The sequence below is a fragment of the Castanea sativa genome, chromosome 5 (genome assembly GCF_040712315.1).
Source record: "Castanea sativa cultivar Marrone di Chiusa Pesio chromosome 5, ASM4071231v1".
Lineage (NCBI taxonomy): Eukaryota > Viridiplantae > Streptophyta > Magnoliopsida > Fagales > Fagaceae > Castanea > Castanea sativa.
Genome location: NC_134017.1, coordinates 54,512,156 through 54,584,244, shown reverse-complemented (window position 1 = coordinate 54,584,244; position 72,089 = coordinate 54,512,156). Strand labels below are relative to the sequence as shown.

The 72,089-nt window shown below is 34.8% G+C and overlaps 2 protein-coding genes, 1 long non-coding RNA gene and 1 pseudogene across 3 annotated transcripts; 2 read left to right on the top strand and 2 right to left on the bottom strand.

Moving 5' to 3' along the window:
- The first annotated feature begins 29,255 nt into the window (after positions 1-29,255).
- Positions 29,256-30,114, top strand: LOC142634333 (uncharacterized). The gene is made up of 2 exons (XM_075808630.1): positions 29,256-29,715; positions 29,911-30,114. Exon 1 carries the CDS (start codon positions 29,419-29,421, stop codon positions 29,677-29,679), a length of 261 nt encoding a protein of 86 aa, XP_075664745.1. The 5' UTR covers positions 29,256-29,418; the 3' UTR covers positions 29,680-29,715; positions 29,911-30,114.
- Positions 30,115-31,203: 1,089 nt separating this feature from the next.
- On the bottom strand, positions 31,204-31,922 carry LOC142635424 (putative F-box protein At1g67623; annotated as a pseudogene).
- Positions 31,923-43,616: 11,694 nt separating this feature from the next.
- LOC142637103 (uncharacterized) lies at positions 43,617-47,292 on the bottom strand. The gene is made up of 7 exons (XR_012844538.1): positions 47,160-47,292; positions 46,808-46,923; positions 46,576-46,712; positions 46,436-46,487; positions 44,613-45,415; positions 44,204-44,284; positions 43,617-43,898 (listed from the first exon to the last, which is right to left on the bottom strand). It is a non-coding gene; the product is annotated as an uncharacterized LOC142637103 (long non-coding RNA).
- A 15,525-nt stretch (positions 47,293-62,817) lies between these two features.
- On the top strand, positions 62,818-63,153 carry LOC142635423 (VQ motif-containing protein 1-like). Its single transcript, XM_075809578.1, has one exon. The coding sequence runs from the start codon at positions 62,818-62,820 to the stop codon at positions 63,151-63,153; it is 336 nt and encodes a 111-aa protein (XP_075665693.1).
- The last annotated feature ends 8,936 nt before the right edge of the window (positions 63,154-72,089 follow it).

Here is a 72,089-nt window from a genome sequence, read left to right as displayed (position 1 = left end):
TATTCTGTAATATTCTTCCAAAGTTGTTGTTGTTTTTTTTTTCTAAAAAAAAAAAAAAAATTCTCATTACTTTATCTGAATAATTATAATGAATATGTGTGTGAAATTTGTAATTGTTGCTTTTTATGATGAACTCATTACTAATAAATTTCTATAACAATTATGCTATAATACATATACAACATTCTCCAAATTCATTTTGCATAAAACTTTACAATATTATCCGTGCCTCGCACGGGTAACTTACTAGTGTCTATATATATATTAATAGGTAAAACTCAGAGAAAGTTCAATTAGAATTTCAAATTAGAGTCCAATTTTGCGCCATGTGTCCTAAATTATTTATTTTTAAAGAGAGTTTTATTTCCAAATTTTAGAATTAAATGTGGGACTACATTATAAATATTCGTCTAAGTGAGTTATTGAGTACAAAACCCAAAGAATCTAGAATAAATGAAGTATAAAAAAAAGTTTTTCACAATAACAAAAATTAAGAAGTAAAGAAAAAAATATGGATAGTTTACATTTTATACCTAATAATATATTCTTACAAGATTTTTTAAAGAGTTAACAAAATGTAAGAATGACTATCAATAATATTTAAATTATATATATAAGAATTATACTATATATCTTATTGTATATGTTTGAGCGTATTTATGTATATGCATAAAGTTACAAACTAGTAGTATTAATGTATCGCCCCTTTCCCTTCTCTTACTAAATGAAATCAGTATTACAAAATCAATTCTCGCAGCACAACAAATTATAAGTGTACTTTAATGATTGAATCAACCAAACATCATAAAAGCAATCCAATACATAGGTAAGTTTAAAGGTTATGTTGGGTAGACGACCAAAGGAGCACAACAATTGGCCCACCTGAAAACCATGTCCAGCCCACATAATTATTATTACTAATTACATGCAACTCACATAATTTTTCTTTTAAAGTTTTAACCACATCGTGCCATGGGTAGACTGGTGGTTAATAAGTTACCATGGTTTGGGTGACGGACAAAACAAGGAAAGTAGGAAAGAAAATTTACTGGATGTTGTACAGTTTTACAAACCAGGGTGTTTGAAAAACATTGCTAGATGTTTTTAGAGTTACAAAGAATTTGCTGGGCTTCAAAGAATCCGTGTCAATTGTTTACGGAAGACAAAACAAACCCTCACAAATAATAAAAACAAAACAAACCCTCACAAATGATAAAAACAAAACATAGCACACATCTCTTGCCGTTTTAACGTTTAAGAAGTTGTTTTGTCAAAAACAAGCATCTCAACTCTTCTTTTTTATATATAGTATAAATATAGAGAAGATGCTCTCTTTTTTTCTTTTTCTTTTTCTCTATTTTAGCTAATATTTTTTGAAACACTTGCATTTGGTTATCTATTCTATAATTTGTTATTAAGATAACAATTTTTTTGCGGTTTTCTTAAAACATTTTTTTTTCTCACACACAATAACCATCATTCATTCTCTTTTTTCAACCTAAGAAAACACAAAGAAATAATAAAAAATTGTTTTGCACAAGCTACAGTGACTTGTATATTTGCCCAAGCATTGTAGCAAAATCCCATTTTGTATAATCGATTCATAATCTAATGTGAATGATTTTTGCACTTCATTAGCCATATTTTGAGCTTAATGCTATTTTAGATGAGCAAGTACAAATGCTCACATTTTTTATTTTGTAAAATTTGGATATTTGAATAGTTGTTAAATTGAAATTGATTCCTTTTACTCCTTCATACAATCTAATAACAAATCATTCATCATTACAACTTTATCTTGAAATTTAAACCGTTTTTGTTGTTTGATGAGTATTATTTTTTATTTTAAATGTTTAAAAGGTTTGTTTTTGCTAACAAATTTGGGCAAAATGTAAGTATTAAACTTAAAGACTAATCTATATCTATATCTATATATTGCTAAAAGCGGAAGCGTAGCGTTTAATGTTGCTACGCTCACGTTGCGCCACTTCAGTGGCCATGTCATTTCCATCATTTTTTTTTTATTTGTCCAACAATTTTTAAATAGTTTTTAAAAATTTCAGAATCATAATAAATCTATATAATAAATCCCAACCCTATCTCCACCATAAAGTCCACTTCTTATCTATTTAATTTTACCCTAAAGACCAAACCCAAAGCCTGTTCAACTTAAGGACAACAGGAAATTTTAAACCGTGAAACAGGGTTTGACAAAAGTAGTGCGTGAGAAACACAGCGTGGGGAATGGGAAACAAACCGTTTGAATTTCTCCCACCTTTCTGTTCTACTGTTACGCACAAATAGATGGTTTGAACTTCTGCTCTACAGTTTCACATCGTTTCATAGTAAAAGGGAAAGAATCTGATAAGATTTGAAGCCGTGAAAATCTCCCCACCTTCCTGCTCTACGGTTTCACAGTAACAACCGCCTATCTAACTTCCTTCCTTCGTATCTTCCTCTCCTCAGCCCATATAAATACTGATAAAACCTGGAGGATTCAATTGAGGTATCTCTAAATCCCAGTTCTTCTTGTGCTCCATTCTTTTGCTTGATGCTTTTTGTTTCCATTTTTACATTTTGTTACTGCCTCTTTCGTGCTATGGTGTGGATGATTGTTATGTTGAAATTTTAAATGCTGGGGTTTGTAATTAGAGCTTTGTCTTTTTGGTTCAGTACTTTGTGTTGTGGTGTGGATGATTGTTTTGATTGCTGTGGTTTTTAATTGGGGCTCTGTCATATACACCAATAGATTCAATACTTACAGACAATGTTAATATGAAGTGATAGTAATGAATGTCCACTAGATGGATTATCTTTTGATTCTTAGTTCTTAAAGTCAAGGCCTTTTATTCCTACATAATTATGTCAGCATTGACAAAGAATTTGATTTCTACCTAAATTGCGTACAGTATTTTAGGTTCAAGAAATTATAGTCTTATATAGCCAAGTGGATTATCTTTTGATTCTTAGTTCTTGAAGTCAAGAACTTTTATTCCTACATAATTATGTCAGCATTGACAAAGCATTTGATTTCTACCTAAATTGTGTACGGTATTTTAGATTCAAGAAATTATTGTCTTATACAAATTCAAGAAATTGTAAGTTCAATAACTTAGAGCATTTGATTTCTACCTAAATTGCGTACAATCTTATACAGCCATGTCAAATCTTTTGCATCATTTTCCATATATGTGAAACTCAGCAAAATAATATCATTGGCCATCAAATTTGAGATTGTTAGTAGATCTATAAGATTACCTTAAAGGCTGAGGCTTCTACAAATTCAATCTGAAATTTGTTGCAGAAGTTTTGGGTTTAGGGAAATTAGATTTGTTTTTGGGAATTCTAATAAGGTTTTGTAATATTAAGGGTCTGTTTGGATAGAACTTATTGCTGAAAACTGAAAACACTGTAGCAAAATAATTTTAAAATGTGTGAATAGTACCGCGGAACCCATTTTTAATAAAAAAGTTGCTGAAAAGTGAAATTTGTGGGTCCGTGAACAGTGCACGGGAGACTTACTCAACAACTGTGGCTGGGAAAAAAAAAAAAAACTAAAAACGTGCAAATGGGCAAGCGCAAAACGTAAACACAGAATCCAAACCCATCCTAAAAATGCATAGAATTGGGTATGGTGAGGGAAAACTAGTAGGGATTAGGTATGGAGTGGTGTTTATGGGTTTTTTGGGGTTGGAAGAAGAACCAGATTATGCAGATTAGAATTTTAGATCTTTTTGAAATGGAAAGAGGAAATAATTGTATTATTTTGAAGGTGGACTTAATTATGTTACTTTGCAACTATTCATACTCCTTACTGTATTTCTTCAAGGCCTAAAGGAGAGTCCTATTCTTTGTTAGATTGATAAGAAATTCCATAGGATAAAGACATAGTATATAGTTAGCCTTTTCAATATAATTATAGGAGTATAAGAACTAATCTTTGAGAGCTAAATATCCAAGCATTAGAGCTAATGTGGGCTTTAATCTTCAATATGTGTTGATTTGCATTTACATATCTGTTGGACTTAAATGAGGCTCCTGAGGAATGCAAAGAAGGTGTACATCTTTCAGTATAGTAGGACAATATAACCTTGATGTAGAGAAACAGAAGGACATTTAACCCCAATCTTTTGCAAGCCATGTTCAAAATGTATATGCAAAAGGCCATTCCTCAAACTTATGCTTTATATCTTTTTTTTTTTTTTTTTAGTTTTCATCTTGCATTACTTTTGTAAATTAAAGGGTTTAGGGATTTATATAATTAAAATTTTATTGAATTATCTATGACTCTGGAGATTATGCATACTGTAACTATTTAGTCAAAGCCTTCTCTAAACTCTAAGATTATAATAAGATTTGCTTCAGTCTAGCACTTTGTTTTATGGGTTAGTCTTGCTGAGTGATAAAAGCTCATGCAATTGAGAAAAAGAAGCCACCATCGATGTTATGACTCAATTTCAAAGATAGTGGCTAGAACACAATGCTTATCTAGATGAGGTGATCTTTTTTTTTTTGGTTGGTGGGGTTATAATTGCTTTTGAGAGATTGTTCAAAAATTGGGTGTGAAGTGGATCTCTACTCTAGGTGGCTTTTGTTCTCTTTAAGCATTTATTTGTTTTTTGGGAATGTTTCTTTTTCCCCCTAAGATCTGTTATTTTTGAAAGGATATTTAGGTTGTATTTGTTTGGTTTAATTACTTTACTGGAAAACTAGCCTATTTTCCATTAAATTAAACAAATTTTTTACTAATCTGTTAATTAATTTAGTTTGGATTGGTAGAGGAATTCTAATTATTGGTATTGGTGATAAAAAAGGATATTTGGATGACCAGTTTAAACAACTTCAAAAACTGTTGCAAAATGAGAACAATCTAGATTTTGTGGTTGATTTTTTATTTTCTTTGATGATTTTGAGAAGCTCTTGAACAATATTTCTAGAGCTCTGTGAGTATTTGTTATCTATGTGGTTGATTTTGGAAAAAAGTTTGCTTAATGATTTATTTTTTGTTTATGGGTAAAATGAAATAGTTCACTAATAAGTAATATGTTTAAGGAGATAATTATATGTCTTATGCTTTGTAATTGTTCATAAGTCATTGTTAAGAAAATTTTAGCTTCACAATTATGACATTGATTTAAGGGCATCTTTGTAAGTACGTGTTTCCATGTTCTTACCATGACAAATATTTTACATGGTTTTTCGTTCTTTGCTCACTTGCATCATGACTACCATCACCACAATTATTGATTCAAAAATAGATTGTAGCAATGCTTTTTAGTTATGAGACATTTAACATTTTTGTTTATTATATTGTAATGAATTCCTTGGCATATGGATTTGCTTGCGTGGCCCACTCACTACCCATGATTGGTTGCCTAAAAAAACATTATGTATCATGTTAAGTTTCTTATGAACATAGGTGCACTAGAATTTTCTTAACAGTAATTTTTGAACATTATGTGTGATGTCAAGTTTATGATGCATGTTACTTTCTAAAATATGCAAATTGATGATTGTGGTCATGTTAGATATACTTATAATGTAAGATTGTTGAAGTATGTGTTAAGTGATTTTGAAGCAAACATCATATTCAAAGAAAGTCACTATCCAATAGATAATTGCACTATTGTCTTTTTTTAATGAATCCCGTGCATCGCACAGGTTAGCGACTAATTGAAGTAAAAGTTAAGGATTCAGTCATTAAAAGGGGTTTTTTTCCCCTATACGTGAGGATCTCTGGCTCCCTGCCTTAGATAGAATTCCTTTATCTTCCTTAGAGTGATATTTTCTTCTCTCCCTTAACATTGTTATTGGTAGGGCTTGATTGGGCTTTCCTTTGGGGTCGGGGAAACAGTTTTTAAGTTTTATTTTCTTCTTTTTCTGCTTATAAAATGGATTTTTTTCTCACAAATTGGAACTATTTCTCTTTGTCAAAAAAAGAAACTTTTCATGTCCTTCTTGCAAATCACAGTGGAATGTCTGAATTTGTTTTGGTTGCAAAGTTTTTTACTAAACGTGTTTTGAATGTTGAGGCTATTGGTTGGACTTTCAAGCCATTCAAGAAATCTTGGAGGGAATTTAAGATTCGAGATGTTGGAAACCATATTGGATTGTTTGTTTTTGATTCTAAAACTGATGCTAAGCGTGTTTTGATGAACAAACCTTGGAGTTTTGATAAGCACATGGTTCTATTTAGTTGGTTGGAAAATAATTTGGCTATCCGAAACATTAATTTTACTCACTCTTTGTTTTGGATTCAACTTCATGGTTTGCCGGTGAATAAACTTAATGTTGATACTGTGGAGGAAGTTGGAAAGACTATGGGCACAATAGTTTCCTCTCAGTTTAAGAATGATATAATAGGGGGAGATTTTATGCTTGTTAGAGTCTGAGTTGATGTTTCAAAACCTCTTTGTTGGAGTCATAGAGTTTTATTTGAAGATGGTAAGGAAGGATGGGTTGCGTTTAGGTATGGGAAACTTCCAAATTTCTGTTATTGGTGTGGCCTTATGAATCATGATGAAAAGGATTGTGATTGTTGGATATATAGCAAAGGAACACTGGCCATTGAAATTCAGGAATTTGGGGCCTGCCTTCAAGCACCAATTTTCAATTATGGAAAGAAGAGTGTGGTTATTGTCGAAGGTTCAGGGGAAGAGGTTTATGGTAGTCATTCACGGAAAATGGTGGCCAAGGCTATTAATGTCATTTCTATGGATATAGATGAAGAAACCATTAAACCTTCAAGCATGGAAATTCTAAATTTTTCAAAAGAAGGTTTGACAACTGTCCCTCTAATTGTTCCTCCTATTTCTGAGAAAATTTCTAATTTGGTGGAGGTTACTCACTCCCTAACCCATGATAATTCCCATTTTTCGTCAACTTCTTTTGAGGCTTAGATTCAATAGATTGATACTGGTTTGAACAAGTTTGACACAGGAGATTCTCCTAAAAAAGGTGTGGTCTATCAAGACTCTCTATTACCCTCATCTTTAAAAAATTTTCCTGAATTTTTAGTAGAGACTACATTAGAAGTCAATAAAGTGGGGATGTCTAAGGAGATTAGTTTAGGTTTTGAGTCTAATATAAAATTTTCTTTTGAGACTAAACAACATAAAGTAGATGATCTACCCCTTAATTCTAAGCCCTAGAAACAATTGTTTAGAAAGAAAAAAAGCTGGGATTGCTTTTGTGCAAGATAAGTCTTATGGGAAGAGAGCAACAATTGAGTCTGAAGAGAATCAATTGGATTTACCTAGCAAAAGTTTGTAGGTTTTGAAAGATGATGAAGTAGTACCCTTGAAATTGGTGGAGGCAGTTGAGCAACCCCGCTAGGGACAATGAGTCTCTTTGGTTGGAACTATCGTGGGCTTAGGAACCTTTGTATAGGGAAGGAGCTCGATGAACTAGAACAGACATTGCGTGTTTATAGCTGAAACATGGACAAATGAAGTTAGGCTAAAAGAAATAAAAAATGATATTCAGTTTGATGGTTTGTTTTTTTGTTCCAAGAGTAAACAGGGGAGGAGGTATGGCTCTGTTTTGGAACTATTCCATCAATCTGTTAGTTGAGTCTTTCTCAAAGAACCATATTGACTCAATTATTTATAAGGGGTCAAGTGAAGCTCGGAGGTTTACAAGATTTTACGAGGAACTAGATACACAAAAAAGGAAGGAGTCTTGGGATTTACTTTGTCATTTAAATTGGCACTTCAAATTACCTTGGCTCTGTGCTAGAGATTTCAATGAGAATGTGAGTAGTTCTAAGAAGATGGGTGGTAGGTCAAGAAGTCAAGTTCAAATTTAGATCTTCAGGGAAGCAATTGATAAATGTGGTTTTCTAGATTTGGGTTTTATAGGGCCTCAATTCACTTGGCAGAAACATTTCTCCAATAACCATTTGATATGGGGAAGACTGGATAGATGCATAGCTAATAATGATGGGTAGATTAAGTTTGTTGGTTCAAAGGTGCATCACTTGCATTGTAGCACTTCGGATCATATCCCATTGTGGATTGTTCCCGATGGTATAGAAACTTCACGACCATTAAAGTCTTTTCATTTGGAAGAGATGTGGCTCTCTGATAGTGGTTGTTCTAAAACTGTTGAAGCTATCTGGACTAACATTGATCATATTGATTTTTGGTATTCAAGTTGTCAATAAGATTGATAAATGTGGAAAAGCCCTTACATCTTGGAGCCGAAGATGCTTTGGTAGTGTAAGGAGGGATTTGGAACAAACCAGGAAAAAACTTGTGTAGCCAAAAAGGATGCTTAGATTTCAGGGGTAAACTTCTAAATTTTAGAGTTGAGGAGCAAAGTTAATGATCTACTTGATAAAGAGAATCTAATGTGGTTCCAAAGATCAAGATCTTTATAGGTTGTTCGTGGAGAAAAAAACTCTAAAGATTTTCACAATAGAGCTACATAGAGGCTTAGAAGAAATATAACTTGGGGAATAAAAATTCAGCTGCCTAATGGGTTACTAATCCAACAGAAGTTGCAAACTGCCTTGTTAATTACTACCAGACCTTATTCACCTCTTTTTGTACTTGACAACTTGAAGAAGCCATTAGTACCGTTCCTATTATAATCACTCTAGAAGTGAATGCATAAATCACATCAGATTTCATGTTATGGGAAGTTCAAGCTACTTTAAAGAATATGACTCCTCTCAAAGCCCCTGGTCCTGATGGAATGCCCCCACTCTTCTATCAGAATTATTGGAACCTTATAGGTGTAGACATTTCACAGTCTGTTTTGTCTTTCCTTCATTCTACTTCTCTTCCCTAAAACCTCAATCACACTTTTATTACTCTTATACCGAAGGTGAATATTCCGTAATTAGTTTTTAAGTTTAGACTTATTAGTTTGTGCAATGTTTTGTACAAAAAATTTTCTAATGTTTTGGAAAATAGGCTCAAGAAAATTCTTCCTCAAATAATTGCAGAACATCAAAGTGCCTTTACCAAGAATTGGCTTATATCCGACAATATTTTGGTAACTTTTGAAAATTATGAATATCCTTGGAACTTATGAGAAATGTTCAAGTCAACAAATAAACAAGAACAAGACAACTATCTTTTTTAGTAAATCAACTACGGAAGATAGGAGGAATCAAATTAAAGATGCTTTGAGAATTATGGAATTAAAGCAGTATGAGAAGTACGTGGAGAGGAAAAAGAAGGCTAGCTTTGATTACATCAAAGAGAGGGTTTGGAAGAAATTACAAGGGTGGGAAGAAAAACTTTTGTCATAGGCAGTGAGGGAAGTTTTGATTAAGGCAGTGTTACAAGCTATCTCTACTTATTCAATGAATTGTTTTAAATTGCCGTTGGGTTTATGTAATGACCTTGAAAGTTTGATTAGAAAATTTTGGTGGGGTCAAAGGGATGGTTGAAGGAAAATTCATTGGTTAAAATGTGATGAATTGTGTAAGCCAAAAAAAAGGGAGGAATGGGTTTTAAAGATTTGGCTTTGTTTAATGATGTCCTTGCAAAACAAGCTTGGCGAATTATTCATAATAAAGAATCACTATTGATGGTGAATCAAAAGGAAAATGAACTCCGACTTGTCCATAGGGGTCGTCCAGGTCAAGAAGGCAAGAATGGCTTTCCCGGTCAGGACAGTCGTCCTATCCATAGGGGTCGTCCAGGTTGAGAAGGCAAAAATGTCTTCCCCTATCAGGACAGTCGTCCATAGGCATGTGGGTCGTTCATAAGGAAAACCCCTGGACAACCCTTGACACTTGATAATATTTCCAGAAATTTATTTAAAAGAACTAAATCGGGCCATGTGTTATTATCTCAAGGCATGAGTTAAATCCTGGTTCATCGTTATAACTTCCTCCGCAGTACTTAACTTCCATGACAGTTATAAGAGATAAAATATTCTAACTCCTATAGCAGTTATGGAAGTTAACCTTGAACCCTATGATTTCCTCATTTGTAGGGGAAGTTATGAGACAAGTAACCATTCCAAGACCACATTATATAGACACTCATTCACATCAAGTGAAGGTAAGTTTTTAATAACTCTTGAAAAGTTGGAACTCTAGAATTTGAGAAAGAAACTAACTTTGGTATCAGAGGTTTCTTGACCGGTCCACCTTGGTCACCTTTGATCGCGTTTTTTTTTTTTTTTTTTTTTTTTTTTTTTTTTTTTTTTTTTTTTTTTTTTCAGGCCTTCCAAACAATCATTAGCTCTTTGAAGCCCGAAGCATCCAGCCTACTATTTTTTCTTGCATCATTAACTATTTTATAGGGTGTTTAAATAAAAAAATTTTCCTCATTGTTTAATTTTAGATGCCACAGAAAATTCTAGGGGCTCATATGCTTGGAGGATTATTCTAAAAGATAGAGATGTGCTTAAAAGAGGTTTTTGTTGGAGGGTGGGAACCGGAGAAAGTATAAATCTATGGGCAGATTTGTGGTTGCCAAGCCTTGAGAATCCCAGGCTCCAATCTCCTTTGTCGAAAATTCTGAATGGAGCTCTTGTTGCTAATCTCATTAACCCACTAACCAAATAATGGAATTTATCTCTTTTGCAGAATTTGTTTCTTCCCTGCGAGGTCAATTCTATTCAGTCTATTCCATAGTGCAGGAATTGGGTTGTTGAAAAAGTTTTCTGGCCTCTATGTTAATCGGGTTTGTACACTGTTAAATTTGGATTCCAATTTTTTGTTGAAGATCAGCATAATTTAGAAGTTCTCGGCTAGTCAGAAGCCTTGTCTCTCAGTCAGCTTGAATGGAAGAAGATTTGGGGCTTGTCAATTCCAAATAAGGTGATAAATTTTGTTTGGAGAGCTTGCAAAAATTCTATCCCTATAAAGAAAAATCTAGTTGTGAGAGACCTCGCCAAAAGTGCCTCTAAAAAAGAGAGATTTTTGGAGTGCTTTTTAGGGCACCTCTCTTTTTGGGTAAGTGGTGTAGAGTCACCACTTATTTTTTTATACAAAAAAATAAGAAAAAATAAATACAAAATACATGACTGAATTGTTCTTCTCATTGATTGAGTAAAAAAGAACACATATTTGAAAAATTGAAAATTATATGGCTTTGGGTCCTAGTTACAAACTACCAAATAATTACATGGCCTTTTGTCCTAATTACATTCTACCCAAAATAAATTAAAGACAAGGCTTATATCTACCTATCCAAAAGAACTAGATTCAAGGGCTAGGTTATAGGATGGAAAGGTGTTAGGCACCCATTCTGCTAAGATAGAGTCTGGTCTTCTAGACTCTTGTGACCAATGTACCATTTTTGCATGCTATGAATGACATGTTGTAGATACACAAAACTAAATCACACAAATTTTATTTATGAATGAATCTTCTTCTTTGTTTTAAAAAATTCAGATCCATTTTAGTGATAAAAAATTTGGTTTTTAGTTTAGAAAAAAACCAGGTATGATTTTGAGAATAATAAAAAATGGTTTAACTTTATAAAAGATCATATCTATTTTATGATGATAAAAAAATGGTTTTTGATAGCAGAAAAATCAGATCTGTTTTTATAGGTTCAAAAAATATGGAAGAGATTTTTTGAAGAGAATTTCATTCATAACATGAATTTATGCTATATGAATAAAACAAAACAAACATAAACACAATCATGCATAATCTTTTTCTTTGTTTCAAAATTTGCATATGTTAAAAAATCAGATCTGTATTTAAGAAAGATACAAATCAATTTTTAATTTAAGAAAAATTCAGATCTGCATCTAAGGAAGATGTAGATCCGTTTTTGTAAAAAATATCCAGATCTACATCTAAGAAAGATGCAGATCCCTTTTTGATTTAGAATAATTCAGATCTACATCTAACAAAGATGCAAATCCATTTTTGATTAAGAAAAATTCATATCTACATCTAAGAAAGATGCAGATCCCTTTTTGATTAAGAAAAATAATTGGTTATATGCAAATTATTGAAATTAAGAAAGAGATCATAACAACTATATATACAAAATCAAGATCATGCTTTAAACAAGACAATGATTAACAATTCATGTTATGGATGAAGAAAAACATGCATTATCATAAAAGAGAAAAACATAAAGAAAAGGAAAGGGTGATTGGGAACAACCTCTTGCATGGAGCACTTCTTGTTATTGAAAGGATGTTTTAGGATTCAAAGAAATTTATTCAATTATTTTTGAAACCTAAAAACCCTAATTTTGGCAGCAAATACCAAAGAGGATTAGCAAATATAAGCACTTGGAGAGTCTAAAAACATATGCCTCTCAGAGCACCAAAAAAGAAGTCCATGAATTATGAGATCTAGTCCTTATTTATACAGGCCAGAAAACTCTAAAAATAGTTTTGATGTGTAGAACACGAATTGGGACTCATCCTTTTGCGAAAAGATTGAAAAAGGGTGTGCCTTATCGTCACCCGAAGAGCGTTGGGCCAAAGCTCAAAAGAGGCCAATTCGGTACTCCAAAAGTGCCGAATGGTACTTTGGGCCCCGAACGCACTTTCGTGTTCAGGTGCATTTTGGACACTCTATCTATGGTTTTTTTATCCGGTCTTTGTACATAGACGTGCTTTCATCTTTAGTCTATGATTTTTTTTATCTCTTTTCTAGATAATCCATAGTTTTTAGAAACAATTATCTTGTAGATAAATCCCTTAAAATAAATTTTGATAAAATTTAGATTATTCACGATTTTATTGTTATCCAATCATCCTTTTTATTCCCATGCATGCAATCCTATCTTAGACACTACTTATTAACCAATCACAAAAATATTTAACTAATTTTAATTGTCTAACCAATTAGAATTAATTTAAATTAATTGTGCGTGGTCGACTCTTCCTAGACACAATGCGTGTTGACTATGCAAATTTGATCATGCGATATCTTTCGATTCGATGGTTCGAGTTAGAAACCGGACACACCATTGTGACCGTTAGAAGCTCAAGACCATTTTTATGATATGCAAAGAACAAATTGATGCATGTAATACAAGAACAAATTGATGCATGTAAGGCAATCATGATTTTTTGGGTATACAGATGGTCATTGCAATCATCTTCCTTGATTAAATCATGAGTGCAAAATTGAGTGTCTACACTAGTAAATGTTGTAATTGTTGCTGTTACCGACTTGGCATTCCTTAATATTATAGCTTTCTTCTTCTCAACAAAAAAAAAAAGTCATTAAATTGAAATTTAACAAAAAATATAAGGATGAAAATAAAAATTAATCCTACAAAATGTAATTTATATATATATATATATATAATTTAATTGTTAGAAATAAATTCTGATTGGAATGTGTAGATCTTGGACAATAAAAGAATTATTTGGGATGTGTAAAGTACAAAATTAGTAAAGTCTATAAGGGAGATGTATATCCATTATTATACTCATTATGGCAACCTTTTATAAATATGTGTGTGTGTGTGCGTGTGTGTGGGGGGGGGGGGGGATTCACCTTACTGTTATTGTACACATCTATGAGATATAAAAAAGACTGTGATTTTCTTCTTACTTTTATATATATATAACCGAATCTTCTGAAGCTCTCACAATTTTCCACCTTAACACAATATTTGAATAAAATTATTATTTTATTTAAATAAAATTATTTTAGTTTAGTCCAAACTTAACAAGGAGTGAAACTTTATCTCTCTAACTAGTCCAACTTAAACTCAAACTCATCATTTTTTTTAAACAAAATTATTTTTGTTTAATCCAAACTTAACAAGGAATAAAACTTTATTTCTCTAACAAATCCAACTTAAACTCAAACTAAAATGTTGATATTATTATTATTATTATTATTATTATTATTATTATTATTATTATTATTGATGATGCGAAGAAAATCAGTAGGTTGAATGTTTCGGACTTGAACGGACTACTTGCTGTTTTGGAGGTATGAAAAAGAAAGAAAAGCAATTAAAGGTGACCGGGGTTGCCGGCCAAGAACCCTCCGATGACAAAGTTAATTTTCTCTCTATAATTTTGGGAGTTCCAACTTTTTTGGAAATGTAAAGACGTACCTTTGTTTGGTCTGAATGGGCGTTTATATAGTGCATCCTGGAGGCGGTTATTAGACTTGTAACCTCCCCTACCTTTGGGGAGGTCTGAGGGTCCAAGGATAACTTCCACAACTGCCTTAGGAGTTATATTTCCTTCTTAATTAATTGCTATTGACAGTTTATGTTTTGAGTCGAGGTTGCAGTGGTGAAACCAGGTATTGCTCACCCTTTGGAATCATAACCTATGGTTATATGAACAAGGGAAAAACAATTGGAATTCTCTAAGTGTCAGGGGTTGTCCTCACGCTTGCTTGTGGACGACCAATGGTATGGACGAATTACCTTGCACCATGTTGCACACCTGTGGGTCGTCCATGAGAAACTCATGGACTACCCCTGGCGTGGACGATTGTGGACGTTCTGGATCCGGCTGTTCTCCACAACTCCTCATCAGTTGCCCCTTCGTCCATGAGTCGTCCGACATGCAGTTAAGTTTTGAGATAAGAATTTACTTTAGTTTTTACTTACTTTTTTTTTTTTTTAAAGACGATGAGACACGTGTCATGCTTTCATAGGTGACTGGTCGCGTCAATTTGTTTTCTTGAGGCATAGTCCACGCGTCACTTTCTGACTGGCATCGTCATTTGGAATACCGAGACTTTTCTGCCTATAAATAGCAGATTTCCCCTCATGCCCTCTTCATTGTTTCAAATTCTCCTTTTTGACAATTCTCATCCGTCGTCTCGTCTAGAAGTCTCTCAGCGTCTTTAGTATTCTTCGTCTAGAGCTAGGTATTCTCTTCACTTTCATTCTTAGGTTTTCCTTTTAAGTTTTAGAATGTCCATAGTTGTCTCTTCGTCTAGTGATAGCGATAGCATAGATAAAGCCATAAACGAATATTGTGATTCCTCTAGCCATAACACTTCTAGCGACGACAGTAGTAGTAGTGGTAATACAACGGAGGAATACACCTCTGGTGTTCTTGGAATTCCTCTCGAGGCTTTCCAAGAGAACCTTAGGACGAAGGCAGCTACTGGGGCTGGCACCTCGACGAGCATCCCGCCGTCTTCCCCCATGGATGAAGAAGAGACCGTGTATAGTTATGCTGTAGGGATCTCCTCTAAGACGGACGAGAAGAGATTAGATACCCATAGGAGTTGGTTCCAAATCCCAGATGATCTAAATCCCAGGTTAGCCGTCCAAGGGGAATGGTGTTGCCAATCGCGTTTTAGGATAGGTATTTACGAAGCTTACCTTTTAGGGGGGCTTAGGTTACCTTTAAATGCCTTTGCTAGAGAATTACTTACTAGGCTGGGTTTAGGAGTCTGTCAGCTTAACCCTAATGCATGGAGACTCATGGAGGGAGGTATTTAATGGAAACCGTCCTCTTACTGTAGACGAGTTTCTGTTCTGTTATAAACCCTCTGAGATCAGTCAATCCTTGGGTTTTTATCAATTCATAGCTAGGGGCAATGATTGTAGATTGATTAAATCTTTAGCTTCGTCCGACAGAACCTGGAAGACGGAGTTTTTATTCGTCTCTGGTTTCTGGGCGGGGCACCCTGTTGAGGTTGGTAGGGATACATTTGCCCCTTATACTGGAGAACTAAGGAACCTTTGTCTTGAAGGTATGTCATGTTTTTCTTCTGTTGTCTTCCTCATTTGTTGCATTTTATTTTACCTTTAAGCAACTGTTTAACCTTACCTTCCTTCTTTTCCTATAGCTACCAAACGTCCTTCTTTAAGCATGTTTCACCGTGACCGCATCCATAGAGCTCGTCTACACAGCGAGAGGAATTTTCATTGGTGACTCTTCGACGCTTGCACATGTGGGGACTTGGCCTTGAACCATCTGCTGAAGCCCTTGCCCACGAGTTAACTGTTCGTAGACGTGAGTGTCTTAAATTAATTTAATTAGTGTGTATATATATATATATATATATATATATATATATTTTTTACATACATATGTATATATATGTTTTAGGAATGGCAACTATGAAAGAAAACAAAGGGAAGGAAGCGATTGATGAGACGACCAGATCTGAGGTCCAAGCACAGCCTCGTCCTGCTGCTGGAGACAAAAGAAAAAGCTTGTCCAAGAACTTAGACTTAGGAAGCTTACCTAGTCGTCGGGGGAAAAAGACCAAGCATGGGTCGTCTAGGCTTGAAATTACCAAGTTTGACACTCCTTTTTCTCAGCCGTCCATCACAGTTGTTGATGTTGATTCGTCCATGCCTGTTAACGCTACTCCGTCCAAAATCCATGCTCCTACATCATCCGAACCTCCCCAAAGGATTCCTATGAACCTACTGGAGAATGAGGATTTGGCCTGGGAACGATTTCAAAAGGCTGTAACTGGTGAGGACGTGGCTACGTGTTACGACATGTCTTTAAGGGAGTTTGAGCACTCTGGTGTCCATGATCTTTTTAAGGTGAGCACTTTTGCCTCGTCTTGTTTTAACAATATTATTTTCTATCATTATTGTCATTTTTCCTCTAACCTTTGTAACTGTCCTCGCAGGCAATGTCGAAGTTTATAGCTGCGTCCAGACAGGCTATGAAGATGGACAAGACTAGAATTCTTCTTGAAAAAAGGATCGAAGAAATTAAAGGTGACTGCAAAACTTGGGATGAGGTGGCAAATAAGGCCAAGGACGAGGCTAAAGGGTTGAACACTTTGATGGAGGAGTTGAAATTTGATTCTGCCAAGAAGGATGCTCGTCTTGACCTTCTCCAAAAGAAGAATGACGAGCTGAGTTCCCTTCTCCAAAAGGTCAAGGATGACGCCGTGATGGAGTTTAGAGTGTCCAAGGAATTTACTAACTTGCTGGATACCAATTATGCAGCGGGATTCTAGGATTTCAGATTGGATGCCATGGACAACTTCCCTAGAGTTGACTTTAGCATTATCAAACTTAACCTTGGTGCTGCTACAAGTTCTCTCCTCCAAATAGGCTCACATGATGTCAATGTCGAGGATGATGCCACCATCCAGCTTGCTCAAGACGACCCTAAAACAGGAGATGCTTAGTAGAATTTTGTATTGGAAAGAGTGATTTGCTTCTTGTTCTCTTTTTTTTTTTTAGAGGTCCATTGTTTAGGACCATCTGGAATTTGCTCAAGTACATTTTGCTTGTCTAGGATATTTAAGACGAGTTCCTAAACAGTTTACTTATGTTTTTACTTTAAGGGTATTTAGGATGATGGTCATTACCCTTTTTTAAACTTTTGATGAATGTTTTTCCTTATTATTTGCCCATTTATTGAACACGCTGTTGCATGGACGAGTCTATGTGTGTATTTGATGTTTCTGGCTTTCATGGGGTTTGCATACTCCCAAGTATTGTAGGGTCGTCCATACGCTTTTCATATGGATGTCCTTGTAGTTTTGTTCACGTGTTTTTCTTTTGGACGACCTGCTTGCGTAAGGACGGCTCATTTGCCATTTAAATTTTTACAAGTATAATTCGTCCTAAGAGTCGCAATAATGTTTTTGCCAATCTTTTTCCTTGTCCATGGGCTATGTGGTTGGCATTCGTCTTTTGTCAAGACGTTTCTGGTGTTTGACTCGTCCTAGAACACCTGGCTTCTTGGCCAGATGCTCGTCCATGGACTAGCTTCATTGTATGCCTTTTTCTCGTCCGTTTATTTTCAGATGATTATGCCTTAGCTTACTTTTCTTTACTTTATCCTCATTTCGAGGAAAGCTTATGAACGTTACATCCCTGCGTCTAGAGACTTTCATTCGTCTTAGGCTTTTGCCCCCCTTGTGGGTACCATTTTGGAAATTAGATTTATGCATTAAATACATTAGAAATCTAAACCATATTATTATTAAACATTGTCCACAAATATGGCACATGCTTAGGAGCTAATGCCTTAGGAAAATACTTTTACATACAAAACCTTGTCTTTTGCAAATTTGTTTGTAGACGGTGCAAAAGTTTAAAAAATTTTATTCTTAGAACACACCATAATAGTAACAAGAACACAACAGTGAATGAGTAGATACGTGGACCATAGCTGTAACTTCGTCCATAGCTGTAACTTCGTCCATAGCTGTAACCTCGTCCCTGACTCCCTTCGTCCAGGCTTGTTACTGATAGTACCTCCTCAGGTGCTCCACATTCCAGGGATGCTCTAACTTTCGTCCATCCAAAGCTTCCAAGTAGTACGGCCCTTGCCTTTTGTAGTTGATTACCCTATAGGGTCCTTCCCAATTGGGTCCTAATTTTCCATGAGCTGGGTTCCTGGTTGCCAAGGACACCTTTTTAAGAACTGGGTTTTACCATGGCATCATGTTGCCTGGCCATAAGATTTTTTTATCTTGCTGTCCTTTGCTCTGCATCCATCCTTACCTCGTCAATGAAATCGAGGTGAAGACGAAGTTGCTCATCATTTTCTCTCTCCTAATACTTCATCACTCGATGGTTAGCCATATGAACTTCTGCCGGTATGACTGCTTCAGTCTCATAGGCTAGCTTGAAGGGGGTTTCTCCTGTCGGGGTTCTGGCAGTCATCCTGTAGGCCTAAAGAACACTTGGCAACTCATCTGGCCATATCTTCTTTGCCCCTTCGAGCCGAGTCTTCATGATTTTCAGTAGGGATCGGTTTGCTACTTCTGCTTGTCCATTTGCTTGTGGGTAGGAGGGAGAGGAATAGTGGTTCTTTATTCCAAACTGTTCACAAAAGTCCCTGAAAGGTGTGTTGTCAAACTGATGTCCGTTATCAGATACCAGTACCCTAGGTACTCTGAACCTGCACAGAATATTCTTCCAAACAAAATTCTTTACGTTTTGCTAAGTAATTTTTGCAAGAGGTTCGGCTTCCATCCATTTGGTAAAGTAGTCAATCCCTACTACCAAGAATTTCATTTGTCTCGTTCCTAGGGGGAAATGACCTAGGATATCCAGTCCCCATTGTGCAAAGGGCCATTAGGCCATCATTGGGGTCTAATACTTCGACGGCTGTCTAGGGATGTTGCTATAGCGCTGGCACTGGTTACATACCTTGACATAGGCCTTAGCATCTGCTGAATTGTAGGCCAATAGTAGCCGGCACGAATGACCTTATGGACAAGCAATTTTGCTCCCGAGTGATTCCCACATGCTCCTTCATGAACTTCTCTCAAAACATAGTTTGACTCGTCCGGAGCCAAACACCTTAGGTAGGGTTGAGAAAAGCCTCGCTTGTATAGCACTTCGTTTATGAGGACGTACTTGGCTGGCTTGACCCCCTCAGCTTCCTAGGCTCATCTTTGTCTTCTGGAAGCCTTCCATCCTTAAGATAGAGTACTATTGGACTCATCCAATTTTCCCCACCTCCTATTTGTTGTATATCCGGGAGGTCTATGCTTGGCATGTATTGGATTCTGTCGTACTCGTCCATAATTCCTCCTCCCAAAGCTGCTTTCCCCAAGGCATCTGCTTCCATATTTTCCTCCCTTGGAAGTTGGACAAAACTCAGTTCTGTAAACTTCTGGGCAAGCCGCCTCACTTTGCTTAGATATTTCTTCATCCGATTTTTCTTAGTATCACACATTCCATTAACTTGATTGATCACTAGCTGAGAATCTCCCTTGACTATTATATTGACTCCGCTCCTAAAGACTTAGCCAATTCCAACCCTCTAAGTAGAGCTTCATACTCAGCTTCATTATTGGTGGTTTGGTACTATAGACGGGCTGCGTACTCTAGTTTGTCACCCTCTGGGGATTTGAGTATAACTCCAATCCCTCCTGCATATGAGGTGGATGGTCCGTCTACATTGATAATCCACCTTTCAACTCCTTTGCCTTTATTCAGCTAGTCCTGGATGGGAGTGAACTCCGGATTGAAATCTACCAACGCCTGTGCCTTGATTGCGCTCCTTGGAAGGTATCTGACATCAAACTCGCTAAGTTCTACCGCCCACTGGATTAATCATCCTGCAGCTTCCAACTTGTTCATTGCCTTCTTTACGGGATGATCCGTCAGGACATTGATAATATGAGCTTGGAAATAATGTCTCAGCTTCCTAGAGGCCGTAATCAAAGCAAAGGCTAGCTTCTCCATCATTGGGTATCGTCCTTCTGCTCCTCTCAACTCACGGCTTGTGTAATAAACTGGTTTCTGAATCCTCCCTTCTTCTCTGACCAACGCCGAGCTTATTGCGTGTGGGGATACCGCCAAATACAAATATAGTTCTTCTCCATGTACAGATGGACTTAGCAACGGTGTTGTCATGAGGTAAGTCTTTAGGTCTTGGAAGGCCTTCTGACACTCGTCTGTCCACTCGAATGCCTTCCTAAGGACTTTAAAGAATGGCAAACACTTGTCAGTAGCTTTCGATACAAATTTGTTAAGGGCGGCAACTCGTCCGGTAAGAGATTGGACTTCTTTAATATTCCTCGATGGTTCCATATTTAGTATTGCCTGAATCTTGTCCGGATTCGCCTCAATTCCTCTGTGTGAAACCATGAACCCTAAAAACTTCCCCGACGAAACTCCGAAAGCACACTTGCTTGGATTTAGTTTCATATTGTACCGCCGAAGCGTATCAAAGGTCTCTTGGAGGTCATTTAGATGCTTACCCTCGTCCAAGCTCTTTACTAGCATATCATCCACATAAACCTTCACATTCTGCCCAATTTGAGGACGGAACATGTGGTTAACCAATCTTTGGTAAGTGGCCCCTACGTTCTTCAATCCAAAGGGCATTACCTTGTAGCAAAATAACCCTTGGTTAGTAGTGAATGAGGTCTTTTCTTGATCTTTCTCATCCATCTTTATCTGGTTGTAGCCTGAGAAGGCGTCCATGAAGCTTAGCAACCTATGACCTGCCGTTGAGTCCACCAGCTGGTCAATGCGTGGCAATGGATAATTGTCCTTGGGGCAAGCCTTGTTTAAGTCAGTAAAGTCCACGCACATTCGCCACTTTCCGCTTGCCTTCTTTACCATGATTACGTTCGCCAGCCAATTCGGATAATAAACTTCTCGGATAAACTCCGCGGTGATCAACTTCTGGACTTCTTCTTTGATGGCATTGTCTCACTTAGGAGCAAAAATTTCACGCCCCAAACCCCAAAGGGTTCAAAGCGTGAGAAAGACATCTCAAGTACCTGTAAATTTTTACTTTTCGACAATTCAATCCACATAAATCCTATCAAGTATTAACATCAAGAATTATCTTAATAATTTCATTGAATATACTCTCAAAGTAAGTCAGAGCTCTAAGCATTAATTACAAAGAACACTGGCCACAAAAGAATAGAGGTCTGAATAATAATTACATTTCAACAGCTTGTCCCATCAGTGGGAAACATAGTCACAACCACTATAATATACAAAAGAATGAGTCAAGCCTATTCTAAAATGTACATTATCAAATAAATTCCATTACAAAAGTTCAGCCTCCATCAGTAGTTAGTCTAACTACTATTAGCCACCAAAAGCTGTCTCAAAATATTGTTGCCTACTCTGAAAAGTTTATAAAAATAATGGGATGAGACAGGGCCTAGTAAGTAGCATAATTAATGGGGGTGGGGGAAATGCAAGTTCCAACTTCAATAATAATAATATGACAAGAATGGTTAAATAATGAAATACCAAATTTCTCTAAGTAACTACCTTGAAACAATATACTATAATCTGTGAGCACTAACAATATAAATTCCAAAGCCATAATATCTAATATAAGACAAATTATCACAATAATATACCACACTACCACATAGACCGGTCAGGGGATCCACCCATTCACAACTGACATGATATTGTCCTTTTTGGTATGCCGACTCTTGGCCCTATGGACAGCAGCCTCACCCATATCCTTAAGGTTTTTCTCTCTCCCCATGGGCAGCAGAGAGAGAGCGTCAAATAGGACCTCTCTTGCATGTGGTCTTTTGGCCCCATGGACAGCAGCCTCACCCACACACAATCAAGGAACCTCTTCCCCCCATGGACAACAGGGAAGAACGCGTCATCCAAAATGAAAGGGCACTGACCTAGATTTGATTCCGTTGTCACAAAGACTACGAAACCAAATCGGATGATCACCAGGAAATCACACATGGCATGGTGTTAAAACTACATGATGCTCACAAGTTACATTACTTTGAAACACATAGTTTATATCCAAGTAGTTTTAGAAAAACCTTAAATAATCTACTTCCACAAAGTTTGTAAGGTTTTCAACTTCATTCTTGCCACAAAGATTTTTTATCAATTTCTCAAATACTAAGACAAGATAAGCATCTTTAAATTTTCTATTATACCATAGAATCCATAATTTCCTTATCAAAGATTAAACAAAAGATGCTCATTTTTCCATGTCAACAATTCATACATTTTCCCAAATGCAATACCAAATATGATGCATTTTTATATATAATAATATGTAATAGGGTCACAACACGACAATTTTAAGAAAACGTATATTCATACATAATGTTCCAAAATGCGTTTGACCCAAAAACATCATTTGTGAAATATGAAAATTTTTCAAAAATATCCCATTAAGAAGTTACTTACCTCGCAACCACAAAAGCCTAACTCTCCAAGCTCCAAGGAGATTAGCTAGAACTTAAACAATATCAAGTAAACCTATCACAATAAGTCTAAAACTTGAAATTGTATCTAACCAAAATTTAGGATTTGCCAAATAAACATTTAATTAGGCAAGCCCACTATTTAACCTCATCAATAATAATATATACCATTCCCAAAGTTTCTCAACAAATTTATTCACAAGGTATCAACTCCAATTTATAGAGTTAACCCATTTCATAATATCTCCAACATTATGACTAGTTTTCATAAGATTTACACTACATCATCAAGAGACCCATGTAGGCAAAAATCAACATATCCTCCAAGACAAGAAATTTAGAATTTCACTAACTCCAAATAAACCCAATGACAATGGCAAAATTAAATTTACCAACCATCATACATTATATCTTAAAACCCCTAAATTTTTCCACCATACATAAACCTTGAATAGCCATTTTAACACAAAATATGTACATACCCACTCATCAAAATTCCACCAATACAAAACCCATACATAAAAACACATAAATATCACTTCCAATGCACATAAATCACATGGGTATCATTATCAAAACTTAGATAAAAAATATCCTCAAGCAAAAGTGTAAAACCCACCAAAAGATTAAAAATTTTTACCTCAAATAAAATGATGAAGATGCTTATGGGTTCCTAAGAATTTTTCCGGTGATCTTGCTGGAAAAATGATGGTGAGATGGTGTGTTTTGGAGAGGAGGCCGGCAGGTGAGGTGAGGGATGAGTGTGCTTAAGTGAAGAGAAAAGAAAGAAAAATAAAAGAGAGAAAGAAAGGTGAGAGCCGACCAAAAAGGGAGAAGAAATAAGAGAAAATGAGTGGTGGAGAGTGATGGGTAGTGGGGTTAGGTGGGGGGCACGTGGGAGGGCTTAAAATCTGCCCTTAACATTTTTTTTTCTTCAAAAGCTGACTAGGACGTGACAAAAAATCCTCTTCTTCTGACGCACTGGTTTGGAGTAGGGACACACATTCAGGCGGTGTGTAATGACACTTGGGTCAATACCCGGCATGTCCTCATGACTCCATGCAAAGATATCAAGGCTTTTCTTAAAAAATTGGATCAGAGTATGCTTTGCCTCTTCTTCCATGCCTGCCCCAATTCTAGTGAACTTCTTGGGTTTGTTCTCATCCAAAGGGACATCTTCTAACACCTCAGTGGGTTCCGCTACTATCCTTCTCTCATCTATACTCATTGTCTGTACGTGCTCATCCATAGCCAACATGGCTAGGTAGCATTCTCTAGCGACTAACTGATCTCCTTGTACTTGACCCACTCCATGCTTGGTCGGGAATTTGACAGACAAATGGTCGGTAGAGGTCACTGCCTTCCAACTATTCAATGTTGGCCTTCCAATAATAGCATTATATGATGATGCACAATCAACGACAAGAAAGTTTACCTCTTTGGTTATTTGCTGTGGATACATTCCAACCACCACTAGTAACGTGATGGTGCCCACAAGCTGCACCTTCATTCCTCCAAATCCCACCAATGGCTAATTCACTGGTCGAAGTTGATCTCGTCCTAGCCTCATTTGCTAGAAGGCGGGGTAATACAAAATGTCCGCCGAACTTCCATTGTCTACCAACACCCTCCTGGTCGTGTAATCAGCAATGAGTAGGGTGATGACTATCGCGTCATCGTGTGGATAGTGAACTCGTCTGGCGTCCTCGCCTGTGAACGTAATGGCTTGCTCGTCTGCTTCCTTCGTCCTAGGAGATCGTCCAAACAACTAGACGTTTTGCACCACCTTCAAGTATGTCTTCCTCGATTTGGACGACTGTGCTGTCGAGGTTCCTTCGATAATTACTCTTATTTCTCCAAGTGGGGGTTGTGATGACCCCTCCACCTTAGCCTTCAGTTTCTCGTCTCTCTGATCTCGTCCAAGGAAATTCCTTAACTTCCCTTGTCTGATAAGATTCTCTATCTGCTGCTTCAAATCAAAGCACTTGTCAGTGTCATGCTTATGGTCTCTGTGGAAGCGGCAATACTTGTTCCTATTGCGTTTGTTAGGATCTCCTTTCATTTTATCCGGCCACTTCAAGGACGGATCATCCTTGATCTGCATAAGCACTTGCTCCAGTGGCATGTTCAGGGGTGTGTATTGCTGATTTCTCGTTGAGGAACTTGCCTTCTTACCATCCTTTTTTTTTTTCTCTTCTGCCCGAGCCTTCTTTGGACGAGGACCCTGATTTGAGTAACGCTGGTGACCTACTTCCGAGTGCTCTGTTCTCTTCCTCTTCTTGGCTATGATGGCGTCTTCAGCATTCATAAAATTCTGGGCCGAATGGACAAGTCCGGCCATAGTCTATGGTTGCTGCTCATAGAGCTTATGAATGAACAAGTCAGAGTTGACCCCATTGTGAAAGGCGGCCAATAACAACGTGTTGTCCATTTCATCCACTGTCAAGGCTTTTCTATTGAATCGGGTAATGAAAGACTGCAAACTTTCGTTTTCCCCTTGCTCTATAGTTAGCAAACTAGAAGAGGAACGCTTGTGCCGTTGCCTTCCAATGAAATTATTGATGAACAACTTGCTCAACTCCTCGAATGAGCCCACGGAGTTTGGGGGTATTTTGCTGAACCACACCCGTGCTGGTCCCTTAAGTGTGGTAGGAAAATCTCTACACATAATCTCGTTCGGGACCCCTTGAAGGTGCATGATCATCTTGAAAGTAGCAATGTGATCACACGGGTCACGATTTCCATCATACGAATCCAAGGAAGGCATTTTGAATTTCGGAGGTAGGGGTGACTGTTGATGGAAGCCGTGAAAGGGGAGTCCGTTCGATGAACTAAATCATCCACGGGGTTCGCCCGCCTCATGTTCTCCTTCATTTCATCCATGGCTTTTCTCATTTGGTCCATCTCCTTTTCCAAGTGTGGCACTCTTCTTGAAGCAGTACCCCTTGTTTGATTTTCAAACTCAACATTTTCTCCTCCACCTTCTTGACTCTGGGCTCGTCCTTCAGCGTGCTCATCATGGCGTTGCCTCCTTAGATTGATCTCCCTGTTCAACTCCTGATTCTGACGGGTTAATTCCGCCATAGCGGCAGCCATAGATTGTATATGTTGAACAGAAGGCGGTTGCATGACAGGCGCTGATTGACGATCGTGGAGGGGATTACTAGAAGCATTCCTACTTTCTTGGTGGCCTGGGCTGGTAGCCCTTGATCTTGTTCGAACCATTCAGCCTTTTTTCTGGGAAAGGCTAATCGTTGGAAATAGAACTGATAATCGAATGAAAAGAACACTGTATGATTCCCACAGACGGGGCCAACTGATGATGCGAAGAAAATCAATAGGTTGAATGTTTCGGACTTGAACGGACTACATGCTGTCTTGGAGGTCTGAAAAAGAAAGAAAAGCAATCAAAGGTGATCGGGGTTGCCGGCCAAGAACCCTCCGATGACAAAGTTATTTTTCTCTCTATAATTTTGGAAGTTCCAACTTTTTTGGAAATGTAAAGAAGTACCTTTGTTTTGTCTGAATGGGCGTTTATATAGTGCATCTTGGAGACGGTTATTAGACTTGTAACCTCCCTACCTTTGGGGAGGTCTGAGGGTCCAAGGATAACCTCCATAACCGCCTTAGGAGTTATATTTCCTTTTTAATTAATTGCTGTTAATAGTTTATGTTTTGAGTCGAGGTTGCAGTGGTGAAACCAGGTATTGCTCACCCTTTGGAATCATAACCTATGGTTATATGAACAAGGGAAAAACAATTGGAATTCTCTAAGTGTCGTGGGTTGTCCACACGCTTGCCTGTGGACGACCAATGGTATGGACGAATTACCCTGCGCCATGTTGCACACCTGTGGGTCGTCCATGAGAAACTCATGGACGACCCCTGGCATGGACGATCGTGGACGTTCTGGATCCGGTTGTTCTTCACAACTCCCCATCAATTATTATTATTATTATTATTATTATTATTATTATTATTATCTCTCTATTTTACTAACGTGATATTTTATGATAGGGTGCAAACTTATAGCCATGGATTATTCTTTTGAATGTAACCTAATATTTTTCTTATATTATTATATTTTTTAGTCATATATATTTTGTTTTTTTCAATAATTTCTAAGCCGTAAATCATTTGATTTTTAATATTTTTTTTAGTCTTTCAGAAGTTTTAATATTTGAAATTTTAAGTTATTTTTTGCAGTATCTGAAATTGTTTGATAAATTTTTTGTAAGCCATTGCACATTCAAGCAATGCCTTATTCATCAAATTGTAACACAAATTGAAGTCATACAAGATCAAATCATGTAATGGTGTAGTTTCTTAATCAATTTAATATTTTATAAAATTATTTTAGTTTACCTCACAAATATGTAGGTTCCGTACATAGCACAAATTAGCGGCTAGTTTTTATATATTTCTTTTAAGCAAAAATGCAAAACTGACCCTCTAACTTTTAGTCTTTTTCATTTCAGTCCTTTAACTTTCAGTTTTGTCATTTCCGTCCTCTAACTTTTAGTTTTGTCATTTCAGTGCTCTAAATTTCAATTGTTGTCAATTTGGTACTCCATTAAACCTCAGTTATGTCCTGCCGTTAATTGAGACAAAACGACGTCGTTTTGGCTTCTTCTTTTGTTTTTTTTTTAAAAATAAATTTCAGAATTAAAATAAAATTAAAAAAAACTGATATTAAAAAAAAGAAAAAGAAAAGAAAAGAAAACATTTACTCGGTCAAAAGACTTAAAATTGAGAATCATTCCACACCCAAATCTAAAATTTTGATATCAGTGGGACCTTCCACACCCGAAATTTCTGTAACTAGCTCGATATCCCTTTCAGTCTCGCCTCCATCTCCTTCCCCCAAACCCTCGTCCCCGAGTTTGAGCTCCCCATCCTCTTCTACGACCATTGGAAGTTCTTCGATTCCGCGTTCGACTCGCTCATCACCCTGAGTCGACTCTGTGCCTGACTCGCTGCTGTCGTCGTCGACGTCGGTGGCCCCGTGCATGGGCTACAGTTCCTGTACGCCCTTGATGCCTTCAACGCCATGTCCTTAAGCTGTGAAAACAAAGAAAATGGCGGGATTGCCCCTCGCAATTAGAGCCAGTTACAGAAATTGCCTAGTGTTAAGCACTTTTATACAGTGTCTGAGAACTGAGAACTGAGGGATTTGATAGCTTGAGTTTTGGTGCCGGGAGTGTTGGTGGAATCAGATTCTTCTGGTTGACTCAATGAGTCGTCCCAAGTTTCTTAGGATGAGCTATACACATCAGCATTCTTTTCCCGCGATTCATAAAAACATTTAATATCAGTTTTTTTTTAATTATAAATTTTCTATTAATTCTGGAATTTATTTTAAAAAGAAAAAGAGCCAAAACAGAGTACCAAATTGACAACAATTGAAAGTTAGAGGACTGAAATGCCAGGGAGTCAATATCGTACCAGAGGCTGTTTCGGTTTGAGCTAGAAAATGAAATATTTCGGTACCGGTCTATACCGGTGTATTGTTTCGGGATTACCACTAATTTAATAAATTTAATGATATTATATATATATATATATATTATTTACATTTTTTTTTAGAAACATATTATTTACATGTTTATATTATATAAATTTAATTATTTCAGAAAAGCCAATATAATATGGTATTAATCTTTATAGGTGAGTTTACACCTAAATCAAAACCCAATAGGCTTTAGTTTATCCCTCAAAAAAGAAAGAAAAAACAACCAAAAGACCAAACAAAAATTTCAATAAGAGATAGTAATGAGATATGAGATACAATTGGAAAAACCGTTCAATGGGTGGAATTTGTTACTACAAAAATATTGTAATATTAGAAAAGCTTGTGGGTGGTAATGGTAAACCCAAAAAATAAAAATTAAAAAAGTTGCCTATTCTGCAGTTGGAACTCACAAAAACTAAGGAAAAAAAAAGCCATCATCATGTCTTCCAATGTTTATCAAGTTTTTCTAAGTCCACACGTTATAGCCTGTATACTTTCCTCTTCACATTTTCAGATCTCAATACATACACTCTCTTTCTCTATGTTCAAGTTCAAACTTTTAGTGTCATACTCTCTGTATCTATCTATTACTCTAAGCTTGCCCCATTTTGCAACGTCAACAAATCGATGGTGCCACCATTCACCTCCAGGCTCCAATCAGAAATATCGTCCCAGTGTTAGGCCGGAAAAATCAATGGTGTAAAGGGCAAAGAGTTGGAGAGAGCCCATCCAGCGTGAGGAGGAGAAAACCAGCAGATTAGATGGCGTTTTTGGGTCAAGTTCAGTACCGGCCGGTATCCATTAACCGGCCAGAATCCGATATTTACACCGGTATGGCCGAAACGATCTCGGTATGACCGGTATTTAATCCGGAATGAAATCACTACGTTTCTGTACCGGCCAACCTATCGGAACGGAAAATACCGGCCGGTACGGTACAAAATCGTCTTCCTTGCTGAAATGACAAAACTGAAAGTTAGAGGACTGAAATAAAAAAGGCTGAAAGTTAGAAGGTCAATTTTGTATTTTTAGCTTTCTTTTACTTTGCAACATTAATTAATTATTACATAGATTGTCCGGAATTGAAAGCTCTCTCGTACAAGAGAGAATCAAGAGATTCCAACCGGGTGAAGCTGGGTCATACACTGACACGGTGGGTCCCACTGGAAACCCCATTCCCATTACCTTAAGACATAAAAATTAATAGATTCACACCCACCAACAACAACACCACCACCACCAGTCCACAAACAGCATTGAGCGAATTTCGCAGAGAAAATTTAAAAAACCCGAAAACACAACTACAATTGAAATAGAGATCGGGGACTCAGAAAAAAAAAAAGTAGCTGTGAGAAAGAGAGAGAGAGAGAGAGAGAGAGATCAGATGGCAGCAATAACAAGCGCATTGATAGCAATAGCAGGAGTGGTGCTGGGTTGGATCGCCATCGAGATCGCTTGCAAACCTTGCCTTGAACAAGGCCGCGAAGCCATCGATCGCTCCCTCAATCCCGACTACGATCCGGACGACGCCGTTTCCAACAACAACAACATTCGCGCCCCTCTCATCACCTCTGAATCTAATGATCCTGTTGTTGTTGTTGCTTCTTCCACCGCTTCCTACGATTCTTCTGTCAAGCCCATCTGAATTCTCACTCTCACTCACTGCCCCTCTTCTCCCCTGGTATTACAATATTCCTCCTCATATATATATATATATATATATATATATATATATATATATTTTTTTTTTTTTTTGGGGTTTTTAGTTGTTGTTTGTGTTAATGGTGAAAATGAAATGAAAAGATTTTGTGAGTTCGGATTTGTTATTGACATGAATTTGTGACTTTTGTTCTTTGTTGTTGTTGTTTTGGATCAGATCACAGATTATTATACATTTTTTTTTCCTTGTTCTGGCGGTTCGTTCTGGGAAAAACAATGTGAATGATTTTTTAATTTTATGATGTTCTGAAAATCCAGGATTCTGTCTACTTTGATTGTTGGATTGTAATGTTAGATTCTCATAAGTTAGCAGACCAAAACAACTTTGTGTTATCAAATGTTTCTTATGTGTTCAGCGAGACTTTATGTAGTGGAATTCAAAAATTGAAGTTTGAGATGGGTTTAGATTTGGGCAACATTCTTGAGCTTTATGTTGAAATTTCGGGGATATGGTAGTCGATTTTGACATTTCCTAATTATCTCTCATAGACTCTCTCTTATCCGCTCATTGAGTGTTGTGTTGCTGTTTCGAGAAGGCATCAATTTGTTCTGTTTTTGAATGTATTTACTTTTAGATTGTTTGTGCGCTGCCATGGCACATGAATAGGTTTCATTATGTGTTCTCAAAACATTTTGTGGACAATGGGAAAAATATTTTAAAGTTGCTTGTTTAATTCATTTTTGCCGTGGGGTTAGATTAAGTTCTATTATTTCTGCTTGATGGGAATTAGTATGTCATTTTAGTCTTACACCGAGTGGAGTGATGAAGATTTACCATCAATGATGAAGTACATTGTTGTCTGTTGAGTTCTCAGTCATTTGAGTCAGATCACTTAAAATGCATTTGACAAAGTTTAATACAATTTCCTTTTTTCTGAACCAATATAATTGCATTAAGATACTTCAGAAGGACCAGAGAGTACTTGGGAGTTAAGTACAATACCTGCCCCATCTGATCTGCCTGCCACAACTATAAGTTCTGAAGAAAAATAAATGTCATATTCTCCTTGGAAAAACATTTTGCCAGATGATGAGGAACAGTCGTACTAGGTGAAACTTGATTAAAATCCATGCTTGGAGAAAATTGAAATGTGTACTTCCACTTGAAGGTGGGGTTAAGATTATTTTCATGATACACTTTGCTTTAACCCTATAACTAGGTGCTCTTTATGAGACCTGTAACTGTGCTTGTTCAGTCCATAAGTGAGCTCACTTGCCGCAGCTTGAGAAAGCTGTAATTGAAATTATACAAACCAACTAATTCTAAGTTTCTAACTAATTAAAAAGGCACATGTTAAAAATGTGGGAAATATGTGAAGAAAAAATGATCTGGACTACACTCTTATCTTCTTCTTCTTTTTCTTTTTTTGATGAAAACTCTCTTATACAAAATTACAATTTCTAACAATAGTGTTTTTTTTAGTACAATTTCTGATGGTTAATATACTCTTCAACCTAGCATATTAGAAAACCAAGTAATTTCACAATTGCAGCTACAAGCTTCACAGAGAGTATTGTCATCTTCATCTAGCTCGTTGTCACTTGATTCCCATCCTCTCTTCTTTTTTAGAACTTGGCATGGTTCTTACGGGAACACAATACTTGTTGTCTAACAATAGAATTCCTTATCCACATATCACGCATAACAGTCCTCATTCTCTTTCGACATTCTTTCAAGCCACTTGATTTAGTCATTTTCAAAGAAGATAAAATCTTTAAGCCCTCTTGCTTTAATTGATCTTCAGAACATAGCAAGATAATCTCATATACGTATGTTGCTTCTGAATGACCTTTCTCTGCTGCTCTTTTCAAGTACACAAGTTCTGATTCTATCATCATCAAACTAAAATAATCAATCACCCTTTGTCTAAATAAGGACTCAGGGTTTCCAAACTCCTCGCAACGTTTTAAAAAAGATGATGCTTCATTACTTATACAAAGAGGAACTATTGGAAATTTCTCAAGTGATATGCGTTGAAATATATAATCATCCTTTGCTACTTCAAGAAAGTATTTGCAACTCAACTTGACATTAAATAGGTCAGTAAACGAAGTTGAGGCAACATGACCAAGAACTTCCATCAACAATTTATTTTGAAGAGATTTAATGGACGAAGAATGAAAATTTCTCTTGTATTTTGTTCTCCTTGTTGCCTTGATAATAGCCATTTATAGCCGCTTTAACCAAAGAAGTTCAATAACTCAAATGTTCTAAAATTGACCAAAACGAAATTTGCCTAAGAGGAAAACTTTCATTAATCTTGAAAGTTGCTTTGTGTAGCAAAGATAGGTACGATTTCCATGACAAAATAGTGAAATACTCATACGGGCCTCATGGCTAACTTTGATGCCTAACCATGTGATTCTCCAAAAATGTGTAGGACATGATTAATTTATCCAAAAACTTTGTTTTAGGAAAAAGTTAACAGATACCTTGAAGGCATTGGCTTAAGAAATATTTTTAGAAACTTTTTATGGGAAAAAACAACTAATTTTTTTGATACATTTTTATATTTCTCTTGAAAGTAGTAATCAAAACTTTCATAAAATGACCTATTAACTAATATCCTAAGGGCATCTGTTAATAAGACCTTGCATTATACGGCTAATTTGGCACCAATAGTGAAGCAAAGAAGAAAGGGAGAGAGGTGAAATAATGAGAAAATAATTAAAAATTGAAGAAATTAATAAAATATTCAAATATAGAGTTATGGTAATAGAGTATATTCACACCATTACTATAACAAAAATGTAAACATACAGTTTTAAAAATAAACCGAATGAGTAGTTTTTGAGTAAATATACATTATTATAGTGGGCGTATACAGTATTATATGCCCACTTATGTGAGTGCTCTAGTGTGGACGCCAGTGCTATTCCAAATGAAAAAGATTGATTCGGGGATATGAAGAAAATAATATTGTAATAGGAAAATGAAATTACAATCAGATTTTTCATTGCAGTAACCCTATTGCCAAAAAGTGCCGATTATTATCAAGAATACCAAGTCCTCTGAAGGAAGAAAATTTCAAAACAGCAACTAAATATGCTTTACAGTTAATAGTGTTAAACACAACAAAAATGAAAGATACAAACTACTGTATAGACAGACAAAGGGGCATTTTTCCTTCTGTTGAGGGCTAAAGTTTCCCTTGTCATTGTGAGGTAGAAATTGTAGAGAACATCGTCCAAGATCTTGATGAACCCAAATTAGGTGATTGCAAGTCCGACACTTGTGGTAAGTGATACACCAAAGTTTATTGATTTTGTTGAGGTTGAAAGATTTAATTCAATCATCAACTCTCATTTGGTGAAGGTTAATAAAAGAGAATCTCAAATTAAATTGTTTCCTCAATTGATGAATTGCAAGTTTGGCAAGAAGACCAAGGGACTCAAGTATTCCAAGTATTTGTTTGCTTGGCATGGAAGATTTCAAATCTCAACTATTTACTTGAAGACGAGGGTTTTTTTTTTTTTCCAAGTGAAAGGGTCTAAGACTCTAATGTAGAATAGAATTTACAATTAGACTTTTGTTATTTCTTAATTTTGGTATTTAATTTGTAATTTTTGGAGTTTAAGGTTTAGGGTTATTATTTCCTTGTTTTTAGGTGCTTTTAATGTTTTTTAGGTCAAATTTGGTTCCTATTATGGTTAGGCATTAATTAGGATTTATTTTAGAATAAATTTTCTTGTTTGTCAAGTTTTATGGAGCCCTCATATAAGTCTTCAACTTGTGATTATTTTTTCAACTTGTGATAATAAAACTTTATTTTCTTCAATATCTTCAATATTTTCTTTAGAAATTGGCTTCATCTTGTCGACCCTTAAAAATTTTTCTTTTCTTGAATCATATAAATATACAAATTTATAATTAACACTTGTATAATCTAGTATATCATAATAATCATGAGGAAATCATAAATCAAACAACACATTTTCCATTATTTGCCAAGAGCAAATTGGATGCTTACCTCAACGCTTTTTATCAATTTGTGTTTTCTCACCATTCCTCTGCTTCACCATCCAATTTATTGAATGCAAGTCGTACTCTTTCTTCATAAAAAATTCCCCATAATCAAAATGCTCTTTGAAATCAAGAAGCCAATCAATGAAACCCAATTTACGGATCTCTCCATTAAAGAATGGAATTTTCTTATATTTAGGAGTGTGTCTATTGGTGTTGATCTAAGAGGATTTCCTAGCAAGAGGGGTAGTGACAGCTAGCTGTAGTTCGCGTAAGACTTGTTGGACATCATGTTGAAGTTGAACGAATTCCAAGAACTTCTGCTTTAACCTTTGGGTTACTAAAAATGCTACCGTCACATTTAGCAGCCATCAAACTAGAATAAGGACAAGGCTTTGATACCAACTTATGCGGGATGCATAAGCGACAAGAAGCAGAACACGCTACTTCAAGAAAGCAAGAAACAAAATACATTTGTTTCTGAATAATAACCTCGAATCCACGAGGGTTCCTTGAATTCACAAGGAGAAAGGGTTTTGGAACACCAGAAAAACAATAGAAAAAAGTTTGTATTTTTATTAAAATCAATAATATTAAAAAAAAGTTTACAAACTTGGAGGCTTATTTAAGGGCTCCATAAAACCTGAAAGACAAAAAAATTTATTCTAAAATAAATACTAATTAATACCTAACCATAATAGGAACCAAATTTGACTTAAAAAGTAATAAAATCACCTATAAACAAGGAAATAATAACCCTACACCTAAAATTCCAAAAATTACAAATTAAATACCAAAACTAATAAATAACAAAAGTCTATTGCACCCTTTGCTACAACTCACTAGCCAATCTAATGAACAAGATTCAAAGGGGGAAAATACTCTGTCAGTTATCAACATATCTATTGCATTTTCTTTACCCGCAATAAACATGATGTTATATTTTACAAAGAGATCATTGCACATGCTAAAAAAGCTAGTACAGCTTTTCAATGAGTTTGGTAAGGTCCTTGACAAAAAGTAAGATTATATGGCCAATTCTTGAACTTTGGATCCTAAACAACAGCTCCAATTAATCAATAAACCTAAGGCCAATTGTGGCTAACTGTCTTGAGTCCATGTCCTAAATACTTTTAATTAATCTAAGCTCCATATATAACAGACTCACAATGCTCAACTAGCTAGACAAGTTTGGTAAGAGGCATGCTCATTGTCATCTCAACAATGTAAGAAATTTGGCTTCTTAATTTACTAGCCTCTCTTTTGATTGATATTAAAATTCTCGCACTATGGGTGTGACATTTATACGTGTGAATGGGTTCATTGTTTCAAAGAACACTAATTCAGGCAAATGTTCAATCTATCTTTGTTTAAAAAGTAAGATTTTACCATCCATAGTTTGTCTCTTGTTCCATACTAATATATGCTTCACAGAACTCAAAATTGCAATAGATCAACAACAATACACACATAACAAATGAAAAGATTGGAAGAACTCAAATAATGAAGTTGAAGAACCAAAATAGCATTTTTCAGTACGAAGCTATGTCCATTAAACTAGTACAACTTTATGAAGATCTATCTACTTCTCTCATCACGCAACAAAGTAGATACATAAATCTAAATGACAAGGGTTAAAAGCAAAATTTCAAAATTACATGAAAAATCAGTATCTTGAAATCCATTTTGGGAAAAAAAAGAAAAGAAAAACAAATCAAGAGAAATAAACCTTGAGATCGCGAAAAGTAGGATCCGACAGCGACTCTAGCAGCTTGCACGGCGGAGCTAACGATTGAATGCTTCCCAGTTCTAAGAGAAATCTTGAAATCCATTTTGGGAAAAATTAAGAAATCAAGAAAAATTAAAACTTGAGCTCATGAAATCTTTGCCACGATGCCGCTAAAACGATTTGGTTATGCTTAAATTTTTTTAGAACATATAACACCTTGTTATGCTTGAATTATTTGCAGGAACTCCACTCTATCCAATTTTGCGCATGGTTGGAGTGGACAAATTTGTTGCTATTCTTCCTTTGGATTAGGTGGGCAATTGATGATAATAACTAGGCTCTTTTTTTTTTTTGTTCTTTTCCTAATAAAATGTGCGAAATTGTATTTGAACAGCGAAATATAATAAAATACTGAATTTTGTGGACAAAGAAGGGCATTTAACGTGTTACCAAAGAGTTTCACTTTACATTGTCATCTTTTAGATCAATTGGTATAATTTGGTGTTATACTTATACAAATTTGGTGAAAAATTAAGTAGTTTGAAGAAGTCGAGAAAAGGGATGAACCTAAGAGAAGAAATAGATTCTTGAAAAGTATTGTACGAAGATTGAATATGTAAGCAAAATGGTATATTTATTTTGTTTTCCAATTTTTTTAATACTATATATATATATATTTTTTTTGAAAAGAATTTTTTTAATACTATTAAACCAATTGTAAGAGCATGTTATAATAACTATAATATATTACTTTACAATATTTGCATCTTTCTCATTTTTAAGGATCTTATGTATAAAATTTTGGAAATTTCTTTATAAGAAAATTTTAAATTATAGTTTTCATCTTATTTTGGAGCCAGCTCAACTTTCAAATAATAGAAAAAAAAAAAATATTTAGATATGTACATATTAATAAATAACTTAAAATTTTTCCAATACAACAATCTCTTCCTCAAATATTTTAATAAGAAGAGACGAATGGGTTTGTCTACTTCTAACCTCCTTTACCTGCATCCCATCATTGCAATTCAATCCACACCCACATTGAGGAGAGTCCTCAAAGTAATCAATAAGAAAATCAGCACCTGCAATCCCAACTGAGCTACCCTAATACAAATATCAAATTATATATATATATATATATATATATATATATATATATATATATATATATATATATATATATATAATTTGTTGTTGAAAGAAATCACATTATGCTCTACATTTTTTGTTGTTGAAAGAAATCACATTATTGACTACATACGAACCAAAAAAAAATCTAGGAGGACTATGCAAGTGTACATTGAGCCACTTCAATTAAATGCTACATCTTCATTTGAGCAACATATCATTATCTACTATAGTTGGGCCCTGAAAGTTTCCCCGTATTCATATACTTATTTATCAAAAATGGATAAAAGGTAATCGAGCCAATAATAATAGTAAAATGCATAAAAAAAAATGTATATTACTTTTAAATTATTTTTTACCATGGTTAGAAATATCTTAAATCTACCCCCACCCCTGCTCCCAGGTCTCGAACTTAAGACTGCCTACTTCTAGGGAGGTGACATTAGACCATTAAGTTCATTGGCAAAAAAATGCATATTCTTTGCCTTTCAATAATTGGACATACACTCATAATATACCTTTTTTTTTGAGGGAACACTCACAATATACCTTAAAAATTGGTGAGTATCAATAGTTGGAATATTTTTAAGTAGCATCAAGGCTCACTCCCACTAACAAATAAAACAGAGCCCAATGAATTATTCACTAAATTTGTAATGGTGAAGCAAAAAACTAAGATGAAAATAGCATAAACAAAGCAATCTCATGGAAGCTTTCTCTAAGATATAATAGAAATACTTTAATATCCTGTTATCAAAGCAGCTTAGTTTATACCCTTGAGATAACTTATTAAAGCAATCATTGATAAGAGAAATAGGGCTAAAATGCAAAACTTATCCTCTATATTTTATCATAATTCATTTAAGTTTTCTAACTCTATATTTGTTAAGTTCAGTTCTCTAAATTTTAAATTTATTCAATCAAGTCTTTTCCATCAACTTTTGTTATATGTTGCAGTTAGTTGTTCAGTTTTTTTCTTCATATTTTTCAAATTAAAAAAAATCCAATTAATGATTGAAAAATAGTTTCCACAATTTTTTTTATAAAAAAAATTTAACAAAAGTTGACAGAGATACCATAATTAAATAAATTTGAAACACAAAAGACAAAAATAAACGAAAGTAAAGTTAGAGAACTAAAATGAACTCTCAAGAACTTAGATGGTGTGTTTTGCATTTTAGTCTAGAAATAATTAATAATGTGTTATTACATTACATTGATTTTGGTAATGCCATAAAAAAAAAAAAACTGGTAATGTTATCAAGGATATATAGATTATTGAAGAATTACAATATTTGGTATATATAATTTGATACAAGGACCAAGGTACCAATGCAAGATTTGATTAAGTTACAGATTTTGAACACAACAAATATATATGAAGTAGTGGAAAAACCAATAACAAAAATTTAATCCCAAATGACAGAGATTGGAAGATGGGTATTCAGTTTAATAAAACGAAAGTGCTAGAGAAAAAAAATTAATACTTTCGTACTCCTCATGAAAAAAAAAATGACGACTCTAGCCAAACCATTTATGTCCCATGTTGATTTGAATATTATTCATCTCTCTCTCTCTAGCCACATCTAAATTCTACATTCACTTCATCCAATTGATAATTAACACCATACTTCTTCAGTTCTTTTGGTTCATCGAAGATCCATAGTCCGAGTTCTTGACTTGAAGAAAAAAAACCATATCCTAAAAAAATATAAAAGATAATAGAAAAAAATGTCCAAAAACCTAACCCAATGTTTTACACTAATAAAACTTTTAAAATTTGGGTAGAAAATCAACACTCAATATTCATCTTGAACACATCAAATGGGTTCTTTCTCAAAAAGTATAGAACTTTCTATAAAAAAAAAAAAGAAATAAAAACAAAGAAATAATTAAGTGTACTCTTTTAATCATCGCCATTTTAGAGAATGCGGAGAAAGGAATTTTCTAGAAAGAGATTTCTTGGATTTGATTATCAAATTGAAGATATGATATTAATTATTTTAGTCACATATATATATATTATAAGAATATAAGACATTGGTTTAAAAAGATCTATCTTACATTACATAACCCAACCTTTTTATTTTTCTAAACATAAACTTATACTTAAATGTAAACATAGTTTTTTAAAATAATTGTTACAACCATAGGGGTGGGAGGATTTGAACCATGGTCATTTCTGTGGAAAACGCTAGAAGGTGTCAATTGAGTTACATGGTACTTGACAAATCTAAACATAAATTTTAGACATATAAAAAGATAATGAATTTTATGTTCACTTCACACTTATAATAAATATGGTCCGTTTTTAAATTTGTATTGAAAAATGATAGATTATTCTTGTAAGTGCACAATTGCACCTGGACCCAAGAACAGTTATGGGCTCAGGCCCAATGAGCCTTAAACAATAAGAATTTGTAGAGTGTGGGCTTGAAACCCAGGTTGGAAGTATATGAGGATTAAATGACAAACTAAGGATTGCAAGTAATTGAAAACAACAAGGAATATTGTAACTGGGCCTCCTCGGACGTAAGCCGAGAGCTGTTCTTATATTATATCTCACCCTTAGTCTCTTGTCTTTTTAGGTTACAAAACGTTCCGTCCCTATTTCTGTTCCAGATCCCCCTTTAAATACCCTTCTTTTTAGTACTTTATACACGTGTTGCCCCAATCCCTCCCTTAACCTAGATATTTCTTTTCTTAGTGCCTTTGAACAGTAACTAGAAGTTTCCCTTCCACTGTTCAAGTGTCACCTCCCCATTAATGCGGCCAGGGTGGTAGGTGCAGGGTCTTTAATGTGGAGGTAGCAGCCTTTATTTTTGACATTTCTTCAACACCGGTGCTTCTGGGACATTCTGGGGTTCACCCCCCTTAACCATTGGTCTTGACCGTGTCATTCCCTAACCTTTACCATGAAGTCTCAGATTCTCTGATGTCAGTCCGAGGGGAAAAACATCCTCGGCTAGGTCCTCGGATCCTCGGCGTATGGGCCGACCTAAACTATCAACAAGCCCTAAACTCAAGAGTAGGTCGGCCTTCCTTAGCAAGGCCCAATGGCCCATATCCCTATTAAGATATTTTTACTCCCCACAATTCTATATTAAATATTTTATAGGAATACAATTGAGGAATTGGCACACAAGCAAATGAAGGCTTGTATAAAAGCTCTTTATACTTATTGATTTAAAAGTTCTTTTTATATATTTTCTTATTCTAATTCTTATTTGTGCATAATATTTATAAAAAAATGTTAGGTACAAAATAAGGTACAAAAAAATACGTCAAGTTTTAAAGAATATTTTCACTTGAAAATGGGAGACATATGCAAAACCTATTGTACAATTGCCTCAATAATATAATTTAAAACCATTTAAATTTCTTATGATTCAATCTATTTCAAATAGGCCCAAAAGAGAAATAAATAATCATTCTTTTTTTTATTTTTTTTTTATAGCTGTTATGTAAAATTGAAGAACAACGAAGTCCGTATTAGAAATGCTTGCTGAGTAATTTACAGCAAGAAATTAGGGTTCTTAAACAATATATGCGACTAGAATGGTACTAGCATTTTCAAATGGTGTTACGATGTTATTAATACAAATGAATAAAACCTGATTAATAAATTTTGTAAAACTTAAAATTTTTAAAATCGAGATGGTTGATATGCAACATTACTACCATACAAGGAATTTTTGTACTGTAGTAATGTTGGCATGCTTGTTGCATATTTTAGAATAAGATATATATATATTTTTTTAAAGAATAAGGAAATTGAATTTGTCATTAGTTGGATAGAGTTCTCCATAGTTAAGAAAAAATAAAATTTGAATCAAATGTTTTCTAAAAATAGAATATTCTATTAAAGAAGTCACCTTTTGCAAATTTAAACTTTTTTAGCAATATATTTTACACTCTCATTACTTTACATAGTTTTACACATGCTTTTCAAGTGTTTAACCTAAACTTATTTGTCTATGGTACAATTTGGTAAAAATGAAAATATACGTAGCATATTAAAAAAATGCACATGTGGAATTAATCTAAAAATTATTAATTTGTTTCACTTGTTTAAAATATATTTTATGTTATGTATATGTATATGCTTATGTTTAAGAAGGTTTGTTAAATTCAAAGAGGATATATTGATGATAGTTTGTGTGGTTTGTGTATGAGATGCATTGAAAGTATAAATCACTTACTCTTTGAGTGTTCTTTAATCAAAAGAATTGGGGATACTATTATAGGGCTATCTTGATTCTTGAGAGACCAAGAGTAACTAGCAATATACTAATCAAAAAAGGGATATGCCTGAGAGGCTGAGAACCTCCATTTGCTTGAGATTGCTTTGTGGTCTACTGTAAACTATATTTAATTACAAGAGATGCTATAGTTCATGAATTGAGATAGTTTGGTCAGAGGAGTAAATCCTAACAAGTATTAAGAAGGATGTTTGAGGTCGTTTGGGATTCAAAGCCAAATTTCACAACTAAGTTCTTGATTGGAATCTTTGCCATAATTAAGTGGGGGATGAATTCTTTTATCATGACTCTCTCAAGAAAAGATGGCCGATCTTTTTCTTGTTTCTTTAAGATGTTCTTGGTACATTTATTGTGTTTTTCTTCTCTTTTGGAGTAGAAATACTTTTTTTCTTCTTCTTTGTTTTTAGTGTTATCTTGTGTAGTCAATAGGCTCTCTACATCTCTGATATTTTTTGATTGGGTCTTTAATGGCCTCTTTTTGTAATGCTGTTATCTTATCAATAAAAGACTGCTTTACCAAAATAAATTTGGATATTAGTTTTTGAAATATTCAAGTTTCAGATATTAGATGAAAGGTTTTTTAATTTATTAATTCAATGATATTTTCCGTTGATAGTAAAGAAAAATAATAATAATAACAATAATATTGGTTATTAATTATTCAATGTAATACTGTAAAATGTAAGAATGTAACTTTTTATTAAGTATAAAATGAGACTGTTCACTTACATTCATTATTGTGTGGTCAGACCCTTCATCAAGGATAATGAACTCTTTCCCAAATTAGAAGTCTAAACACTTCTCACCTGTTTGATTCAAATGGGAAATTTGATAAGAATGGTTCATATATATATTTGCCATGGGTTAAATCTTTAATATTATCTAGTGAATTCTCCTATGCCAATGTGCCACAATAAGAGGCCAGTGTAAAGTTACTAAGAAAAGGGATTTTAAAGTTGCAATTGTAGTTTCTCAAAAAAAAATCGCGTTAGTTTCTTGAATTAGATATTCTTCTAGATAGAATAAAAAAAAAGAAAAAAGAAATATTGAAGTATCAAACATATTGTGCCATAATTTCTCTTATGAAGTGAGAGTGAAATGTTGGGGGGTGAGTGTTCATGAGAGGGACTATTTCCTTTTATTAGAAATTTTGAGGTTGAAGTAAAAAAAAAAAAAACTGTGAAGTGTGAGGAGGCATTGCATTGATGCCTTTGGATGAATAGTGACGTGAGACCCATTTTTAATGAAAAGTGTCTGAAAAGTGGAGTTTGTGGGACCTATGAACAGTGCACAGATGCACTGTTCACTGCTAAATTGGTCAACAACTGCGGCTGAAAAAAAAAAAGAAGCTAAAAATGCTCAAAGCACTGAAATGCAGACGTGAACGCTGGATCCAAACGCCACCAAAGTGTGTTAATATGTTTGTTGGGATTGAAAATAAAACAGGTTACGATCACGTGGAAAGAAAGCAATGACATGTTCGTCTGGTCATGTTAAATTGTATTATGGGTTAAAGACAAGATGAAAACTGGCATTAATCTAGTGATTTTAATTAGGGTTGAAAACGAGTCAAGTTTTATCAAGTATTGAATGTTTAAGCTTGGCTTGGCAATAAATGTAAAAATTTCAAGCTTGGCAGAGCTCGAAGCAAGTCTACACAAATTTTTTGGGCTTGAGCTTGTTAGATAGTTTGAAAGCTTGAGCATGGCTTGACTTGATTTATTAATCAAGCCAAACTTGGGCTCAATATCAATTTTTTGAGCTCGAAATCCAATACAAGTACAACATCAAACTCATATTAAGCACATTATCAAGTTCATTTGGTTTTAGACATGTGGTCTCAACTTCCAAATAATTAAAGACTTGGTAAATATGAGTTTATTTTTCAAGTTCATATCAAGCTTATTAGTAAGCACATAAACTAACCTAAGCTTAGTTTATTTTTATATCAAGCCTTATTATACATGAACTTGTTCATGATTTTTTTTTTTGCTTGGACTTGGCTTGTTTATTCAAATTAGGGTCAAGCTTGACTTGTTTATAAACACACAAATATGAACAAGTTTTTTATTAAGTCAAGTCCGAGTTATTTATGAATGACTTAATTCATTTACAACCCTAATTCTAAGGTAGTTATCTCAAGAGATATGGATAGTTACTTGGATTGGTTATAAAAATCTACAAAGTGGATGTCTGTAGCCATAAAACAACACGATGATAGTTTTTTCAGAGCGGTTACGAGAGCTTACCAAGCTCAGTTAGCAAAGAGTTAATTGGCCAAGAGAATTGACCAAGAAGCAACACGTGGAAAGTAAAATTAAGCATAACTGTCAAGATCTCAAGTATAAATAGTGGCTTATCTACAAGAAATCAACCACTTACAACTTACAACATACCAAAAGTCATTTCTAAGTTCATATGTACTTAGATTCTTAGGAGATCTAGAAGTCCCTAAGAGACCAAGTAGTTCTTAGGCCTTGCAGAAGACTCTATGCTTGTAAATTTCTTCCTTTTATAGTTGTAATCTTGTTTAATTAAGTAATAGTAGTGTGTGTCTATATATATATATATATATATATACACACTAAATTAAATTTCTAAAACTTAGATAACAAAGTTTTATCTAAATTAGATCTTATCCCTTAGTCAAGAATTTTGTAGCTTAATATTCTAATAAAATATTAATTAATTTAATAAGACGCAACTTGAGGAAAAAAAAATGTTAGTTTGGTACAATTTAAGTTTAGAAAATTTTAATGATAAAATTTTAGTTTTATTTAAATTAAATAGTTGTGAAATGTTATCCCTTAATTTGTGGAAATATATCATAACAAATAATAAAAATTTAATTTATTAATTTGTTGTTCTTAAAATGTTGATAATAAAATTTTAGTTGGCGTAGAAGTCAAAAAGGTGGTTTTACAAATAGATTAAAAAAAGATTGATTATGCCAATTAATAGTATATCTACGGGTTGTTCTTGTCACGCTCTAGATACTCCCTGTCAATAAGGCTTTCAATCCGTTTCTTCAAATCAGCTGGCTTTATCGGAAATTTGAGCTGTTCACAGGAGAAGGAAAAAAAAACAAATCCCCACATCACTAATACAATCGAATTCATTTTAAATTTAAAATAGTTTGGCTGTCCATTTTATGCCTATCAGGGTCATCAATCACATTGTGTTTAATGAATCCGAGTTCAGAAGGGGCTTCCATAAATTCAATGATTCGTAAAATTAACCATTTTCTCTTCTTACATGGAAGCCAATTAGCCATGCCTGCCATGATATTTGATTTTGCCTGGGCCCTACTTTGTAGAGATCTCAATATTAAAAGAAAAAGATAAATAAAGCAGAAAACAGTTACCTGTTGGAAGAGTTCAGTTATCCGAAGTGTGTGACTGAGCACTTTTCTAGTCTTCAATATTCGTACAATTGCAGCATCAACCTATGGTTTAACAAGAAAACAAATTATATAAGAAAAGTTAAGTTTCAATTGGGAATCTAGAATAATATTTTGTATGTGCATATATCTATATAGAATAGTAGGCCTTTTTTTGCCACATAGCATAATTTTAGGATAAAATTAGGAAAAAATTACCGGCCAAACTTATTTGGTTATGTAGCATTTCCTTTGGAACCCAAATTTGATAAGCTCGAGTTCCAAAAAAGCGTTACATAAGTAAATAAGTTTGGTCAGGTGCTATTAGCCAATTTTTCCTAAAATTATGCTATTTAGCAAATTTTTCCTAGAATAGTATCACAAACATAGGTACCTGATATTGACGGTCCTGAAAAACTCGTTTTGTCATTTGTGGTGCTTATATTCTTCTTCACTGTTTCCTTCATCTGTATTGCATTTACCTGCTCCCATCAATGCAATGTTAACTTCAAGTTCCATCATGTGAGTGGAAACCAAAACTCAATAGTCCATCAGTGGAGTCGTTAATATCTTGAAAGCTATAAGTTGTCCACTTGGGTCGACAAAATCAATAATAATAATAATAATAATAATAATAATAATAATAATAATAATAAAGAGTACTGAAAAACAAAACAAAGCATAATGGCCAAAAAGAGACCAACGTGAAACAGAGAAACTGCCAGCTCATTGTTACCTTTAGAAAATTCAGCTTTTAACACACAATGACCTAACAAATTTTGCCACATTAAGCGCCTCCCACTGTACTTGCTTAAGCAGAGCTCCTTGAAAATGTACTATTGCACCAAGCAAAAGAATAGATTGAGACAGCTGCTCAGAAGCACAATGAAACAACCTACAATTGAAAGAGCTATATGGGGGTTTCCCCCAATGTGGTAGACATTCAATTCATGAGGAAGTCTAACATCCATGGGCGGATATGTTGGCCAGTACCTGCAGTTAGTCATCCAAAACCAATGAAGCTACTTGGGAATATTCAGTGAAGAAAAATCTGACTGTGTTTGAAAATAATGAACAAAGTAAGACCTACCCTGTTGTTAAAACAAGTATACCCAACTCAATCCCGGATGGGAGTTTTGTCCTGGCCTGGGATAATTGTTTGAAGGATTCATTTATTTCTTTGGATAATTCAACTTCCTGAAAATGTTTCACAAAATCAACGCAGAAACTATCATTAACTAACCCATACAAACTCATTATAAAAGCTCAGATGGTGAATGTTTCTTAACGGGGAATAGAAAAATCATTTACTAAGCTTTTTCAAAGATAAAAGCTCAAAATGCGCGCTGCAAAATCATGCTAACGAAGTGATATGGATAATATAGAGGCTAACAAATTGACTACAGAAGCTCATATGATGAACTTCTTACTGTAGAAAGTCAACCCAACACTTCATCTCCCTCTTGCTGAACTTCACTTATACAAATTTCACACAATACTTTTTTTTATGAAGTACAAATTATACACAATACAGTAGGCAATAATTTGTCAGCACAGTGCTGCATTAAAAAGTTGATCCAGTACTCAGGATGCAAACACTTGGTCACATGAGAATCTTAAATGTGGATTAATGGTAAAACATGAATTTTGTATGTCTAAATGATTCTTACATCGCTCAAGAGAATTGCAAGCTAACACATGCTCCCGTAATAAATCCACCAAAAGTTAGGCCTAGACCTAGGTACTAATCCATAATTTAATATGTAGACTGCATAGCTTAAACCTGGAATGAACGGGTTCTTCCATCAAACCAAGTAAGACCCTAGTGTAAACTTCAGATTTAGAAAATAGGACAAAAGCTGCCATCCCATTCATGACATCAACACATCATCGAGGCCACATCATCTAGATGATATTAAATGTTGGGATAGGATCCCCTCCCATTCAAACCCTCCAATTCCCTTCCATTTTTAGCCAATGTGAGAAATGTGGTATATATTTGCTTTTGTGTGGTTCATGTGTTCTTTTTAGGACCAATGGATTAAATGTGTCTTACATCTGGAGTAAAATTGAAGGATTTGAATTGGAAGGGGGCCTTTCCATAAAGGTTTCTCCACCCCCAAAAAAAGAGACCACAATTTGAAATCATCTTTAATAGCAATAGTGATAATTGACAATTTTCAAACCCGAAATTTATAGATTAACAAATGTGTGTACTTCGAACATTCCTTCAAGTTTGTTTGTAAATTGGCTGCCACACTGTCTTTAGCTGCATTAGCAACAAAAACTTGTTAGCATAATGAATAGATGAAGAACATGCAGCAAATATATGTAAGTCCCAAAAATCAATGCTTAACCTTAGAGATCATTGATTTCTCCGTATCAATGGAAGCGCTCTTTCCCAAAAGCAGCCTTTTCGCAAGATCCTTCTCATAAAATGCTTCAAACACATCCTTGCCCTTCATTAATAAGCAAGAATATGACATGTTTCTTACTGTCATTTTGATGAAAAACATGAGACGTAAATAGTAGCAAGAACAAGCATTACCAGACAATAGAGCTGTTACTTAATCCAATAGTCAAACTAACCTGAATAAAACTAAAACTTTATCAAGAGTACCCTCCAATTCTTCCTCAGAAGTACCCTTTTTCTCAGCACGAAGCTTTTCATCGAGAAATTTCGTAATCAGCTCAGCAGGTCGGTTCTATGAAAAGAAGCCCAAATATATCAGAAATAATGACTTGATAGATAAAGACGAGCAGTAAATACATCATTGAAAACAAATGAATCATCATCCTCTACGTCCCTACCCTTAGGCATTTGTGGCGCATACATTTATGGAAAGCAGAAATAGTTAACCAATAAATAAATAATCCGACACTTAAAATTTCACAAGTAGGTTTCTCTTAAACACGCATCCTGCAATGCTTGACTACCAACCTTTTGTAGGACTCGAACTTTTCCACACGCAAGGGACTACGAAGTCCTCCTTAGTTCCTTATCCTCTCAGCATCATTAAAGAGCACCAAAACAAGAGTCTGTAGCACAAGACTTACAACATGTTACAAACCCAATTCACCCCTACAACTTTAAGGAAGTCTAGAACTCCTAAGTGATATTCACTCAATAATAATATTTTTCCGCTTCCTTTATTAATCAATTTTTCCGCTTCCTTTATTAATTAATATCAAGCCATATAAATAGACGACTTTACAAGATAAAGCTAACATTTAAATTCAAAAGAAACCTTATCTTTATCTACAAGTAGATAAGATTTATTCAAATACTAAACTAACTATTTATCCTATTCATTTCTAATTACCCAACTCCTAATAACAAAAATAAAATCTTAAAATTAAATAAAATCTTAAATAATCAGATAAAAACTAAGCAAGTAACATTTCTCCTCCCTTGAAATCAACCCTTGTGGAGAAATCAGCCCTTGTGTTTAATCTGGAAATGATTGTTGCATAAGACCTAAAGGATCTTTCCCAAGAACTTGCATATCACTTGCATTTTTTTTTGTTTTTTATTTTTATACTTTCAACTGCTAGAGATGGTATCTCTTTCAGTTTTTCCATGCATTCCAACAATTGTTCCAACCATTGTTCCTTCATGCCTTCTTATCTTGGAGTTTGCTCTTTAGTTGGCGTCTCTTGTTCATATCTAAGACTTGCATATCACTTGCATTTTTTTGATACTAGAGATTGTATCTCTTTCAGTTTTTCCATGCATTCCAACAATTGTTCCAACCATTGTTCCTTCTTGCCTTGCTTTGATACCAATTGTTATGAACCAATTGATCTTCGAGGGAGTCTAGACCTCCCAGATGAATATTCACTCAATAATACTATATTTTTCCGCTTCCTTTATTAATCAGCATCAAGCCATATAAATAGATGGCTTTACAAGGTAAAACTAACATTTAAATTCAAAAGAAACATAATTTTTATCTACAACAAGTAGATAAGATTTATTCAAATACTAAGCTAACAATTTATCTATTTATTATCTGATTATCCAACTCCTAATAACAAAAATAAAATATTAAATAATTAAATAAAAACTAAGCACGTAACACAATATAACCAGAATACTATAAGAGCATCCTCAGTGAGGTTTCTAAATTGACAAAAAAGTCAATTTAGCAACCAATTCTCCAAAACTTTGGCTGCAACAAAGCAGCTAAAGTTAAAAAAATTTAACTTTGAGCTACAGTGAGTTGCAATAGATAGCAGCCCATTGTAACTCAAAACTTAAAACAAAAAAAAAAAAAAAATTTTAATGTAGAGTGTTAAAAAAAAAGTATTTTAATGTATTGATGGTTGTGATTGTTGGTTATTGTGTTATATATATTATTTTATTGTGTTGTTTATATTATTTTAATGTGTTGAATGTGAATATAAAATCTTTGTTGTAGGGTGTATTATAAAGTGGGTTGTTAAAATAGATAAAGTAGTGTTTTGAGTTGCTAAAAGCTAAAATTTTAAGATGCTTTACTGTGAATGCTCTAAGTTATACACTTGGGTAGGAAAAATTCCAAATTCAATAATAATATGGAGCAATAAAGAATACTGAAAAACAAAACAAAGCATAATGGCCTAAAAGAGACCAACTTGAAATAGAGAAACTGCCAGCTCCTTTTTACCTTTAGTAATAGGCATAAATCCCATAGCAGACGGATCCAATTCACTAAGTTAATTATAAAGCAACGGTGATACCGAAAGAGACGGTTTGGATAGCTTGACAATAAAAAACCTAGTAGACAGAGTCTCGTCTTGAACGGAAGGCAAAATGATGGGGACTCCCTAAGGTGGACAGACCCTTTTATGTAGACGGATCCTTCAAGGTGGACGGACCTGATAGAGACGGGAGGCAAAACCATGTGGCATCCACGTGACCTGAGTAGGCTCCAAGAATTCTAACATAAAAGTACCTTACATTCTACGTCCAACCACGATTAGAAGGAGCCCTACAAGGAAATGATCCCTCAAAATACAAGCATTAATGATCTTCCCTACAAGGAAATACCATTTCCATCAAGAAACCAACGTCAGCTCTACGCTACTATAAAAACCCCAAAACCTTCACAAATCAAGGTATGCATAATTTGCCTTAGTTCTGGCACTCTAGAGTTATAAAAATTCTCTAACTTAACCTTCGGAGGGTATTTGGTCGGTACCACACTGATACTCTCTATAAGGTCCTCTTCTTCTTGAGGACCATTCATCTTATTGACGATTTTAGCATCATCAGTTGGCTCCGTCTGTGGGAAACGTGTAGTAACAACTTCATTGTAGTAGGAGTTGTACTACCACTTCCCTAACAAAGAGTTGTATGGTACTAACTCGCTCAATGGCTACCACCAACAACCAAGGAGACGAACCACGCATTACCGCTCTTGAAAGATAAGTACAGATTCTGGCCGCAGCCGTGGAACGCCTCACCAAGCAAAACCACAACCTGGAGGAACAACTACACCAAAGGAACGTAAAACCTAACAATCATGAGGACGAGCAGGAAGGTACCAACGCTAAGAGAAGGGATCGAGAAGGACCCGAAGGCAGCAACGCCCTAAGCAGACAAGAGCAGCAAGACACTAGCCGACCATCCATAGCAGATACAACTCCACCATACATGGTTGCTAAAATGCAGATGATGAAGGAACGGATGGACTTCATTATGAATGCCCTCAGAGGACGGGTATCAAGCGATCTTGACAAGCTGGTCCATCGGACAGACTCACCCTTTACTGCACTTGTCACTTCATTCCCCCTTCTACCGAAGATTCGTATGTCGCAGCTTGAGACCTACGATGGATCGAAGGACCCTTTGGACCACCTGGAGTTATTCTAAATCCTCATGCACCTATAAGGTGTGGTAGACGAGATCATGTGCTGAACTTTTCCAACTACGCTGAAGGGTCCTGCAAGGGTATGATTTAGCAGGCTGGCGCCCAACTCCATTAGTACCTTTAAGGAGCTGAGCGCACAGTTTGCCTCGCACTTTATTGGGGGGCACAGGTATAAGAAGTTCACTGCATGCCTGATGAGTATCAAACAATGGGAAGATGAGACGCTAAGATCTTACATAACCCGTTTTAACAAGGAGGCCCTCTCAATTAACGAAACTGATGACAAGATACTCGTTGCTGCGTTCACCAATGGGTTATGTAAGGGGTGTGGATGTCATCTTGTTCATCCATCTTTTCAAATTTTGACTCCACCAAGTCCTCTTCTTCATCCACATTTTCTACAATCCCTTCAGTAGGATTGACAGTGGTGGTAAAGGCATTCAGGATTCCGACATCCTCATTTTTGGAATCGTTCTCAGGTTCGGTATCACTCAAGGTAGCAACAAGTGCCTTGTTTTTCCCAATAGACTTAAGATAAGTGTGGCACTCTTGTTTTATATGATCGAATCATTGACAACCGAAACACTTAGGCCTTGAAGGAACAGTGTACTGACCGTCATCCCTAACATCTTTCTTCCTTTTGTCTTGGCTCTTAGACTGTGAAGAACTTGATTGCCTACTGTCCTTGTCGAAGCCCTTTGCATTTGCATTCTTCATGAAATTCTTGAACTGCCTAGTGATGTAGGACTTCATTTTAGAATCTTCATTATCGGAACACTCATCAGTGTCACTGCTTTTGGCCTTTAGTGCCATGCTCTTACTCTTGCTTGACTTCCTGAGCCTAGACAAACCCAATTCATAGGTCTGCAGATTTCCAACAAGTTCTATCAAAGTAATTTTATCAATGTCCTTTGACTCCTCAATCGTAGTGATCATAGCATGGATCTTGGGCAGAGATCTGAGCACTTTTCTCACAATCTTGGGTTCAGGAATGGTTTTTCCAAGATTGAATGCTGAGTTCACTATGTCCTTGAGCCTAACATAGAACTCATCAAATGACTCATCCTCCTTCATCTTGATTTCTTCGAAGCTAGTAGTGAGCCTCTGAAGTTTCAAATCCTTGACAGTCTTGGTTCCTTCATAGGTTTTCTGGAGAATGGTCCATGCCTCCTTTGCGGTTTCAGTGGAGGAGATTTTCTTAAACTTCTCATTTATGACCGCACTAAATAAGGCACTCAATGCTCTGTTGTTGAAGTTAGCCGCCTTGATCTTTGCATCATCCCAATCGCCCGGCGCTTCTTTTAGCTTAGTCCAGCCTATCTCCACAGTTTGCCACACCTTCTCATCTAAGGACTGCAAGAAAGCTCTCATGCTTACATTCTAATATGCATAGTTAGTTCCATCAAATAAAGGTGGTACAATGAGTGACTATTCTCTATCCGTGACAAACAGGGGTCAATAGATCTCACATCAAAGATTAAACCCTAATTAGAGTGTGCCCGCTCTGATACCACTTGATAGGCCAAAAATGTATTGACCCCTTGTGATAAATTAACCAATTAATTAACCAAGTGAATTAATTAGGTTTAATTACATACAAAAAGTGTGGCAGCACGAACAAATCACCAAATAATGAAATATGCAGTGGAAATTAAATGACACGGTGATTTATTTACGAATGGGAAAAACCTACACGGCAAAAACTCTACCGGATGATTTTAAGGTCACTACTCCCGAGAATTCACTATTATCAAAATAAGCGGTTACAAGTAAAGGAATCTTAATACCTTATACCAACCTAAAGTTGAACCCTTACCTTAATACCCAATTGGACTTATTTTGTAATGGCAATCTCTCATTTTCAATGTACGGTTCCCAGTATATGACTAACCAATAGATGCGCGGATCCCAGTACGCGACTTGATCACCAACTTGAGAAGGATGTTAGCTACAAAGTTCTTCTGTTCTTCAACACATGAAGATCACGAAGTTGTTTGGTCACAAAACCCTACGGTGTACAAACACAGCAGCTTCTCAAGAATTAGGGCAAACTAGGTTTCCGGTCACACTTGTGGAATTATGCTCTTGTGCAATTGTGCTCTTAGCTGTGCAACCTGATACAGCCCTTAAAATAATCCTTATATATGTTTAGGGTTGTGAGAAAAGAAAGCCCAAACACCTAATCACGGGTTGGATGAAAATTAGAATTGAAAATCTGAATTTCATAAACCTCAACAGATACGCAAGCTGTCGAGTAGCTATTGAGCCTCGGGCTGAAATAGCTCTTTTAAACCTCGATAGATGCTAGCTATCGAGTTAGCTGTCGAGCTTTAATGAACAACACTTCTTTACTTGTTTCTTGGACAGACTTGCATGATTTTAAGACTTGAACTTGAAACCTTGTTTCTTGAAGCATTAAACACATCCTAGATCTACCCAGTTATAAGTAAAGTGCGTTTTGTCAAAGGATTAGCCAATGCATAAAATGTTGACATATTTTCCTAACATCCAATCACATATGTCCTAACACATTTAATTCCTGTAGATTAATAGCGTAAAATCAAATTTTAGTTCAAAGGCAATCCGTGATGATCCAAGTGTTCATTTGGCTATCATGTTAGCTCTCTTTAGAATCTCCTAGTGATCTCTTTATAAAGTTTCAATGAAAGACAAGAAGATTTTGCATAAGTGAACAAATTAATTGCATTCTTTGTTACAAATTCCAAGGCCATTTGGTGGATTCTTTGCCACCAGTAACTAAGAAGGAAGCCTAGATTGCGAAGGTGTGGGTATTTTTACAGTCTACTTCTCCTCCAAAGCCAAATCTAGCCTTTGGTGTTTAAGAAGAATATTAGCATTGTTATTTTCTATAATCTCATAAAGAAACAATTACCTTGGATCTTGATTTTAAAGCTTCTCAAAAAAATTTTAAAAATGTTAATTAAATATACACAATATTTTGATACAGTAGTAAATTTATTGCTAAGTTTTTGTTTCTCAGGTCTTCCAAATGCTAGTTAATTTACTATACCTTTATCCTAAATGACATCTCTCTCAGCAGTGTTTCCCTCATGTTTCAAGACATCTAAAACTGGATGGTTCATTTTTTTAGAGAAATGTTATTCATTTAATATCATGATTGTGCTTGCAGGGGAGCATTAGTGAAAAATTACTTTTAAGGGGATTTGAACTCTTACTTGGGACAGACCATATGGAAGTTTTACACTTTTTTAGGCCCCAATTGAGGTGGACAATTTCTCAAATATCATTATGAAGATGGGAATGGTACTTATCTTTGGTAGGATATGCTATTAGACTTACTCCACCAAAAGTTTAGCAATTCAAACTTACCAGGTATTCTAACTAATAGACTTTGTTCCATTCCTAGAAGACCTGATACTTGGGGTGTATAGTTAGCTTGGGCAATAGGGGTTCTAAAAGGCAGAAAAGCTTTGTTGTTATTTTTTTTTTTTAAGTTTCTTGGATTGCTCTTATATATCACACTTGGATGTAGAAAACTCTTAGTGGCATAAAAACAACTTAAAGATGAAAAATATACGATCAAGATTATTTCCGTAAAGGATAGAAGGACTGGCATCAAGCAGGCATATTGTGAATTCAGCTAGAAACAAAGGTTGTGTTCTTTTTGGAACATCCCTATGACTATTTGATTCTAATTCTTAACCATTTGCTTAATTGGTCAATGCAACCACATGTTCGAATTTAATTGGAAAACCACAACACCTAAAAAATTATATCTAAGTCTTTTCATTTCTTTGACATGTTCTCATGTCTGCATTAATAATTATTCTTAATTATTTTTCCTTTATCATTTTTTTACAACATATTTAAGAATAAATGATTTAATTGGACTTCTCTTAACTTAATATATGAATTATATATTTGTATTCTTTAGCAATCAATATAAATACAAAAAAGTACCACCGAGGGGTGTGATCTAGTGGTCTTGGGTGATGCACAAGATACACTAAGTGTGTGGTCCAAGGTTCGAGTCTATATATGGACTCACTTGAGTTGCCTCTCTCAGCAACTCAAAGTTCATTAGTGTCTCTCATGGGGTTGGGAAGCTATGGCTCACCGTGGTCTCCTTGCATCCCAATAGGACCCCAAACCCAGCAGGTAAGGTGCAACTGTGGTCATGCCTAGGTAGGATTGCCACGTTATTCGCTCTCTATCCTTTTTGTTCATAAAAAAAAAGAAAAAAAAAGAAAAAAAAATATAACACACACAAAAAGTAAATAGAAGAGAGAAAAATTGTTACACAGATTGTTACACACACATTTGCAAACTTGAAAATCATGACTTCAAGTCATGATTTCAGTTGCTTTTTCGAATGTGTAAATGTATGTGTAATAAACATTGTTCAATAAAATAAAATAAGAAAGGCAAAACTTGCCATGCGTTAATTAAGATTTAAGAGGCATATCTAAATTCCCCAATTCCATGCATCTGCCTTCCAAACTATATTCTTCCTCCTTAATGAACAACAGCTAGATAGAATCAACTTAATCCTATCTATATTTAGAATGATGCATTAAAACATTATCAATAACTTTAACCTAAACTCTAACCTAACTCTTAATAACATTAAATAAATAGTAGAGCATAAGGCTATTGTTCTCTAATGGGGAGAATGTTTTAAGTTTAAAAAAAGTTGGAAAGAAAGATTACAAGTGTGTGAAAAATGAACAAAATTTTGATTGTTGCACTTTATGTTTTGAGTGTTTTCATTGTTCCCGTATGTCTACTAGTATTAGTTTTTCTTCTTGTATATTGTTGTGATGGCAAAATCAAACACAACCTTGAGATTCGTGGTTGCAATAAGAACTTAAAAGTACTAATATATTGTGTGTGTGTGTGTGTATTTTGTTGTAATAGTTCTATTGCAAAAAAATTTATGTTGCAATAAATTATTGCAACAAGTTATTTTATTTCAATAACCTAATTTAAATTTTATTAAAAATCATTTATTGCAACAAAATGCTATTGCAACAAATTTTTTGTAGTGATAATCTATTGCTACAGACTTTATTGCAACAATGCACAACAAATTTTTTTTCATTAGGTGTTTATTGCAACAGTTTTGAGTTTATTGCAATGTTTACTCCAAACTTTTTCATTCATATCTTCTTCTAGAACATTTGAACTCTCTGGAACTAGAAGATATATGAAGACCAGTATGCAAACAACCACTATAGTAAAGAAGACAAATAAAACTCCTTTCATGGTGCAAATCGTTGACAGTAATGCATAGCTAATCAAGAACATACTCAACAAATTTATAGTAATCATCATAGGGTCAGCAGCTGAACTAGCTCTCCTTGGGAAATCAACTTTAGTCCATTTTGATGAAGTTACTCCATATCCAACTAAGTAAAGAAGGAGGAATCCAAAAAATATGTATGCTGCAGTATGTGTAGGATACAATACAGCATAATGCCCCTGTAGTAGCAAAATAGAAATGGGAAAGAGTCCACAGAACATCACGAACGATGAAATCACCATCAATGCCCATCGTAGCTTAAACCTAGTGACAAACCATGAACCTAAGATGCTTGTTGTTACATTCACATATTCAAGAACCATCGGTGCCATGTAAGATACATCTGTGGGGATATCAAATTCCATTAGAGGAGTTGGCAAGAAGAAACTGATCACAGTCATCCCCGTAAACTGTAGACATATCTCCCTAACACAACTGATAACCAAATAAGGACAACATTGATGACTAAAGACATGCTTCAACATATTATGTACTAATATATTTTTTTTATATACATATATATATATATATATATATATATAGTTTTGTTGCAATAAATTATTGCAACGATTTATTTTGTTTCAATAACCTAATTTAAAAAGTATTAAAAATCATTTATTGCAACAAAATGCTATTGCAACGAAATTTTTGTCGCGGTAAGTTATTGCTACAAACTTTATTGCAATAGTGCACAATTGAAAATTTTTTCGTTAGGTATTTATTGCAACAGTTTTGAGTTTATTACAAAAAACAAAAAAAAATTTGTTGCAATTAAGGTATTGTTAATAGTATTCAAGTGAGTGAGTCAAAATAAAATTATAGTTTGCATTTCTTTCTTGTAAAATATTGTAGTTTCCTTATTAGTGATATTCTCTTCAAAGGTTATGCTTAATATTATATAAGTTCTTGAAAAAAGATTTAGGGTAGTCATTTATTTAGATTTAATTAAAGAGTTTAAAATCTATAATGATATCTCTAATAGAGTAGTATTGCAATTTTATCTAAGGAAGTTCTTTCTACGATTTGAAACCGTGTTGGTTTTCCAGTATTCAAAATTCAACAATGATTATAGAGCAAGTCACTGCACCAGTTGGGTGAGCTTATTGCTGGAGTCATTAATTGGTTTGACTGTTTGCATGCAGTTTGCACACCAAAATCTTGTTAATAACAATTTCTAATATAAAAATTATGAATTCTTATGAGGTAAACTCCATTTCCTTGATAACTGGTGTAAGGGCGAAGATCCTGTGTATTTATTAGCAATGGCCTCATTCCCATGAAGAAGAAGAATGGTCTATATATCTACCCAACAGACCCTCTCTAATTCCCCCCCAATTTTGGAATTTGACATCCAGTTTTCTCTTCAGTGCCAACGTAGTGTTGAAATATGTGAAGACGTTGGAATAAGTACACCTGCCGTGTTTGTTCCGTTGATGTATCCAAAAGCTTTCAGGTGACTCCAAATCTTTTAAGTGGGCCATTCCCTAAGCAACATCGGGTGCAGTTGGTTCATTCCTGGTTGATCACCAAATGGAAGGGGGGTTGATAACGACGTCATTGTAGCTGTTGAAGTCTTGGTGGAGGAGAATGTTTTTGGGGTCGAGAGCTACGGCATGGGATTTGGCCTTTTAATGGCGGAGAAGGGAGGAGGAGATGGTGGTGGCGGTGGTGGTGGGGGATGTGGCTGAGCGTTTGGTGGGCTGGGGAGAGAAGAGGGCATTGTATAGCGCTTAAATTTGAAAATTTTAAATTTGAGAAGGGCTGCAATAACAGTTGGATTTATGGTTCAAAGTCCAAAATAAGTTGGTGGCAGTGTGGCACAATGGACTACATTTGAATGGGCTTCTTTATTTTCATGTAAAGAAAGTGAATGAGATTCCCACATGCTTATGAGACCAGCCCATGAAGTACACAGCTTTGCGGGACATTGCTAAGAATCATGGCCTCATGTTTTAGTGCACTATACAAGCCTGATCCAAACTTGATTCGGGCTACATTTAAAAAATAATAAAAGATTATTATTAACATAACATTTTTTTTTTTTCCATTTGGCCTGGAGATGTAGTAGATGACCACTTCTGATTCTGAATCCATGGATTCAGATAATATGCATTGAAAAATTTCTCTCTAAAATAATATTACTAACTTATAGCTAAGGTTCTAAGTTATCAAGTTCCAAAACTAATTTCTATGTGAGATTCAATGCCATCAAGTATAGGAAGTTAAGTTAACGTTATGCCAAGTTTCAATGCAAAAAGAACATATTGATGCCTAAATAAACAACTAAGAACTTGAACCAAACGAAGTCAAACTTGATATAAATAACATTAACGAAGTAACAAGGAAAAAACTTATTGGCATGAACAGCTTGCAAAGACCTACGAAATAAGGGGAAAACTACAAAGAAAATACAATAAGAGAGTTATCTCAATGTCAACAATTTTGTCAGTGGAGAATTGTGTTTATAAGGAGCTCTTCTTTTATGAGTAAAACTAAAAGTGGTTGTTATTTCCGGCCAATAACTATCCCATAAGATAAGGAATAGTTTCTTATATCTTGGACTTGGCTGGACAAGAATCTTCAAGCAGTCTATGCACTTGACAAGTTTATTCAAGTATTCTATGCAATGGTCAAGTGACATTCATTGATGCGTATAAGATAAGAAGTTAGTAGTTGTTACCTACCAATGAATGACATATCAAGATATGAAGGTGAGACGACACTCACCATATGGCATAATTTGCCAAATCACAAGTGGAGCAAATATATCAAATTAACACATGACATGATTTCCAACTTACATCTGTCATCATTGCAATTGGCTTTATTCTCCTATTATTATAGGAAATGCTAACAAGCACCGATTGGTGCTTATTTAGGTGCAAAAAAAGATAAACTGGTGTAAAGAATACAAGAAAAAAAAAGTTAGAAAAGAAAAAAAAAAACAAGCGATACTTATAAAGCTGAAAAATGAAATAGAGCTGTAAAAAAGACAAAAAAGTTGTCAAATTTTTTTTTAAAAAAGTTGTTAACAGGCACCTTGCGGTGCCCGTTAACACAACCCTATTATTATTATTATTAAGTTCTCATTGTATTGTTGTTGATGAAGAAGGCAAGGAGTTGAGGAGGACTAGAGGTCTTATATCTCCTTCTAGGCTTGGAAATGCTTAGCGGAGGACTATAGTTCTTTGGGCTCAATGGCATTGGATAGAGGATTGAAGGTTATTTTTATTTATTTATTTATTTTTTGACTTTGTAGCACTATAGAGAGAGAGAGAGAGATAGATAGATAGATAGATAGATAGATAGATAGATGAAAAAGAAAAAGGTATGGGTATCAGGTGGGTCGGGTTAGCTGGGTGAGGGTGTCATCCACCTAACATCCAACCCACAAAGGCCACAACCCAAGAAATTAAACCCCCTACTGTCCTACAAATCTCCTAACACACTTGTTGAAATCACCCAAATTCCTTTGGATTGATTTGATCCAATTAGGTCCCAAGTAGCCTTAGGTAAAACAAGTGGGGAGGTTTTGTAGGCGGCCAAGTAGCTGCTATCAAGGGGACACACAAAAAAGTGAAAAGAAAAAGTAGAGCTTTTTTATGCTTGGTTAAATTGCACATTTTGTTTCTCAACCTTTAATCCTTACCTGAAACTTAGCTTTTTAGAGCAACCACATCAGTTCCTCTATTTTACACATCTATTTTTACACTAAAAACCTACTTTTTATATTTTACACATTCACTTTTACAAAACACCCACATCAGTTCATCTATTCTACCCATCTTTTAATTAAATAATCAATTTTCTCACAATTTTTTATTATTTCTCCTAACCACCGAGATATATACGCGCGCTCTCTTTCTTCTTTCCCATATCTGATTTGTTTCTCTACTGCTCTCTCTCTCTCTCTCTCTCTCTCTCTCTACCCATTTCAGATCAACTCTCTCTCTCTCTCTCTCCATTAACTCTCCCTAGCTCCGATCCGCTCCGATCCGAGCTCTGATCCACGATTCACCAGCTCCGAGCTCTGATTCGCTCCGATCCACGATTCACCAGCTTCGAGCTCCGATCCGCTCTAATCCACCAGCTCCAATCCATGATCCACCAGCTCCGATCCCCGAGCTCCACTAGCTCCGAACTTCAATCCACTCCGAACCACCAGCTCCGATCCGAGCTTCGAGTTCCAATCCACAATCCACGAGCTCTGAGCTCCGATCCACGATCCATGAGCTCCGAGCTCCGATCCACGATCCATGAGCTCCGAGCTCCGATCCATGATCCACGAGCTCCAAGCTCCGAGCTCCGATCCACAAGGTCCGATCCACGATCTACCAGCCACGAGCTCCGATCCACTATCTGTGTTTGTGTATTTCTGTTTTTTTTTTTTTGAGCAAGTGTATCTCTGTGATGATATGTCTGTGTGTTTGTGTGTGGGTGTGTTTGTGTGCATCTGAGGAAAAAGAAGAAGATGAGCAGTTAACTGGGTTTGTTGAGCACGGATAAGAGAGAAAAAAGAAGCGAGTAGAAATTAATAAAAAAAGGATAAACAAGCTATAGTAACCGTGTTAATATACACAATTACTGTAGCTCGGGGATGGATTTACATAATTTTGCATATTTTTACACCCATTGATGTGGGTGTTTTTTTGCTCAAAATGTGTAAAATTGGTAGTTATTTCTATTTTAGAAGATTTTAGAGGGACTGATGTGGATGCTCTTATACTTTGAAATGTTTCATTTAAGTCTTGGTACTTTTAAAATTCTTTCTAGAAGATCCTTGTAGTCAACTAATAGATGAAAAATACTAACATGGTAAATGGAATCCCTTGAAACTTAAAAGACATGGAGTCTCTACATGTAAAAAAATCTAAATATAAGAAAACAAGACAGCTAAATTAGCAAATGTAATGCACGTGTGACTCACATGACTAACAATTAGGAGAGGTAGAGGATTTTGAAAAAAAGGTTACATGTTTGATTATATTTGATCCTCAAATTGAAACCCATGTTTCTTTTTCTTTTTTTAATTAACATGCAATTTAACCTTAATTTTCTTTTTCAGCATTTTGTTCGCAAAAACTTTTTCTCGAATCTATTCACAGCCAACTTAATTCAGGCTCTAAAGTGTATATGTATTGGCAGCAAATAGAGTAAAATCAAATCTTTTATCCACCTAGGGGCAGAGGATTTCTCGAAGGGCTTGGCTTATGTGTAATGTGTTCTTTTTGTAGGTATATTTTAACGTAAATAACAAGACATAATTGACTCGGTTTCTTCCCAATGAGTTCGGCTTATGTCCTTTCTATTTTCAGCAGGTTTAATTTAAGTCATCAAGACACAATTTGGCCTTCCATACCTTGCCACCAAATCAATTTATGGGGCATCAAATTGAACAATATTATATCCCTGAGTCCTTATTTAGAATTCATTAACAACGGTGTGTTCCTCTATATAAGTCTCGCCCCATTGATTTTCAGAAGAAAAAAAAGTCACAGATTCATTATTGAGCCTAACAGATTTTAATTATTTTTTTTCCCAGAGTTATTGACCAAACATTTGAGCCGCCATGAGGACGTATCTTGTGCTCTATATGTCACCCACTCAAATGTGATGAGGATGGAACATGGGTGCAACGCATGTACCTTCTTGGACACTATGGTTGTGTTCGGTGCACTAATCTATTTTGATGAGATAAAAAATTAAGTTAGATTTAATTTGATAAATTGTACCTATAAGCAAGAGTCTTTAAAAAACTTTACCTAACAAAATAAATTGATTTATAATTTATAAATTAAGACATAAAACGGTTATAAGTAAGATAATTCCATGGTAAGATAACCTAAAGATGCAGACATCTTCTAATTGGCTCACATCCCATACCAGAGAGAGAAGGTATTTCTTGCGCTTGTCTTAATGCACCTTATGTGAAACTAACATGTGAATTTCAAATAGATTGCATAAGACTGTTGCACCCGAAAATTTCGCTATCGAAAGAGGGTAATAAAATTGAGACCATTCATACGTGTGATTTCACGTGCTAGCTGTATGCCATATTTTACCAAATGCTAATAAAACAAATTAAACTTATTGACTAGATTGGTTTGACACATAAAACTGGAATATTCTAATATAATCCCATAGAAATAATTGGATTAAGCTTGTGGAGTACGGTACTTCGCCAAATTATGGCCAGGTAACTGATGAGCTGCAAAGACAGACAAGAACTGAAAGCTTAAAGAAATTTCGGGTGTTTGAAAAAGAAAAGCAACGAAATGACCAAGATCCCACGTCTCTCTTATCTTATCTCATAATATTAAGCTTAAAGTTTTTGCATGTGCGAATTGCGATCATTAGGTAGGAAATGATAAATTGACTCCTTATGTATTGACTTAAACATGCATAATCATAAAATTATCTCAAATATAATAATAAAGGAATTGAACTTTAGATAGATTTATTTACAAGGAATTTGGATATGAGTTGAACTTAAGGAGCACTCTACTTAAATTAGTGGGAGGGAGAGAGACCTAAACAATGAGCCTTATAGCACATGCACATGTGCGCAGACCACTTTCATTGAGTTGAGGCAAGCGACACTCATAGGGTGAAATAAGAAACTCGTTTCATTATTTTAACCAAAACTTTTTTTTTTATATTAAATTTATTGCTTTTCATTCAATTAGCTAAATTGGTAAAAAAAAAAAATTGTGGTCAAATGAAGTACTTGGGTTCAAATTTTGTCTATTCAAAAAACTAATCAATATTTTAACTTATTAATAAAGAACAATCATTATAAAGTGAGTGTCATAAATTTAAATCATATTGTATTTATATAAATACAATTTTTGTGGGTTTCGATTAAAGTAGTTGATAAAAGACTAATGTCTCCAAATAAATGATCTGAGATTTTAATTTTTCTTACACCAAAAAATAATTAATATCATAATCTAATAATTAAGAAGAATCGATCATAGATTAGACACGATAAGTTCAAATATATATTATCTTAAAAAAAAACTTATCTTTTATTGTTTATATGCTACTTTACTATATGTTCTAGAAGTGCTTGATTGGCAAGTAATATTGCCACCTTTCAATATATATTTTTTTTGGCACGTGAGTGGAAAGGTGGGGTGATGATGACTTTGCGAATTCGCAGAATCTTAAATCATCTGCGTGCTAATTTGACCGAGACTTTTGGATTTTGGTCCTTCTAGACTGCTATTTTAACGGTCAATTGATTCATCCCCTCTTTAGTCTTAACTGTCAAAACGCCACCTTTGTTCCCTTTTTCTCCTTAGATATTCACAGCCCCAGTTTCTATATAAAATCCACACACACATACACAGTCACTACACAACTTTTTCAAACAAACACACAAAAAAAAAAAGCACATCAAAACCCCCATTAGCAAAGCAAAGAAAAAGCTCCAAAGCTAGCTACTAGTATTTTTTTCAATGGCATACACAAGTCATGATGCAGTGAAAGTTGTTCTTATCAATACCCAGTACGTGGAAACAGACACCACCAGCTTCAAATCTGTAGTTCAGAGCCTTACTGGTAAGGATTCGTGTGTTGAATGGATAGAAAAAAGTTCTTATGCTGCTGGAAAGAGAAAGAGACCCGTTGCTGTGAATGGTGGCATTGAGAGGTCAGGCCACTTCAGAAATGGTGGTTGTGGAAGTAGTAGTGCAGTTCCGATGTTATCGAAGGGTATTTCATTTAAAGACTTGGATAGTTTGATGTTGGAGGTGCCTCCAATGGAGGAATTTCACTGGCTGTGGGCTCAGTAGATCTTTATTTTTACTTTTGTATAATTTTGTAGTTAGAGATTTGAATTTTGTATGCATCGGTTACAAATACAAGATTCCAGTTCAATTTCACATTTATTGTGTAACGTATATATACAAGTTAATCGCAATATGTGTTTTTGTTTGAGTTCCAATGTTAGTTCTTTTGAGATATCTAGTCAATAATCTTTGTGCATTTTGGTGAAGTCAAACATAGACAGCGGCCCTGTAAGCTATGGTGGACAATAATTGCCACGGAACTTTGATGCATATATGATATATCTTCGTTGTTGTTGTGGTAATGAGTGGGTGTGCTTGTGCCAGTTCATATATGTGTGGACAAATGCTTTCGCTGGATATTCTATAATTTGTGCCTGAAATGATTTAACAATTCTGCTTTAAAATATTTTGTGCATCATAGAATATAAAAAAAGGGGAAAAAATAATTGATTTTCCTGGTGGAAACATGATTATTTTGTCTAACTATGGTTCATTTCAATAGAGGTATTTAACGAAAAAAGTTTGAATTTGAATTTTAAGTTTAAATAAGTTGAATAGAATATAATATATATATATATATATATATATATATATATACATATATATATATTTCTTTTTCTTTTTCTTTTTTTCCTACTAATAAAATTGATGGATGGGTTTGGGAGATGATATTTCAAATCCATAATATTACTACTGTTTTTGTTTGAACAAAATTTCCACAACTCGCATCATCATTTATTGTTACTTATATCTATATCAAGCCATTTATACTAACCATTATTCTTCCAATTCTTTAATTTAAAATCCTTATATATATCCTGTTGCGTGGCTTTTTTAACGTGGCTTGATTGGCCACAACGACCAACAATCGGTCATGGCTCTTTGACAAAGTCCAAGCAATAATTGGAACCCCCTCGCAGAAGAGTGAAGAGTGTTCGGGATAGAAGAAACAGAAAACAAAAGGTCTTCTTATCTCTTGTACCTTTTATGAGTGAGAGTTGAAGTGAATTTGGGGTTTGGGATTTTAGATGGTCTTGTGTAAGAGTTGTAGTCTTCCTATTTTATAGTGAAAATTTTATTTGTCATTGTCCATAGATGTTAATAGGTAAAGATGTTAATAGGTAAATTGTCAAACTATTTAAATTTTTATGCTCTTTGTGTATGTGTGTTTGTTATTTATTTTTTGTGTTTGCTCTTATTGATTAGAATCCTAGGGAGAACATACCCAAAACCAAATGTTACTTCAATTCAGTTAACATTGTAACTAATTAATTAACTATATTATCATTTTTACTACAAATATCTTCCTTAGAATTTAATATATATGGTTTTATTCTAAGAAAAAAGTGTGTACACTCTTAGTAATTGGCCAGAAGAGCGACTTAGACTAAGAAGAAGGTGCACCTTCCTTTTGGAAGCCATGCTTGATTTGACTGTAGATAGGTCATAGGTGTTGTCTCTCAAAGGTGATTTCTTCGTGATCCTGTTGTTTATGCAATATATGAACTGCCGATCTGTGTTAAAATCCTTAATTCTTGATGAGTTATGAAGGTATCTTAAATGGCTAACTTCAAGAGAGCCAGGCCTGCTAAGAATGAGAAGGAGAATTAGAGTTTAGAAATGAAAAGTTCTTATTTCTGAATTAATCCTTACCATTGAAAGTTAGCCCTTTTATATCTAGGGCTGCTTGAGTATAATGAGCGCAAAGCCTAGCTGCTGCCTAACTAGTTGCTAGTTAATTAAGCTAAAAGAGTGTTAACGGCATAATTACCTTCCCTAATTAGTCACATGCCAATTATATGGGTTACACAATTTGTTGGGTTATAAATTAACTCCAGACAGTTAATTCAATTATCCAAGTTGATTAATTATTCAAATTACATGCAATTCAAATTATGACACAATCAAACCATCAAACTAAATTAGAGTGAAGCGTAAAATAAGTTTGACATAGCAATTTGATCATGATGGAGAAACCCTCGTTGGCAAAAACTTATTGGGTAAATTTCAAGTCACCATACCACTTGTGCAATATCGAGGTCTTCTTGAACACACTTGACACTAACATTCAAATACATATAAAGTGTATTTTGTCTCAGGATATACCAATTCACAAAAATGACATTTACATGGTCAATTTATGAGTTGGCAACCTTAACAGATTATGACTTGCAAGGAAAATCTAATATTTAACTAAATACAACCTAGTACTAAACAAGCTTAACATATGCTAAGGCTTCTCACAATTTCCAATATCCAAATGTTGCTCAGTAGCTTAAAAATAATAACTGGCATCACAGGCACCAGACAACTAATCAACAGTGACTTGAATGGCTTGTACCCTTGGAATAGCCGATTGGCATAGCTTAGTAGTAATAGCAATGCATAGCAGCAGTAATAACAATGCAAAGTAGGAAGTGTTTGGGAGATAATTGTTGAGAAAGCTATATAAATCTCACGCATATACAAAACACAGCGGAATACAATCAAGTTCTACTTTTATGAAGCTATATCACATGTTCTCAAGGATTTAAGTTACAGTTTATAGAGTACTCACCTTGATACAGAAAATCTCAATAAAAAAAAAAAAAGTTGCAGCAATTAGGGCTTGAGAACTCCTAGATCTTCACCTCAATGACCACGGAATCCTTGAGAGAGTGGGCTCACCTTGTTAAGATTCCAACCCTAGCCGTGTAGCCCCCTTGGAGAACTTACTCTCTTTCTTCTCTCTTGTGTAGCCCTACAACTCTAATTGTCTGTTTGGATGGAGGGAGTGGAGAGAGGAGTAGAGTAATAGCATATGGTTAATGAACCTTGCTTGGATGTTTTTTAAGAGGGGAGGGGAAGGGGTTTGAAGAGATTTGTAGGGGTATCTTACCCCTCCCAACCACTCATTTTTAATTCTTGTAAATTGGAGAGATTTGAAGGGGGAATGAAGTGGATGGGATTAAAAAAAATGTCAATTTTGCCCTTAAGATGTCAATTTATATATTTTTTCTTTAAAATTAATAAACTAGTTTTATAATTGTCAATTTATATGAAAATTCTCCTCCCCCTTTTCTCTATACTTAATTTTTAAAAACTCCAAACAAATGAGAGATATATTCAAACAAAGTGGAAGTGTAACTATTCCCCTCTACTCTCATTTACTCCCCTCTCCTTCCCTCCTTATCCTATACTCTCCTATCCCTCTAAACTTCCAAACATATTGTTAAAGAGAGAGAGAGAGAGAGAGAGAGAGAGAGAGAGAGCTATTCTCTTTGCCACTTGGCCGTGTGGTCCTCTTGTGTTTTATGCAATTTTCTCAATTGACTGATTTCTTTTTTTTTCTTTTTCTTTTTTTTCTTCTTCTTTTTATGTCTGATATATAATAGATAAGCTAATGGGTGAGCCATGGGCTTTAACACAAGTGGCTTGAGGATGGACTAACGCGAAAAATAAAACCACTAGTTCCAATGGGTCTTAGGCCTCTTATCAACTTATGTTAAATCTATAGTTATTGTTAATTCCACTAAAAAATTACGATTGCACTCAAGACTTTTATTTAGTCAAATAATTATCCGAGGAATCCATTTAAATTTCATTTTCACCCCTCAATGGAATCATACATAGTAAAACAAAGTCAATTGTTACCATCACTTTGAAAATCATTATAGCTTGAGTCCTATTTTTTATTTAATTTTTAAATTATTCTTATATTTATGTAATCAAATTTCATAAAATATAAACTTTGGTAACTCTTTAATAAAGTTTTCAAGTTCAACACTTAGAATGACAATTTCGATTAAACCTATCTTAAGGAGTTGTTTTTTGTTTCTAAAAAAGATTGAGTTTTTCGTCTATATGGGTTTTGAGACCACTTTGTGGGCCACAAACAAGTTCAACTATAGACTTTTCACTTCACCAGTGCGTCATCTATGAGCCTCTTGTATACAGTTCACAAGAACCACATGTCAACCCCACACATGCATCAAATCTTTAAAAAAAAAAAATCAAATTAATTCACAAAATATCTTTCCAAGAACCCAATTTAACCAACAATATTACCACAAAATCTTACTTGATGTTTGGTTGGGGTGAAAAGAGAGAGGATGGAAAATGGAGGAAGAAAAAGGGAGAAGAAAATTAGATTTTTAATTATTTAGTTTGGAGTAAAAAGAGAGTGGAAAGAAAATGGTGGTGGGTGGAGTTTTTCCCCCGAGCCAACCAATTTTTTCCTCATAAATTCTGATTAAAATGAAAATGAAAAGGTGAATCATTTTTTGATCTAAATTGTGTGTATTTGTTTCCAAGGAAAATAAGAACATTCCACCAGGAGAAAAAAAAAATGGAAAAATAGATTTAAGAAGAAAAAAAAATAATTGTTAAATATTTTTTTATTGACATCGACAAGATGACATAGTTTTGAATACATTCTGTTGGGTTAAAATGAATTGACCCCTTACAAATTAATTAATTACTCAAATTAATTAATTAGATCAAATTACAGACAATGGCGTGGTAACACAAACAAATCACCAACTAAATTAAATGCAGTGGAAAATAAATTTGACACGGGTGATTTGTTTACGAATGGGGAAAACCACCGAGGCAAAACCCCATCGGGTGAATTTAAGATCACCACTTCCAAGAATCCACTATTATCAATCACAAGCGGTTACAAGTATAAGGAATCTTACCAAACCCTATGGTCTGTCCCGAAATATCAATTTACAGTTGAACCCTTACCCTAATACCCAATTGGACTGTATTGTAGCGGAAATCTTTCCGTTCAGTGCACGAATCTCAATACGTGACTAACCAATGATGCACGGATCCTAGTACGTGATTAATTCCAACAACTTGAAGAAGATGTTGGCTACAAAGTTCTTCAATTCATCAACAATGAAGATCAGAAGGTCTTTGGTTACAAAACATTTGGCATAAAGACGAAATAGTTTCTATAGAGAGAATAATGAACTAGGTTACAATCTGCTTGTATTCTCTTGGCATTCACTTGTGACGATCTTTAAAATAAACTTTATATATGTCTAGGGTTGTAAGAAAAGAAACCTTATACAAATACATAAGCTAGGCCCGAAAATCAGATCTAAAAAATCTGATTTTGTATGTCTCGACAATAACATCTTGTGTCGAGCTTTAGTCGAGCTTCAACATTAAATCTCGATAGAAAGGATTCTGTCGAGATATATGTCTAGCTTTAATGAACAGCTCTTCTTCACTTGTTTCTTAGTCGGATCTTCATGGCTTTAACACTTGATTTGAACAACATGTTTCTTAAAGTTTTAAACCCATCGTAGATCTACCCAATTATAAGTAAAGTGCATTTTGTCAAATGATTAGCCGATTACATAACATATGTCCCTAACAATCTCCCCCTTTGGCAATCCGTGACAAAATCACAACAAAACAAATAATCATGAGAGAAGTCCTAAATCACTCAGCTCATAACCACTTGTTGTATTACTAAATAAATCTAACCCTAACATAAACTTTTGAAAAACTTTGCAAAAAGAGAGTTCATGGCAAGATAGACTTTCACAACTTCTCAGTTTATTCTTGCAACACGATTTGTATATCAGATGTAGGTGGGGATTTTTCGTGATTCTAGGGCTCGTGAGGAAAGTCTTTAAGGGAAAGTGGTCTTGATCCTTCTTATATTGTGATTTATATTAAAAACGTGTTTTTCTAACGCTTGAGGGTGAGGTGGGTAATGGAGAGCAAACGGATTGAAGCTCAGGTGGGAAAAGTGTTAAGTTTTAAACCACTAGTAGGCAAAGTGCAAATGGGCCAAAGCATAGGTGAGTTTACTGTAATTTTCCCTAACTTTTATGTGCATCAACTCTAAACTGTGAGAGGAATATAAATTAAATATAAATTGTTGATTGCTTTGATGTCTATAGAGCGAGATCATGTATGATTAATACTTTATTATATCATATGTAGTGGTGTGGGAATTCCAATTCACAAATAGTGCAAATTTGATCCGAACCTAACGTAAACTCACCATTTTACACCATTCATTAGCATCATGCCACGTTAGCATTTCATAGAGCAATCAAATAAACCTACCAAGCACAATCACTCCTTAAAACCCAATTTCATAAAATCATAAAACCTACCCACCGACGACAAAATCCACCCATGCCATCATTGGAGAAGCTTCCAAAGCATTGCCAAACTAAATAAAAGCCGTTGGTGCAGCTATTTTTGTTGTCAAATTCAGCAACCCAAAACCCATCAAGCCCAAAGAAACTAAGAAATATTTTTTTTAATCTAATACAATTTCTTCAAGTCACCTAGGGTTCAATCCTAAGTTAAAGACCACCCCACCCCTACGTCCAGCCCAATTCTCATTATTGCTCTCCTCTTCGGCGTTTGCTCTTTTTGTTTGTTAGCTTAGACATTGCTTATAGACCTACCATATACGCAAACTCTTTTAAATAACCCAAAAAAAAAAAAAATACAACTACTTTCACTACAAATATAGATTAAGTGCCTATTTGAGAACAACTTATATAACTACAAATATAGATCTACCATAAAAGCTAAATAAAATACTTACGAGACTCACATGAGACCGGTATATAGTAAGAAAAAAGACACACCTATAGTTTCCCCCAACTTCAACATTTCTTCTTCACTTTCATTTACCTAAATTAATAAATAAACAGATTTGAAAATGTTCTAGGACCGCTAAGACTCCGCGCCAAATCATCATTTGAATCTAGGCTTGATGGGTCTTAGGTACTGATGAATTTGTGCACAAACGACGGTTTCAGCTGCTTTTGTATTGTCTGACAACACTTTGGAAGCTTCTCCAACGACAATGTGGGTGGGTTTCGCCGTGTATGAGTGGATTTATTTTTATTTTTATTTTCATGAAATTGGATTTTAAGAGATTATGTGTGGTAGGTGTATTGGACTGCTTTTTGAAATGTTTGTGACATTTTGCTATTGGAGGACGTTAAATGGTGGGTTTACACCAGGTCCGAATTTAATGTTTTCTCATTCTCAAAATGAAATCCTTGATATCATTTAGAGACACCAAACATCTCATTGAGATAAGTTTAATGAAAATGAATTATTTAGAGTGTTGTGCTCAACTACTTTAGTAAAGAGTTATTAAAATTTATATTTAATAAAATACAAACATAATCAAGAGTTTTTTTTTTTTGAAAGTAGCATAATCAAGAGATTAAATCAAGGACTCAATGATTTATTAGGTGTAGTGATTTACAAAGTAGCAGTAACTTATGATTATGTTTTACTAGAGATGATTTTATAGAGAGGTTAAATACTATTTAATAGCGTTTTGGGCTTATTTAATTAAATAAATAAAAACCTTGAGTGTAGCCATATTTTTATAGTATAATAAAAATATAGAATAAGAATATGGTTAATGTTAACTTTAAGTTTGTTATGAGACAGATTTAAAAAAAAAAATTTGTTATGAGACAACAGGAGGCTCAAAGCCCATTAGAAACTAGGGTTTTATTTTCTCTTTAGTCCCACCTAAAGATACATAAACAGATAAACTAAAGCCTGTAGTGAGCTGGCCACATATCTAATTTGCTATTTATCACGTGTAAGTAAATAAAAATAAAAAAGGTACACAAGTTGAGAAAAACTTTAATAAGGCACACAACGGGTTTCCATCAAAAACGAAAGCCCACACTCTTGGCCAAGTTTGTGTACATTTAGGTAAAGTCTAGGCTTCTTGTGTTTCAAGATCAAGACTTTCTAGAATTTCAAATTTTATTTAAGGTTTCTTGCATCAAGGTAAGTTTTCTTTGAATCTTAATTAAAAATTCAAAATTAGAATGTGTTCTTCCATCATGAGAAGTAGATCCTATTTTATTCTGCTGCATATGATATGATATGCATGCGATACACATGGTTTTCCAACGCTACAAGTACAATGCTAGTAAAACCAGACTCTCTTTGAACCTATCACATATTGGGTAACATGTTTATTGTCTCATGGGTGGCCTAATTCTTTAATTTAAATTTCTTGTATATCCTGTTGCATGGCTCTCTAAATGTGGCTTGAATGGCCACAATAACCAAAAGTCGGTCGTTTCTCTTTGACTGAGTCCAAGCAATAATTGGAACCCCCTTGCAGAAGAGTGAAGACTGTGCTGGATAGAAGAACCAGAAAACAAATTTTTTTCTTGTCTTATACCATTTTATGAGTGAAAGTCAAAGTGAATTTGGGGTTTGGAATTTTAGATGGTCTTGCGTAAGAGTTGTAGTCTTTCTATTTTATAGTGAAAAATTTTCTTTGTTGTTGTGCATAGCTGTAAATAAATTTTCCAACCACATAAATTTTTATGCTCTTCGTATATTTGTTCTTGTTAATTGTTATTTATGCCTTTGCTCTTATTGATTTGAATCCTAGGGAGAACATATCCAAAACCAAATATAAGTCAATTCAGATAATATTTTAACACACGCATGCAAGGTCCATCTAATTAATTGACTATATTATAATTTTTGTAGTACAAATGTTTTCCTTAGACTTTAATGTGTATGGTTTTATTCTAACAAAAATGTGCAATTGGCTGGAAAAGCAACTTAGATTAAGGAGAAGATGCACCTTCCATTTAAAAGACATACTTGATTTGATTGTAGATAGGTGTTGTCTCACAAAGGTGATTTCTTCGTGAATCAGTTGTTTATGAATTATATGAATTATCCGTTTGTGTTAGAATCCTTGATTCTTGAAGAGTTATGAAGGTATCTTAAATGGCTGAATTCAAGAGAGCCAAACCTACTAGGAATGAGAAGGAGAATTGAGAGTTGAGAAATGAAACGTTCTAGAGCTGCTTTAGTACAATGAGTGCAAAGCCTAGCTGCTGCCTAACTAGCTGTTATTTAATCAAGCTAACATAATGTTAACGGCATAAATACCTTCACTAGTAAGTCACATGCCAATT

Coding starts and splice junctions, on each gene's coding strand:
- LOC142634333 (XM_075808630.1), top strand. CDS start 29,419: ATGGCAGCAATAACAAGCGCATTGATAGCAATAGCAGGAGTGGTGCTG.
- LOC142635423 (XM_075809578.1), top strand. CDS start 62,818: ATGGCATACACAAGTCATGATGCAGTGAAAGTTGTTCTTATCAATACC.